This window comes from Lissotriton helveticus, chromosome 4_1, assembly GCF_964261635.1.
Source record: "Lissotriton helveticus chromosome 4_1, aLisHel1.1, whole genome shotgun sequence".
Classification (NCBI taxonomy): domain Eukaryota; kingdom Metazoa; phylum Chordata; class Amphibia; order Caudata; family Salamandridae; genus Lissotriton; species Lissotriton helveticus.
Genome location: NC_136063.1, coordinates 1,929,281,694 through 1,929,353,782, shown reverse-complemented (window position 1 = coordinate 1,929,353,782; position 72,089 = coordinate 1,929,281,694).

The following is a 72,089-nucleotide window of genomic DNA, read 5'->3' as shown; positions in this document are numbered from 1 at the left end:
ACAGCAACAGTCTCCCGTCCGGCGGAGCTGTGTCAGGGGCCAGCCATCCCGCAGTGCGCCCTCTAGCGCCCCCTAAACAACAAATCTAACACCGTATTTCGTGAAAAGAGGGAAACTGATGAAGTGACACTCAGAAAATAAAAACACTGAGCAGAAATACCCAAATTGGAAACAGTGCTACAAATGGGTAATATCGATTTATGCCTAAGAAACACTGTTTAAGTTAATTTTAGTAGGAACATATTTCCTTTTTTCAAATGTACACAATTACGTTCCTTGTATATATGACTGCAGGCGGAGAAGGGATTAAGAAAGTCAGTGTCAAGCAATGTGGTGCAGTGCTGTAGAAAACATCAAATTGTCCATAGTAGCTTTAATCAAAGAGTAACAGTGGTGAGCTTAGCATTACCTGAAATAAGTGGGCAGGAGGAGATATAAAGAGGGGTGCAGTGGCATGTGGGCCGCCTGTATCCCAATTATGCCTGTCATGTACTGCTAAACTATGTGTGGGAGGGCCCATTCCCTTGTTTGTGTTAGGGTCCGTGGCACCCTTGCATCGCCGCTGGGTATAAGTACACAATTGGTGCAAGAAATTAGTAAGCTGCATAGCTTCTCAACCGCTAAACTGTAGTGTAGTTCCTATTATCCCAATAGGCTCTGCGCATTGGAATAATACCTTCAATAGTATAGGCCTAGACCAGACGTTAACTAGGTCTTCTATTGTCGATATTAGACTTAAAGTTTTGGGTTTGCCAGCTAGCTCAGAGTTCACTAGAAACTTTCTCGAATAGGCAAGGAGGAGTTGAACCTCCCTGGATAGACAAGAAGGGATTTAGTTTCTGACAACCATAGAACATGACAACTTTTCTCTCCCCTAATCAAGAGTGTATCTCTAGAGTCGTGTGAAAACAAAAGACAACTTATTTTACTCAGTCAGTACGTGCATTCTTAGTCTCACCAGATTGTAGAGAAAAGGAAGAGACGGGCGTGTTCAATAAAAGATGGTATTTATTGATCAGTCTCTTTTCTCATACAAGAGAAATGGATCGATATTATCGCAATACTTATGGTTAAGTAAAGTGCATACATTAAAAGCAGAAGTATAAAATAATACTGTAAAAACATTTATATGGTTTCTAAGCCATAAGGTGGTTTAAAATGGATAAAATAGATACATACATATATACATTTGACTAATCGTACTCAACTGGTGTTTCTAACTACGCCTACCCCAGTGTACCTGACCTAAGCCTAATACGTGGGCGGGAATAGAAAGTAGCAGTTTAAGTTAAGTTTGTTTTGCCAAGTGACTGACTCAAGAATTCTCTGCGAGGGGTTATTCAGTTCTGTACCTGGAATTTAGGATGAATGAGGGATGGTATCTCTCGTCTCTGGTCTCGATATTCCAAGCTGCCTGCGAGGGCTGCTCGGAAGCGCCGGAGCTGGATTTCTCGGCAGGAGAAAGCAGCGTCTCGTTCTCAGCGCATCAGGAAGGCGGGGCTGCGCCAGCGGGGTCTGCTCTGCTCTGGGCTTCGGCAAGTCTGGCTGCTCCGATCTCATCACCACCGCGTGTGTTCGCTTAAGGCAATACCGGTAATATTTATACCTGTAAGGTGCCGAGATTGACGTAAGGATGGACATAGATACGTCAATAAGGATGTCATACGACTTGGTCGTTAGCACATTCTTTTGCTGAAGTTCTCGGTGAAATCAAAACAATGGCCGCAGGGTTTTTCCCAGGTTGTCATAGGTTTGATTTGTTTTGAGAACTCCGTATGCCTTATCAGGGGCTGGAGGACTATCGCTTGTCTAATTAGATGGCAAGCGTTATGACCTAATCAGATAACACGTTCCTGTGCCGTAGTGTGGCTTCATCAGATAACGGTTTCTGCATCATGGGATGGCTGCTAGTAACTTGTTAACCAGAACAGGGTCAGGAATAGGGGGATCGATACAGAACCTATAGGAATACATCACACCCACTCCACGCTAACTATGGCCATGTTTACAAATCTAGGCATAGTAAAACATACTGTAGAGTATCGTGTATACCTTACCACCCCAAAATACATAAAATGCATTTTGAAATTATCTAATATACGGAAATAACAGTCACATGTATTATATGCACTCAAGCTGCAGAATAATGCTAAAGTAATCACGCATATGTATACATTATTGCTAATTGGTATATGAGAATTTACACATGAAATGGCTCTTAATACAGAAGAAAAAAGTTCGAGACCATTCCATCACAGAATAAAATAATTATGAACATACCAGCGGTCAGCTAATGTCTATAAAGTTTCTAAAAAATAGAAATTTTAGTTCTCTAAGAATAGTTCTTACTTTAAGCAGAAGATAAGTGTCCCGAAAAAATCGTAAAAATATTTTGGGGCTGCTGAAAAAATTGCTGTCCGTGAACTGGAGGGGAAATTGTTCATGTTATTTTGCTATTCTAGTTGAAGGCCAAATTCAGGGAACGCCGTGTGCTAGCTTGCTCAAAAGTCTCTATTTCTGCTCTGGTGAGAACATCATATCATTTAGACTGTCGAAAAAGCTGTCAACAGCTTCCTGGGAGAGTTCCACTAACTCGGAAAAAGGTGTAACCATGCATTCGTGCGCATGATTGTCTCCATTGACATTTTGATTAGCATTGCTGACAGAAGGTTGTACCTGATCGATGCTGCTTTCATCTTGAACTTCACTACCCCTCAATCGTAGTGGTGAAGTTTCCACGAATGCCGTCATCAGGATTGGTAGCCGTTGAGGGCAGCACAAAGCATGAGCCTTTATTGGACTCAACAATGTTTCTGCATCCATAGGCGCATCCGATTGTAGCGTCAGACAGGTGTCCAACACGCATTCTTCTCCGCACAGCAGGCACCTTAATACAGGTAAAACACATCGATGCCACATTGGTCGAAATGAAAGAAACCAAGTCATGTTCAGGTCTCTAAGCCGGGATAGTCCCAGGATTTTTGATATCCGGTCCCGGTATCCAATGGCTCGGATTGTTTCTTCCCTTGTCGCAGGTGTTTTGTCTGTGACACGGTTTGCCATAACGAAATATAAGGACTAGGAATAGGATTCCTGCAATTAGTCCCAAAATGAGGGGAAGTCCGCCAAAAATCGAATGGACGAAATCTGGAAAAATACCCAGTATGGCTTTGAATGGTGTTAATGCCATCGAAAATACTGTCTTAAATACTTTTGAGACTCCACTGGTATCAGAAATATTTAAGATTTCATTCAGGATTTCTGCGAAATGTATGGGGGAATTAGTTGATAACAATGAGTGAATCTCTGCAGTCGTCCATGCGACTAGGAGATCATACGTTTCTTTTGATGACGTGAGCCTGGCCGGCGTCTGAAGAAGCACTGTTTTCATTCTGCTTAAAGTATCTATTCGAATAGAAGTAATTTTCAAGTTAGGCCATGCCCTTGCCTCCCTGTCTGGAAAGGAGCTGGGGAACAATGAGTGTCCACAGCACATGACCTTCGCAGTCGTAGTTACGAGATAAGGAGTCCCGGGCATAAGACTACAACATCTGCGATCCACAATTAGAATGTAACTCCCATTATAGAGTCTTTGAAAAAATGGTTCTATCTCTGTTGCAGGTGTGCCTAGCTGGTGACATAAAAGGTTATTTGAGTTCCCTTCACAGGCTCCATGCAAACTAATTCCGTTACACAGAAGTGTACCGCTTAGTGACATCGCACAATTATTGCCACTAAGAAACACTTTCTGTCCTTTATTACTGACACATGCATGTGAATAGGGCAAGTTCCATGTTGTCTTAATGTACCCTTTTCCCAATTTTTCGGACATGCCAGCCTGTATATATTTTTGGCAGTATTGAAACCTGAAGGTTGATATTGGAATATTAATTATCCCATGTATTATCCATTCACTGACAGGTCGTTCTGACATTGTCACTGGTAATCTCTCGAGTTTCTCAATGCTCAGGATTGTATAATCAGCACCCTTTTGTGCCATACTGATTTGTTTATCAGTAAGGTTAAAGATATTGAATAGTGACGTTGTGTTGATTAAACGCCAAGGCACATAGCCTGAACGCAGATTTTGTAACGTCCAGCCAAGCTGTACAATAGAACGCAATTGAGACTGACCGTGTTGTAACAACAGTAAGTCTTGCGATATTATGTCGATTGCTGAAGACACAATGCTGTCCAAAGAAAAAATTCTGGAGGACAGAGTCATTAACCCATTATCCACTACAGAAAGTGATTTTTCCAAATTAATACGGTCAATTTCCCGTATACTTTCTGCTGTCTCAATTTGAGTAACCTTCCAGGCCTCGTTGTAAGCTGCATATACAGAGGCTGCTATGAAACGTTTTTGACGCTGTTTGCGCGGTCCCATAATGAAATCACGCAAGTCAGCACCATCAGTAAGTAAAGTTAGGTGTTGCTTAATTTCTGCCAGTGTGGAAGTTTGTAGCCATTGAAGGCATACTTTGCCCACACTGTAGGTGGTTATTATCCCTGGGTGTTGTCTTTGGGAATATCTAGGGTCTGGCCTGGTCAATGTGAACCCCTGTGTTTTGTTCAGGAATCTGTCTTGACAGTTATTAGTATCTGTGGGCCAGATTAACCATTGTTTCCAATCAGGATGTGTTCTGTTTTGGTTTAATATATAGTTTACGTCTATCTCTTCATCTTTAGAGCTATTGCTGTTCATAGTTGGCTTTGGAATAGACGGTTTATTTAAGTCTTTGATTTTGGCTAGGCCAAGACAGGTGGTTTGTTGAACAGTGTCATTCAAAAATATAATTTGTTCTGGGATCATGCATGCTCTAAACAGTGATTCTATACCTTGTACTTGCCAGTCTTTTGTACCCCAAACACTTTTTACTTCAACATTTTTGTCCCAATAATCAAAACCAAAAGTATTCATTTGTTCAAAAAATGAGTCTGAATATATCAATTTCGTGTTTGTTATCATGATCTTTGTCCCTGTCTTATTTGACAATTTGAAATAAAATGTTTCAGCATTACTTGTGTTGAACCCTGAAAAGTATGAATATTTGTCGTAAAAGGTTCTTGAGCTTCCTTTTGGAGGGGTTGCACAATGTTCCCATTGATTATAATTTAAAACATTTCTAGGTTGTGCTGATTTATATAAAAAATGGTTACCATAGTGGTTGTAACAGTACATACTATCATAATTTGTCGAACCCTGCAAATAATCATGTTTGGTAAATTTAGCAGACAACACTAGGTCAGACATCATATTATTTATACTTTCAAAGTCCCAATCATCAGCAAATGAGCTTGGTTTTACAAAGTCACTCAACGAGATCTTGATTTGGTGTGGGTATTTCAGGATTTCGACCGGACCATAAATTTCGTAGTCGGTATTGTCCCATGCTACCCCACCCAGTATAGGATTGGCTGTGAAGTTGACTAAAGAAAGTTCTCTTTTCTCGACGTGTGAAGATGTGTGTGGTTTGAGGATCAAGTTGATTTTCTGACTTGCTGTGTCCATTTTAGCATATTTTCCCTCAATGAAGCGTCCCAAAGTTAGTACCATGGTGAGCCAAAGTATGAGGATAAATGCACCAAAGCCCACCCAAAATTCAATCCATGGAGAAATCAGATATGCTTCTTTCAGTTGTTTCAAAAGTTCTTTAGCTTTATCTTTAAAGGTTTTTGTTGATGGCTGTATCTTTGATTCACTGAGGTCTTCAGAGGAATCATCGAAGTTTATGAAGTAGCCGGATGCAGATCTGTCAATTGTTCCAATAGCTTCAGGATTACTGTTTCTTGCATATTCGTTTGTTACTTCATTGTAGGTTGGTGTGTCTCTACTAAATGTTTTTATTTGGGTTTTCAGAGGTTTAAGTTCCATTGCATTGTTGCATAGTCCTTGTTGTTGTTCTGTAGGCGTTTCGAATGTGATTAGCCTCTTAGTTAGGACCTCTGTATTGGTAGCAAACCTTGGTGTTCTACTACTTATCGGGAGTCCACTTGGCCTACTGTTTGTTATCGGCCACATGATTGTGGTTTTACCAGGTCGATGGATACAACTCGGTTCTCCTTTTTACCAGCAAGCGGCGGTAGTACAACTGATCTTGTCCCGTTGATAGACAAGACAGGAACTGCTTTTCTGTAAGAAGGCCCAAATTCCTTCTTTACCGCGATCTTTTCTCTGACTAGATCCCCGACTTTTGGAATCCAGACAGGTCTTGCTGGGACAGGTGGTGGTTCTTCAGTGGTTGTTGGCTGCTGTTTCAACTTTATATTGCTCAGGTCTTTTCTTGTTTCGTTTAAGTCCTGCAAAATAGCCAAACGATCTTTGAAGCTTTTTTCTTTTACCACTGAAGTCTGACTGTCGAGATCTAAGACTAACATCCTAGTTCCAAACAATAATTCGTACGGACTGAATCCCTTCAGAGAATTTCTTGGCAGGTTATTTAGACTACGTTGGACACTTATTAGATGTTTGACCCACCCAGCTCCTGAACCTAATATCCTTTCCGTTATAGATAGCTTTATGCCTTGGTTTTTTCTTTACACCATCCCGTATCCCTCAGGAAGGAAGTGAGAAGAGTCCCGCTGTGCTATGCTCATTTGGCCATGTTTCCCCTCAGGCTGGAGGGCTAGAGTGAAAACAATGGTCAAACGTAGCATGCTCCTAGCGTATATGCCATTTAGACTCGCAAATCTTTGTATAACAGTCCAGACGTCAGCCGAGTGCTGGTGATCTACATTATAAGTGGAAACTAGCCTGTATATGTTAATCGGACGCTTTGCTTTTTACTGTTGATCTTTTCTGGAGTGAAACACCACGGTAGTATACCGTTTCTCTCGCCACTGCGATCTCTGTTGCAGTCCGGGCATTTTTTTACAAAGATGTGATGCTGCAGGCTCATGCCTGGCCACCAGTACCTTGATTGTAATTCTTCCAGAGAATCTTTTAGTTTGAGGTGTCCGAGACCCTCACCCATATGTGCGTCTGCAATTAACAAAGTTCTCCTGTCCATGTTTGGAATTACTCTATCCCCCACTCCAGGGATTCGAGCAAAAGGGACGGAGTTTGCATCGATTATGTATGTATAATTGAGTGGATAGTTGATCGGTAGCGCTGAGCAGTCGCCTTTTGATGACGTTTTCACCGCCAGCACTGTTTCACCGTCAATGTACTTCATTGTACGCTTTTTTCTAGCTACGGAAGCCGATTTAGTTGCTACCGCTGTGGCTGTCTCAGCCAATGAATTCCCTGCAACGTGAACGCCATCACGCTGATGACTCAGTGAGTGTGTCACGTGAGTCTTTGGTAGTTCTTTTTGTAACAGAACTATTTGTTCCCAAAGCAGTTTTTGCTCTATTGTTGCACCTGTGTCATCTTTGTAACCGTTTTGAATCCATGTCTGCAAATCGTTGTTATATGATTTGACGCATTAATATGAATCGGACACTATAAGTGTCGGGAATTCGCGATCCGCATTATCTAGCGCCATTTTCAATGCTATTATTTCAGTCTGTTGTTCTGAATTAGTTTCTACTGAGTGTGTTTTTGTTAATAGAGTTCATAGTTTACCTCCGCGCCACACTTCTTTTGTAATCCCACATGTCGGGTTGTATGCTTGTTCTCCCCAAACGGAGGGTTGAGCATGTCCGTCTGTATAGATTACACAAGCGTATTGTCGTAAGGGCAGAATGTCGATTGGCAGAGGGAATGTTCTTTCATATTCTAGATTTTTTAGTTCCTCTAGTTCTGGATCAAAGTAGTAGTATACTTTGTCCGTTGTAATTGAATTCACCCATTGTATCCATTCCGGATTCAATGTTGTTGTTGGTAAATTACACGGTGTTGTTAATGCCTCAAAGGCTGATTCTGCTGTTCTGACTGTGATACGTCTACCGTCAGCTTTATCTTTTTCTCTAGCTATTGCGGTTTGAACTGCATGAACAATGTTTTCTTTAATGCTGAACTTCTTTTCAGCTTCTGTGTACAAGTGTGATTTGAATGCAATTGGTACCTTTTCTCCCTCATTAGAGGTCAGGTATGTGAATCCGCATCTTCCTGGGATGACTCGAATCACAAGATTGCGTGTGTTATCAAGTGTTTCTAATTTTGTTTTAATTAACATGTCTGTTTGTAAGGATCTCAGAATTTCTGTGTGTTTGAGTCCAATTGGTTCTTTTAAAATCTGGTTTTATTAGATCATAAGGGGGTTTGACCCTTTCTGCGTAATTTGCAATGTATGTTCTTCCGAAATTTAGGAAGCCTAGAATTGACTGTAGGTTTTTTAGTGTTCTAGGTGCTTGGAGTACGGCACATTTCTCTAGGAAATTGTCTGCCAGGCTTTTGCCTTCACTTGATAATTCATATCCTAAGAACAGGACTGTTAGATGGGCAATTCTGGATTTTTAAAGTTGAATTTGTAACCCTCTGCTGCGAACCCAAGTATTATGGTGTTCACTCTCTTCAAGTGAGTATCCAAGTCATCATCTGTTAGGTATATGTCGTCGACATAAGATAATGCTTCGTCATCATATGTTTGTAGTAATTCTGTTACTCTCGCTGAGAATACTCCTGGGCTGTTCTTGTACCCCTGGGCTAACCGACAGAATTGTTTTTGGGTGCCATTTATTGAGAACGCAGACAAATATCTGCTCTCTGGTGCTATATTTTGACAAAAGAATCCATTAGAAATGTCTAATGTTGTTTTGTATTTTTTGCGCTCTATGTTATTCATTAGTGCAGCACTATGCGAGTTTTGTACTGCAAAAGGTTTGCAACATGAGTTAAGGTGTCTGTAATCCAAAACTAGACGATATGAATTGTCTGGTTTGGAGACCGGAAACAAAGGGTTGTTCATTTGTGAGGTGCAAGTTTCAATCACCCCCTGGTATTCTAGTTGATCTAGGATTTCTTTTACCTGTTTTTTAGCTTCTTGCTTAATTGGGTACTGTCTTTGTGCAGTAGGTTGTGATTTTAACTGGATTTTGTGAGGAGGAGAGTCCTCATCCCATCCTACGTGATTTTTATATAAAGCAGGAGCTTGAGCTACTGCCCACTTTCTAGCAAGTGTGTATTTTTTATGAATTGGGATATGATTTGAGAAGGCAGGCATAATTATTTCTTCGCCATGAGGGCAGTCCCTGACAAACTCTGGTGGCCAGTCTTTTTCAGCTAGAAGGATGTCATAGCCCTTGGAGAGATTATCCCAAAATAGTCCCCTTATTTTTCTAGTCTTATCCCCTTCTATACGTAAAGTTATTTCATATATTTTGTGAGGTTTGCTAACTCTGGTGTCTGCAGTTTCCACTTGAAGATATTCATTCGTGTCCACTGTCTCCAGAAGATTCATAAGGACTTTGCGAGCTATGCTCACTTCTGCTGCGCTGTCTAGCATTGTCTGAGCCCATTCTCCGTTTTTCAGTTTTGTCCTCAGTATTCTCGGCATTGTTAACTACTTTAATACTGGCTACCTTCTTTTTTGGAAATTGTAATTTCTTTTTTAGATGAGCAGGTTCCTTGTCTTTGGACTTGGCGTGCTCTTCTCTTTGTTCTGATCGTCCTCTTCTTTCCGATTTCTGCGAGGAAGTCTGAAAAGATTGAGAGGGGCGTGTATCAAAATCTTGATATCTATCAGGTTTCTTAATATTATCCCTATTTCTAAGGTTATATCTTTTCCCAGAGGGGTCACTTTGGGGAGACCTATGTCTTTGGTTTGGAGATTTTTCTCTTCGCCGAGGAGACCTTCCTCTGGACTGGAATTTCTTTTCTTTAGGATTGGATTGTTTGTTTCCATCTCAGCTCTTTTTTTGTGATGTTAAGTTATTACTAAAAAATACTTTTTCAGGACTTTCAATCAGTCGGGGTTTTACTGGTATTCCACCTAAACTATCTCTACCTAGTTCCTCATAGGATTTTTCTATGATTCTGGCAATTTCAGCTGGTTGGTCTGCTATATCTGTTTCTTTTAACCTTTGGCGGATCGCCACGTTTGCTGCTTCTCCCTTTATGTTGGCTAATAGTATTGCCGAGACCTGCTTGAAGTCTTTTAGTAATTTCATACCAAGAGTTAAAGCGGGTTCTGGACCGTATTCATCTTGAATTTGTTTTAGCACATCTGGTATTACCGAGATGGATGGAACGCCATGAGTTTTTGTGTAAATGGAAGCAAAGACTGTACCCCAAGTGTCACAGTCCTCCACGTGTGGTGCGATTCCCATTGGAAGACAGATAGTCAGAATCCTGTGTTTTTCCAACGGGGTGGTGTCTGGAAACACCGCCTCTATTTGGGTGATTTTTTGGGCTAACCAGAATGGTATTTGTTCCCTTTTAGCTGGTACTTTACCCAGGCAGGATTGTATGTTCTGTGGTGTCATTGTATTTGTTTTCCCCTAATGAGGGGTCAGCTGTGGAATTTTAATTGCTGGTTGGATTGTTGAAGTCCGCATTACATATTGGACTAATTGTCTATGCAATTTTATTAATTGTTTTAGTTGTATTAAAAGATTTGCCGCAGACATCCCGTCGATGTCTGGATGTGGTGTGTATCCGGCTAGGACCGGCCACGTTGCTCCTGGTCTACCTAATGGACCGAGCCTGGTGTGGTGATTATTATGTTTTAGGGCGCCATTAAATAAGAGCAGGTGCTCTTGAAATTTAAGTGGTACTTCCACCTCCTCGAAAGGAGTGTACTCTTCAGGAGGTTCCTCTGTTTTGTAATAGTGGAAGACCTTTGTTACAGCATTAGCTGCTGGAAAGTTTATCCATGTATAGAATACCTCTGTCTGCCGATATTCGTGTGCCTCGATTACGAATATGACTGTGCCACCTCTAGGTGTCAGTCCATTTTCTATAAGTTTTAAAGTTATAGATTTCCTTGTGTTGACCGGGATGATTATTATACCCGGGTCTGCTTCTTGCAGTGCATTATCAGCTGCTACTAGTTCAGCAGTTATTCTAGCTGCCTCTCTATCTCCTTCACTGTCTGACATTGTACTGTCCAGAAGGTTATTCCGTTTGTTTGCAGATCAGGTTTCTTGTGGAAACAAAGATTAGATGCACAGTATTTTGGAACAGTGTATCCTTCAACGTTGACTAAACCAAGAACCATACATAGGAGTTTCCTCCTGCGAGGTTTGGCGGATATGACCTTTCTCCCACTCCAGACGTCTTTGGAGTATTATGGGAAAAAAAGGGGTCTGAGTGAAAAAGCACGACTGAGTTACTCTAATGTCTTACGTTAGTTTTATCGCCTTTGCCAAACGCGTTGGGCGCCATGTAGTGTAGTTCCTATTATCCCAATAGGCTCTGCGCATTGGAATAATACCTTCAATAGTATAGGCCTAGACCAGACGTTAACTAGGTCTTCTATTGTCGATATTAGACTTAAAGTTTTGGGTTTGCCAGCTAGCTCAGAGTTCACGAGAAACTTTCTCGAATAGGCAAGGAGGAGTTGAACCTCCCTGGATAGACAAGAAGGGATTTAGTTTCTGACAACCATAGAACATGACAACTTTGCTCTCCCCTAATCAAGAGTGTATCTCTAGAGTCGTGTGAAAACAAAAGACAACTTATTTTACTCAGTCAGTACGTGCATTCTTAGTCTCACCAGATTGTAGAGAAAAGGAAGAGACGGGCGTGTTCAATAAAAGATGGTATTTATTGATCAGTCTCTTTTCTCATACAAGAGAAATGGATCGATATTATCGCAATACTTATGGTTAAGTAAAGTGCATACATTAAAAGTAGAAGTATAAAATAATACTGTAAAAACATTTATATGGTTTCTAAGCCATAAGGTGGTTTAAAATGGATAAAATAGATACATACATATATACATTTGACTAATCGTACTCAACTGGTGTTTCTAACTACGCCTACCCCAGTGTACCTGACCTAAGCCTAATACGTGGGCGGGAATAGAAAGTAGCAGTTTAAGTTAAGTTTGTTTTGCCAAGTGACTGACTCAAGAATTCTCTGCGAGGGGTTATTCAGTTCTGTACCCGGAATTTAGGATGAATGAGGGATGGTATCTCTCGTCTCTGGTCTCGATATTCCAAGCTGCCTGCGAGGGCTGCTCGGAAGCGCCGGAGCTGGATTTCTCGGCAGGAGAAAGCAGCGTCTCGTTCTCAGCGCGTCAGGAAGGCGGGGCTGCGCCAGCGGGGTCTGCTCTGCTCTGGGCTTCGACAAGTCTGGCTGCTCCGATCTCGTCACCACCGCGTGTGTTTGCTTAAGGCAATACCGGTAATATTTATACCTGTAAGGTGCCGAGATTGACGTAAGGATGGACATAGATACGTCAATAAGGATGTCATACGACTTGGTCGTTAGCACATTCTTTTGCTGAAGTTCTCGGTGAAATCAAAACAATGGCCGCAGGGTTTTTCCCAGGTTGTCATAGGTTTGATTTGTTTTGAGAACTCCGTATGCCTTATCAGGGGCTGGAGGACTATCGCTTGTCTAATTAGATGGCAAGCGTTATGACCTAATCAGATAACACGTTCCTGTGCCGTAGTGTGGCTTCATCAGATAACGGTTTCTGCATCATGGGATGGCTGCTAGTTAACTTGTTAACCAGAACAGGGTCAGGAATAGGGGGATCGATACAGAACCTATAGGAATACATCACAAAACTCTGGGACATACAATGGGATAACTGACTACAACACTGCAGACTGTAATCGTTGTAAAACGAGAGCGCTTCCTGGCATCCTACCTATTTAATTAACATATCAATGACTAATATAGCGTTTTGAGAGCAGTGACAGCACGTACTGCAATGGTATTTAGATAAATCTACTGCAATACTCCAACAATTTGGCAATACTTGCAAGGAACTTCTATCCCAGACTGCAGCATACTGCAGTTAACTAGGATTACAATCAATATGTTCAAGCCCAAGACCTCTTCCTGGGCCCCCAATCAAAAGGAGCTGCAGACAAAAATGAATACTTCTTTGGGGAGGGGGGTGGCTTAGCTCTAGAAACAAGCATTGGCCACGCGGCAGCAAAAGTGAAAGTGATCGCGATCTCGAACAAGTCCGGCGAGTGGCTTTGAGAAGCGATCTGTGGTGGGGGAGGGGGAGAAGCAGGAGTTGTGTGATGGAGGAAAGACAGATGGCGGCTGCGCGTGTGCACGCTTGAGGCCACCAAAAGCCTGTGGTGGCACTTTCAAAAGCAGCTTTCTAATTGTCTCGCAGAGCAGCACATGCCCTGGCTCAGCAAGACCTAAAAAGAGGCAAAATAGAGTACCCGAGTTAAAGGGGCAGTTTGCCCATCTATTTGTGATGGCAGGAATGAGAAGCCGCAAAACGCTGTGGTGTGAACTGAATAATAACGTTATCATTTATGCTGAAAACAGGGACGTTGTTTTCCTAGCATCTCACACCTTGAGGGAGAGACTTCCACAATGATGTATCAGCTCCAGAGCAAGATTGTGTTGTTACTGATTGAGATTTGATTCAAGTTGTAGAACTTCTTTGCTGAGGCAATGGTTGAATTAAAGCACAAAATCCATTTATATTTAGAATCCTTGGTGCCCACTTAGTCTGCTGGGTCACTGGTGGCCCCACTTCCACCTGCCCAGCGGAGGACCTCCCACCACATTTAAACATTCAATACAAAAAATCAATGGAGCTGATGCACATGGCATTTTCTCAGTGCGCGTGCATTCCATTGAGGATTTTTCCTTGCATGAGTCTGAATATGCATCAGGATGGCAGCCACAAGCATGGTGGTCCTCTTGATGTTGTAAACGTTGCACCATTGTGGTAGACTGGCTGTGGCCAGTGATTGATTGCTGTCAAAGCTGGCATAGTCTCCGTTACCCATCACTTAGTGGCCCGACACCTCTAAATGATGGGGGAGAACCACAGCTGTTGTGGTGCTTAAGCTCTGCTAAATCCTTAATCTTTCACAGAGTTTTATATAGCAACACTTGACCCAAATTGGGCTTCAGAGAGCTTTACATAGAACCAGTTGCATTACATGAAAACACATTTATCTTTTTTGGTAGGCACAGGGAGATGAAGTGATTTGCCCAGAATCACAGGATGTTCAGCGTCATTGCCGAGACTCAAACCCAGTTCCTCAGATTCGAGGTCGACCGCCCTAACCATTAGGCCAACTCCTCTCCCCAAATGACCCCTGTAAGTCAAAGTGGCTGCATTCACTGAACACACAATTCATATTTTCATAGAGAGGATTGAGACTTCATTTATAAAAACAATAGATTTGACTTCTTTTGCCATGTATGGAGAAAAAGCATCCATTTTCTTTTAGTTTCAGGTGCCAATCTCTTTTATTAAACTTTTCTTGGTGTTTCGCTTGCAAAAATAATGAACTCAGTCGACCCAGTTTAGTCTGAGGAAGTTTAAGGCCATTTCTTTGATAATGTTTATTAGGCATTAGTAAGGATAAGAGAAGACGGTACAAGAGACTGTGTTCATGCAGATGTGTGTCATCCGCTCATTGGGGGGTGTACACAACTGACTACACCTAAAGGGCTCTCAGTAGCTCACTGTCCCAAGAAAACTATGTCGGGACCAATAGTGCCTTCCACGACCCCACACGTGACAGCATCAGGGTCAGAGCAGGCATTATCCCCTTCTCATGAAGTGGTTGTTGTTATGGATGAATGATGTAAGCCTATCAGTGGATCATATGCTTGTCTTGAGGACATTGACTAGCCCGTGATGAAGAGTTCAGCCAAAGGCCACCATGCAGTCAAGAAGCGAGTCCTCCCCATCGTCCAACATCGAATGAGCACCACAAATTAAACATTTTGATGATTGCAGTTTCAGTGCTGGAGTCTTTATGAAAATCGCACTGACAGCAGATTCTCTTTTCCAGGAACATGGAGAGTTCAATGGCTATTTTCTGCTGCTAAGTTTTAGCACATATTGTTACTGTATGAATTATCATCAGCTTATAGGAATTTTAATAATGACACCATCGGACTTTTGGAAATCTATAATGTTGATTTTGTGCCTGATATGTTTTACCTGAAGTTTCGGAATAGTTACATTTCCCGGTTGTCCTTCGACAATAATGCATTGCTTTAATTCATCCTTAAAACCATGAAGAGCATTTGCAGGAAATAAAAATAAACTATGAAGCTTAATGATTCATGAGCACAAAATGGAATTTAGGCTTAGTAAAACAAGACGTCAACTATGAGATGCTTCATTGATTTTATGAGCGATGTTCCACCCTTCATAGTGCTGTGTCTTCTAGGTGGATACATATGTAATTCCTGTCTGCCTGAAAGTAGACAGATGTCATTTCCAAGGTCACAGCTGCTTATGGTTCAAATTCAAAAACTCGAAGTTTGTTCGTGCCGAGGCCTTCACTCACAGCACTATCCTGCACCTCTCCTGCCAATCATGAGTCATTTAAGAAATTCCTATAAAAAAAATTAAGGGAAAAATTTGACAAAAAAGTCGCTTTCTCAGCCACTGTTATATTTTTAATGTTTCTGGTAGGAAAATAATGTGGTAGGAGATAGCGTGAACAAACATCTTAAGGGCATTGGAATTGTAGCATTATCCTGCACTTAATAGCAATAAAAACATTGGGTTTGTGGATTCTTCTCTAAGGAGTTATGAGAAAATGATAGTGCAGTTTAAAGAGCATTTTACGACTCACATTGGTCCATTGATTTACAGACTGCTTCTTTCAGTGTGACAAGAAAGGTATTGACACATGGTGCCCAATTCTGTTCTCTACTCACAATGATTTCCATACAATATCAGTGGTGGGCTCGATTTATGACTTTCCTACTATGCTCTAAGTAATGTGCTGCAAATCGATTTAATTCCACAGGCAGTGCTGCGCAATATTTGTGAACTTCCCACACAATCCTGTGTTCGATCACTCTTTCCCCACACAGCACTGGTGGGTTTTAACTATTACACCCCAAATTCAGTGCTGCACGTTGTGCTCATCATTTCGCCAGATAATACAGCGTTAATAATTGGCTGAAACAGTGCTGACCTGCATCAATGTTTTTCCTGTACTGTAACTGTGCACTATTCACATATTCTTCTCACGAGGCTGTGCTTAATTTCCCCACTGTGCTGAAACATGTCCACGCTTTCCCCTCACTGTGCTACTGTTTAACACGTTTCCATTCATAACAGGTTAAAAAAGTTGTTAGGAATGGGGTCTCTAGTTGACAATGGTTTGCACCCTGTCAGAGTAGGGACCCATACTCTAGTCAGATTAAGTGAGTCATAGAGCTAAGATAACCCCTACTCAACTCCTAGTTAGCTTGGCTCGAGCAGTCAGGCTTATCTCAGAGGCAATGTGTAGAGTATTTGTACACACACGCACACACGCACACACACAGTGTAAACACTACAAAAGGAGTCCACACCAGTTTAGAACAATAGCCAGTATTTATCTAATTAAAACAAGATCAAGACCACAAAAATCCAACATACGCAAGTCAAAATAACACTTTTAAACGATTAAGCAAGTTTAGCATAGAAATCAATGGACTAGTTTGTTATAGCACAAAGTACTTTAGATGTGTTAAAAATCAAAGACCGTGCAGGGCGCAGGGAAGGTGAGGTGCCAGAAAGCACAGAGATATGCTGCTTCTTCACTACGCAGGGTAGGTGATGTGTCCATTCCTTATTGGCAGGGGAGGTGATGCGTTGGTTCATCACTCCTAGGCATGGGAGGTGATGCATTGGTTCCTTACTGGCAGGGTAGGTGATGTGTCGGTTCCTTACTGGCAGGGCAGGTGATGCGTCAGGTTCCTGATACGCTCAAGATAGGAACCCAAAGGAATGAATATAGACTAAGTCAGTACTATACTAAGCGGACTTGTCCAGCCGGAGGTCAAGTATTTACTTATAAACAGATAGACAATTGTTTAAACATTAATACATAAAATGGGACACAAGCCTGTGTCCTATTTAACCAAATAGGAACAATACAAAAACAAAACAACAGGGGGCTCAAGCAGGGCTCGTGGTTTGTTGGAAAGGAACAATAAACATTTTCAAAGAACAAATCGCGTTGAACACCTTTACTGTATTAAAATTGAAGAATTTAGAAAATATTAGGTGTTTTTAAATTGTCGATGGCGTTTTGATCCATTGGGGAATTATAAGGATCATCATCAGGACAGGGAGTGTTATGCCTGTACAGTAGAGCCTTATTGCTGGGAGCCACGTGTGCGTGTCCCAGGGCACAATGGCCAAATGGTAATGACAACAGGCTGAATATCGGGATGCTGGGTCCGGTGATGCGGATTCCCGCATTCTACTTCAAGACCCTGCCTTTTCCTGAGCTGGCTCCGGACACACTACAAGGGGTGGAGACAGCGTTGTGTGAGGACAGGCACAGCCCTATTAAGGTGTCTGTGACAACTCCTCCCACCACTCCAGCTCAGGAAGGCCCATCTTTCTGGTGATGGCCCATCAGAATTGCAAGGCAGACCTCAAATCCCTTTGTGTCATTGTCTAGAGTGAATGCACAAGAGCCCAATTGTCAGCAAACCCAGATGTGTATTCTACAGACAGGCAGAGCCACAGAATGGTTAATCATGAAAATGCCCACTTTCTAATTCTGCATTCCCTCCATCAATTCTGTGTCTTTTGCTTTCTCACCCTACGTACGCCAGGTATGCCCAGACGTGGGTCATGAGCTCACTGTGCCACTGGAATCAAGCTATTCTGGCTGAAGAGAGGTAAAACCCCGAAACTGGTCCTAGGATGCTTGTTTCCAGTGCAGGGAGGACCTGGCTTGGCAGTTCAGGCTGGACTATTCCATGAGGCACAGGGTCAAGACTGATTTGCATATGGCCAGGTCTAAACTGGGGTGGCATGGTGAGCAAAAGAATGATGGTTTTAACCCAGATCTTTTGACTGGGGTGAATGTTTTGATTTGTTCTGCATTCCGTCCATCAAATGTGAGTCTTTTGCTTTCTCACTTTCTAAAAGTGGAATTTTCAAACCCACAATTTAAAAACGAACTTCACCAAAAGATTTATCTTTAAATTGTGAGTTCAGAGACCCCTAACTACAAATCTCTATCTGCTCCCAATGGGAAATTACACTTAAAAGATATTTCTAGGCAATTCCCATGTTACTGTATAGGAAAGATAGTTCTTGCAATAGTGAAAAACAAAACTGCAGTTTTTCAAGATTCGGACATGTAAAACACACCAGTACATGTCCTACCTTTTAAATACACAACACCCTGTCCATGGGGGCGCCTTGGACTAACCTTAGGGGAGACTTACATGTAGTAAAAGGGAAGGTTTGGGCCTGACAAGTGGACTTGCCAGGTCGAAATGACAGTTTAAAACTGCACACACAGACACTGAAGAGACAGGTCTGAGGGTTTTTTAGACACTTAGAACAGTAGACCCTGGTATCAGCAGGACAAGTGATCCATTCTCCTTTGATGAATTGGAAAAATAAGTGTTGCAGGTCCACTAGTAGCAATTGAATTACAGGCCTTGGGCACACCTAAAGCACTTTACTAGGGACTCATCAGCAAATCAAATATGCCAATCATGATTAAACCAATCGCCAATACATTTTACACAGGGAGCACTTGCACTTTAGCAGTGGTCAGCAGTGGTAAAAGTGCTCAGTGTCCAAAAACCAGCAAAAATGAAATGCAGCGTACAGTCAAAAACAGGAGGCGAGAAGCAAAACGACAGAGGAGATCACACTGAAAGATGCTAGATCTAAAAAAATGTGTTTCCCTATGTGATTGGTAGCTTTGTTCATGTTGCTCTCCGAATCATACTACTATCTGTGGAACTCAGAAAGGCAGAAGTACGACAGAAACTAACATATCCCTTATGGATGCTGAAGTGATTTGATAGCCATGCAGTTGAAGAAAGCAGGGTCCATGACCTTGACCTGTAATATGATAGTAGTCAGGTTTAGGTGTTTCTAGTTCAGGTGATCACAAGCTTCCAGTAGCTTGCAGACACTTTCAGATTAGATTGCAGCCTTGAGTTCATTTTTTGATAAGCACGGGTCACATTTTCCTGCAGGGCCTGTTAATGAGCAGTGCTCAGTCAGATTTATGAACCAGGCTGAGGCACAGAGGTGAAGAACTGAAGCACTGAGATATTTAACTCTTAGATTAAAGTCCTTCTCAACTCAATACTGGAACATGAGAACAAAATAATGTTTCTGAATGCTTTTAAATGGGAGAACGTAAAATGAAAAGTTACCTTAATGATTACGTTAGCTCATTTTAATGTTCTCCAATTTCAAAGTGTTGCATTTTCAAATAGGAGGCTTCTTGCCTCCAGTGGTCTGTAGACCCTATGCCATAATTATAACTGAAAAATATACAGTCATTCTTTTAAATGGGAAAAAATTAAAGTGAAAAAACATTTATATGAAATATTGTCTTAATGTTTTTCTCTACTTTCAATTAAGTTAATTACATTTTAAAATTTTATGAAGCATGGTTCTTTACTTTAAATTCCTCCACATTTACAGAAATAGCAGCATTTTTTTGTTGTAAATATGGCACTGTGTCTATAGGCCACTGGGGGCAAGATGCCTACTGTTTGTAAATATGACACTAGGGAATGAGAGAACATTTTAATTATGGGTTTCATGGAATCCTTATAAACATAAAATGAACTCTTCAGTTTATTTTCCTCCCATTTCAATAATGCTGTTATAAACAGCAGGGATATTGGTACAAGTAGCTGGTAGACATGGTGCCAGATTTAAAACTAAAAAAATACAAACATTATTTTAAGTGGAAGAAACTTAATGTGCAGAATAATTATGAACATTTTTTCAGAACATTTTTCTACACTTAACATTTTTCCCATTAAATTGGGTATATGTTTGTGTTATGCATGAAACAATGCCATATATACAAGGTGAGTCCTGTAACACAAGTACATACGTCACAAGCTCTCAGTGACCCACACACATATATCCCATTCATACACACACATGTTCATATATCTCCAAACACCACACTCTCACTGAAAAACATGGCAGCCCAATCACTATGCCTCTAAGCTTGAGAATAAATCATTGTCTCCTAGTGCAGTGGGGGTAAGGGGAAGAGAAGTACACCAAAACCTGGTGGTTGGGCAGGGCTGAGTTGGCAATGGAGATGTCAAACTAGCATGGTCTACCTATAAGTATTGCCCAAACCTATAAATATATATTGACTCACCCTTACTATAGCAGGACAGACATGTTGAGACCACATACCTATCTCTCATAACTCTTTGTGAGTGATGCCCATGCCCAATTCTCCTTGCAAAAGATGAAACGCTAAAACTAGGTTTCCGAGTACAGAATTCTACTGGCCCAATGCTATAGTGCAAGTGTATTTATCAAAAAGTCTGCAATATCACCACAGAGAATTAGTGTGAATCAGTGTATATTGACTAAAATCATTGACTTCTACTCAGCACCCTTGACATGTATGTCTCTAGTTTTCCCGAAGCCCTCTACTGATTATTAACAAGAGACTATTTCTGGGGCTGAATTTCTATAATTTTAATTTAATTAAGGGGTCATTTAGAATTTGGTTGATAGCCGCCTGCTGCCAAGGCAAGAGTATGGTGGACAAGACACCTGTGAACGACGTCTGCTCAATTTAGGTTTGCATGCATTGCAGAAGTAGCAGCATTTGGAAACAAGCATTTACAATGCAATAGGTCTGGCAATTGTGAGATTTTGAGCTATTGGCATTGTAAATGACAATGCCTTTTATTTATGTGTTTAAAAAACCTACAATATTTAATGGCATTGTCATTTACAATACCAATAGGTTAAAGTTTCTAAAATGCGAGACCTATTGCATTGCAAATGCTTGTTACTTACGAGCGCCCCAGGCTGCGATTACACATTTATATACGCCAAACCCCTTTCTTTAGATGAGCTGTGTCTAAAGAAAGGTTTGTGGCCGCTATTAAAGTGAAAAGCACGGTATGGTCGCTTTTACCCCAAAAAATCATTTGTTTGTTAAATTGACAAACAAATGCTTTTTTTTTAAAGTGTGCATAGTGAGCTAAATGCGCTGAATGTTGCAGGAAAGCATTTAGTGCCTGCAGTAGGAGAAACTCATTAAACAAAATAGTGCATACAGACTAAATAAGATGTACTGTGTAACAACCGAAGTACAAGGGCCAGTCCTCATGGGAGGTTACAAATGAAGACAAGGCGGTACTAAGGAGGGACTAACAAGTCTATTAAGGAATCAGAAGCCAGCATTTACGAAGAACAATGACACAAGACACTGACAAATATGGGCAGAGAGTAGACGGGGCTTCAAGTCCATACTCCAATACAGCATGCCTCACAGAGCAGTGCATGCTCTTCCCAGGCTTGACCTAAAAACAACCGATTGAGAGAAGATGAGACAGCTGCATGCCTGCCATTAATGGAGGCAGCTTGCTGCTCTCCTCTGAAGGTTGGCACTCTGTGCAAGGGCCCAGTTTGCCCGTGCCAGAGGCCTGGCCCGTCCTGGACTAATGCAGCGCCGTTGGACAGGCAGAAAATAATCACGGCCAACAGTAGATAAGACTGCACTATTTCGCACAAGTACTGCCACTACAGCATCATCAATGTTTTGAATGTACATTCTTTTACACAACAATACAAAGTCAAACTTATAGATGCACTTTCACACCATCAAAAGGTTATAAATGTTGTGAATGCACCGTTTCAGACCACCACAGCAGTGTCACAGTTCAAAGAAAAGAACTGTCAGCTATGAACGTTACGTCACACAATGACAGCAGTGTCAAAGTTGTGAATACATTGCTTTTAAATGCAATTAGTGTCAGTTATCAATGTGCTGTCATACAGTAACTGTCTCAAAGTTATGAAGGTGCACTTTCACATGACAGCTGTGCCAAACATAAGAAAGCACTGTTTCATACATCGACAGCAGCAAAGGTATGAATGCACCCTTGTGCATGACAGCAGTGCCAAAGGCGTCAATGCGCTCTTTTACACTTGACGGTGGTGCCAATGGTGATAATGCACTCGTCCATACACGACAGCAGTGCCAAAGGTGCTAATGCGCTCTTTCACAGATGAGAGAGTTGCCAAATGTGCTTATGTGCTCTTTCAGGCATGACTGCAGTGCCAATGCACGCTTTCATGTATGACAGTGGAGCCAATGGTTCTAATGCGCTCTTTCATATATGACAGCTGTTAGAACCGGCTATTTCTGGTAGGCTAAGGCTGATGCCAAAGCCAGGCAGAAACCACCATTCTAGTCAGGGCAAGGAAGTCACACGCCAAGATAACCCCTGCTCACCCTCTAGGTAGCTTGGCACGAGCAGTCTAGGCTAAACTCGGAGGCGATGTGTAAAGCATTTGCGCCAGCGCACAACAGCAACAACATACTAGGCACACCACAAAAGGAACTCCACACAAGGTTATATTAAAATAACTTTTGTATTGTCAAAACATATCAGATAGAAATCACACATGTACATTGTGCCAACTGGCACGGCAATATTCACAAGGGATTATTTACAAGACAGGGCCACATGGGCCACTGTCAGAATCAACACTTTGCAGATATAGCAATACTTGTCAGAAATTAGAATAAAAGTATATAAAATCACTGTAACACAAAGTAACAGTTCTAGATCACATCCAGTAACTACTGGGAACAGGTAAGTACCACCTACGCAACCCTAAACCCTTAGGAGACTGTCACGCAGGGGACCAGGACCTCACTAGGACCACCTGTACTAAAAAGAACAACCACCTAAGTATCACACAGTATTTAGGGGTCTAAGAAAGAACACATTACCCATGATGTATAAAACACATTCAGAGGAGTAGTAAAGAAAAACACATAATGCATAAACCTACACATTCAGCGGTGTTAAGAATAAAACACATGATGCAATACAAATACATTCAGAGGTACCAGAATACTACAGTAGCGCAAAAGTCACATGATGTCTAAAACATTCAGAGGTGCAGGAATAACACATGATGCAAGAGAATACATTCAGAGGTGCAATAACCATACAATTGCGCAAAACCTCACATAAGCAACCACCTGTGGCAGTCCCTAGGCCAACTGGCCTTGTTGGGGCTAGAACGTCCTGAGTCTCAATGTCAGGGGCCTAAACGATGCAGGTGCCCACTACTTGCTGGGCACCTGGGAACACTCACAAGGGCCTAAACGCTGCAGCTGGCACTAAGTGCTGCGCAGCTGTGACTGGCCGGGCACCTCTGTGCCATCTCTATCCCTCTCAGGGACTCAATCTCCATCTTGCGCCTAAACGGTGCAGCTGCCCACTAATTGCTGGGCAGCTGGAGAATCCTGACAAACTGTGGCAGGGCCTTCAGTAGCCCCTCTGGCGAATTGCGCCACAGCGGGGGGAGCCACACAGGCTCGGCATCCAGTCCTCTCTCTGGAGCCCCCTCGCTCCTCAACAAAATACCCCCCCTGAACCTAGCAGGCTCTTAACACAATTAAGGGGTCGTTGGAGCCCTCCCTCGGGGGCTCGACATCAAGCACCTGGCCCCCGAGCCTCTCTGGGCTCAAAACACACAACTGCGGGCGGGGAGTCCCTCTCGGGGGACTCAGTACAAAATGCCCCACGATGCGGCCGCTGGGCTTGCAACCCAATGCCCCCTAGACGTTGGAGCCTCGCTGGGCTTGTAACCCAATGCCCCCTGGACGTTGGAGCCTCGCTGGGCTTGTAACCCAATGCCCCCTGGATGTTGGAGCCTCGCTGGCTCAAAGCACGCAATGCCCCATAGCCTTTCTGGGGCTCCCTCCTACGTTGGGGCGACCCGCTGCCAACCGGGGCCGCCCTTCCCGTACCACCATCTCTATGTGGGAGCGGTCCACTGCCATTCGGGACCGCTCTGGACCTTGTGCCCCCCACCGGCACCGCCAGCAGCATCACGGAGCCCCCAGCCCTCTCATTCACCGGGCTGTCTTCGGCGGGGCTCCTCTGCAGGGGCAGCAGGCGTCACGGGGATTCTCCGCTGGGGGGGAGCAGCAGCTCCAGGCTGCCTCCTCCTTCCTCCGCCGGCGTCCTCTCTCCTCGGCTTCACCGGCGGCGGGGGCGGGCACCGACAATGTGCCCCGCGCCCCCTCCGCTCTAGCCGCACGGCTGGTTGGTGCCTGCGGGGCTCTCCCACAGCACTGGGAGCCCCGCACCGGCGGCACCGGCCGCCATCTCTCGCGCCTTCTCCCTTCCTCTTCCCCGGGCTGCGGGGGCAGGCACTTCCGGCCGGCCGCGCTGGGATTGGCCGGCCAGCCAACCGCTTCCGGGTCGCTGCGGGCAGCGCAGCGGCCCTTCTCCTTAGGCAGGCAGGCGGGGGCTGATTTCTCTTACGGTCAACCATTAAACAGCGCTCGCAAGCGCTGGGGGGAAACAAAGCGCTCCAAAGCGCTTAGAACACAGCTAGAGCGCTCCCAGGCGCCAAAGGAGATTTAAAGCGCTCCATGCGCTAAAAATAGCAAGTCGAGCGCTTCCAGCGCTAGAACCAAACAGAGCGCTCCCAGGCGCTCAGGGAGACCCAAAGCGCTTCCAGGCGCTAGAAATACGAATCAAGCGCTCCCAAGCGCCAGCAGGCAGCAAAGAGGGTTCCAGTCAAAATAAAACGCTCTCTGCAGGGAAATGCAGCAAAGCTCCCAGAGCTTCCCAGGGGGGGGGGGGCAAAGCCAAGCCCCCCCATCAGCCCAAGCAAAGCTGAGGGGTACCCCAGAAGTCCTCCAGGCATCCAGGGGCTGGGCAGCGCCCACCCCTGGAAGATTCAAGTCAGCCACAAGAGCAAGAGCAAGAACATTTTGGAAGGGGACACAGCCCCTTCTTATACACAGAAAAGTCTTTGAAGTCCTTTGAAGTCTTTGTGTAAGCGGGCCCTGAGCCCTGGGTGTTTCTGCTTTCCCTCTCCTGTCAGCCTCAGGTCAGAGGTGACAGTGGGCCATCAGGAGGGAGAGCCAGCATGGTGGTCAGGCAGACACAGCCCGGCACCACCAGACGCTATCTCCTCCCGCTTCCCTGACAGATGTGGCCTTTCATCCACGGCTGCATCCGACCCCCTCCTCTGGGGCCCTGCAGACCCTGTCCTACTCAAATCAGACAGTCAATCCACCAGCAGGCCCAGGCACTCCTGGGCCAGGCTCACCAGCCAATCACGTGCCAGCAGACTCACTACACAAATATGCCAACTTCTAAAAGTGGCGCTTCTAGACTAGACACAGCCATGCCGCATATACCATTATGCAGCATTCATTCTCACGAGTTCACACATATCAAACTCGACCGTGCACTCCCCACGCATCAGGAATCTACCATGGGCATACATATTCCCCATTCATTCCTATGGGAGGGCAGGTCACTCACCACACATACACAGAGAGCACACGCACTTTACACTGTACCACAGTGAAAAAGTGCACAGAGGCCTAAAATCACCAACCCAGGTTCCAGAAACAGGCTAGGAAAAAGCAAAAAGTCTCGGGGTGAACCTGCCCAAAGGACCGGGTCCAACACAACCCCCTTCCAGCCAAAACGCAGGGTAGACCAATCACTCCACTGATGGGCTTCACTGCTTTGGGCGACAAAAACACGGACACAGGCCTGCACGGCAGGGACACCTTCCAGTTTTTCGCCACTCTGAACCCACATAGATTTCCCTAAAAAAAAAAACTCTCTGGCACAACTAGGGTACCCCACTGGTACACACTAGTCATCCACAGCCAGGACCAGGCCCTAGGCCATCCAAATATCACAGGTCCTAACCAATCCACAGAGCGGGGGGCAGTAACCCCTGGCACACAGTAGCCAAGCTCCACTCTCTCTCTCAAGGTAGCTACAACTACCACTGATCCAACAACCTAGGGTCCACACCCCCAGGCTGACCAGAGGTCACGGGCAAGAATGCCCCACCCTACCTCTACTTCTGCGTTTCCGCACCCTCACAGGGAAGGACTCACCAGAACACAATTCTCCTACCAGATCAGGACCTCACTCCGTCACTGGTCTACCACCTGGAAACTATTCCACTTCTGAGGTACAAAGCACACAGCACAGTCCCTCTTCAAGCAGGTGGGGGGCACAGCACACAGCAAAGCCCCCTTTCCCCTACCTTAGTGGAAACAACAAACTGCAGGTGGGCCCCAGAACACACAGCAAGGGAAGCCCCCTCAGTCTCTTCAGCTGATCCACCCTAGTAGAGATTCCTCTTGATCTGGAAGCTTCCTAATCTCCCAACCTATGATCTAAACCCTCAGGTTGCACCGGGGTCAGAAGTACACCGTCCTTCTGCACCCCCTTCCAGTTCCATGATTACAGGCCCAGTATGTCTCAGGCTAGACAGAGCACACGCCTGCGGCGTAGTAGCGACACACTCTCCTCCAGTACTCCCTATCACAGGGTGATTCTCAGTATGTTCCAGGCTAGACAGAGCACACGCCAGCGGCGTATCAGCAACACACTTTCCTCCCACCGGGGTCAGAAGTAAGGACACCGTCCCTCTGCACCCCCCTCCAGAGTTCTGCACCCTCCCACCTTGGAGCGGTACCCCTGGAAGCCAACACCAGGTCAGGACACTGATTACCGATGCCCTTCCCTTCAGGTCAGGCTGAACCTGAACCTGGCCTCCCCCCTCCTCGGGGAACAACCTCCAGAGGCCCCACAAATGGTCAAGCACTCTAGACGGTCAAATGCCCAGCGAACCAGGACTTCTGCACCCTCCACTTAGGAGCGGTACTGCCCAACACCAGGACCGCCGGAGTTCTGGTTACAGACACTCCCCGTCCTCTAGACACAGGAAGATCTTCCTCAAATGACCTGCAAGTACAGCCTAGGCCCCTGACCCGGCGCCCCCCCTAGGGAACCCTCCAGGCCCTGAGATAGGGTTTCGGGCCAACACGGGACACACCGTCCCACACTCACTCCGCCTCCACTGAGACAGGACGTGAGCCCCTACACCCCTACCATCCTAATGGGACCTAGCTGGGCTACACATGAACCTCTTCACCTACACAGGATCATCAGATACCCAAGCCACTACTTTTAGAATCACTCCCTAATGTCTCTGCAAGACATCCAGCACACCGCCAGACATCCACCTTCTTGTCCAATGCCTCTGCAGGACCTCCTGCACACCACCAGAGGTACACCTCACGTGTAAGCTCCTTAAAAAAAACTCACACAAACTCCTCCAGTTCAAGACACCACTCATCCACACACTCCCCCTCCAGACTGGTGAGACAGTTCCTCACTGCCTCTGACTCTCAACCTGTCACCCTCTTACTGAGCACCAGGCACCATACTCTGGGAACTGGGAATGGGAATTCACGCACTGGACACATTTAAGCTGCCACCACTGGATCCTACCATACTGGGGAATCCAGACACACACACTACACTCAGGGAATAACCACCCTCCTGAGCAAGCAATTTCTCCTCCATCTCTCTCTCTTCCATCTACCCATACAGGGACAGGAACAGGAATTGGACACTGGACCCAGCAAGGGATTCCTAATCTATGGGAACCTCCCCTCTCTACTGGCATCCCGCCCTGTCATTTTCTCTCATCTGCCACTAAACATAAAGCACAGGAACACGATCTGAAAATGACACTCTTGAGGAAAAACAAAATCAAAAACAATAATCCCAAACATGTGACTATCTGAAAAATGCAGAGTTTTGTAATGTAGCCAGTTGTCGCTATGGCACTGCGCAAACACAAGTCCAAATCCGCACCGCTGACCAACAATGTTAGAACCGGCTATTTCTGGTAGGCTAAGGCTGATGCCAAAGCCAGGCAGAAACCACCATTCTAGTCAGGGCAAGGAAGTCACACGCCAAGATAACCCCTGCTCACCCTCTAGGTAGCTTGGCACGAGCAGTCTAGGCTAAACTCGGAGGCGATGTGTAAAGCATTTGCGCCAGCGCACAACAGCAACAACATACTAGGCACACCACAAAAGGAACTCCACACAAGGTTATATTAAAATAACTTTTGTATTGTCAAAACATATCAGATAGAAATCACACATGTACATTGTGCCAACTGGCACGGCAATATTCACAAGGGATTATTTACAAGACAGGGCCACATGGGCCACTGTCAGAATCAACACTTTGCAGATATAGCAATACTTGTCAGAAATTAGAATAAAAGTATATAAAATCACTGTAACACAAAGTAACAGTTCTAGATCACATCCAGTAACTACTGGGAACAGGTAAGTACCACCTACGCAACCCTAAACCCTCAGGAGACTGTCACGCAGGGGACCAGGACCTCCCTAGGACCACCTGTACTAAAAAGAACAACCACCTAAGTATCACACAGCATTTAGGGGTCTAAGAAAGAACACATTACCCATGATGTATAAAACACATTCAGAGGAGTAGTAAAGAAAAACACATAATGCATAAACCTACACATTCAGCGGTGTTAAGAATAAAGCACATGATGCAATACAAATACATTCAGAGGTACCAGAATACTACAGTAGCGCAAAAGTCACATGATGTCTAAAACATTCAGAGGTGCAGGAATAACACATGATGCAAGAGAATACATTCAGAGGTGCAATAACCATACAATTGCGCAAAACCTCACATAAGCCACCACCTGTGGCAGTCCCTAGGCCAACTGGCCTTGTTGGGGCTAGAACGCCCTGAGTCTCAATGTCAGGGGCCTAAACGATGCAGGTGCCCACTACTTGCTGGGCACCTGGGAACACTCACAAGGGCCTAAACGCTGCAGCTGGCACTAAGTGCTGCGCAGCTGTGACTGGCCGGGCACCTCTGTGCCATCTCTATCCCTCTCAGGGACTCACTCTCCATCTTGCGCCTAAACGGTGCAGCTGCCCACTAATTGCTGGGCAGCTGGAGAATCCCGACAAACTGTGGCAGGGCCTTCAGTAGCCCCTCTGGCGAATTGCGCCACAGCGGGGGGAGCCACACAGGCTCGGCGTCAAGTCCTCTCTCTGGAGCCCCCTGGCTCCTCAACAAAATACCCCCCCTGAACCTAGCAGGCTCTTAACACAATTAAGGGGTCGTTGGAAACCTCCCTCGGGGGCTCGACATCAAGCACCTGGCCCCGAGCCTCTCTGGGCTCAAAACACACAATTGCGGGCGGGGAGTCCCTCTCGGGGGACTCAGTACAAAATGCCCCACGATACGGCCGCCGGGCTTGCAACCCAATGCCCTCTGGACGTTGGAGCCTCGCTGGGCTTGTAACCCAATGCCCCCTGGACGTTGGAGCCTCGCTGGGCTTGTAACCCAATGCCCCCTGGACATTGGAGCCTCGCTGGCTCAAAGCACGCAATGCCCCATAGCCTTTCTGGGGCTCCATCCTACGTTGGGGCGACCCGCTGCCAACCGGGGCCGCCCTTCCCGTACCACCATCTCTATGTGGGAGCGGTCCACTGCCATTCGGGACCGCTCTGGACCTTGTGCCCCCCACCGGCACCGCCAGCAGCATCACGGAGCCCCCAGCCCTCTCACTCACCGGGCTGTCTTTGGTGGGGCTCCTCTGCAGGGGCAGCAGGCGTCACGGGGATTCTCCGCTGGGGCGGGGGGGGCAGCAGCTCCAGGCTGCCTCCTCCTTCCTTCACCGGCGTCCTCTCTCCTCGGCTTCACCGGCGGCGGGGGCGGGCACCGACAATGTGCCCCGCGCCCCCTCCGCTCTCTCCGCACGGCTGGTTGGTGCCTGCGGGGCTCTCCCACAGCACTGGGAGCCCCGCACCGGCGGCACCGGCCGCCATCTCTCGCGCCTTCTCCCTTCCTCTTCCCCGGGCTGCGGGGACGGGCACTTCCGGCCGGCCGCGCTGGGATTGGCCGGTCGGCCAACCGCTTCCGGGTCGCTGCGGGCAGCGCAGCGGCCCTTCTCCTTAGGCAGGCAGGCGGGGGCTGATTTCTCTTACGGTCAACCATTAAACAGCGCTCTCAAGCGCTGGGGGGAAACAAAGCGCTCCAAAGCGCTTAGAACACAGCTAGAGCGCTCCCAGGCGCCAAAGGAGATTTAAAGCGCTCCATGCGCTAAAAATAGCAAGTCGAGCGCTTCCAGCGCTAGAACCAAACAGAACGCTCCCAGGCGCTCAGGGAGACCCACAGCGCTTCCAGGCGCTAGAAATACGAATCAAGCGCTCCCAAGCGCCAGCAGGCAGCAAAGAGGGTTCCAGTCAAAATAAAGCGCTCTCTGAAAGGAAATGCAGCTTCTCCATGCTGCAAAGGTCCCAGAGCTTCCCAGGGGGGGGGGCAAAGCCAAGTCCCCCCCCCCATCAGCCCAAGCAAGGCTGAGGGGTCCCCCAGAAGTCCTCCAGGCATCCAGGGGCTGGGTAGCGCCCACCCCTGGAAGATTCAAGTCAGCCACAAGAGCAAGAGCAAGAACATTTTGGAAGGGGACACAGCCCCTTCTTATACACAGAAAAGTCTTTGAAGTCCTTTGAAGTCTTTGTGTAAGCGGGCCCTGAGCCCTGGGTGTTTCTGGTTTCCCTCTCCTGTCAGCCCCAGGTCAGAGGTGACAGTGGGCCATCAGGAGGGAGAGCCAGCATGGTGGTCAGGCAGACACAGCCTGGCACCACCAGACGCTATCTCCTCCCGCTTCCCTGACAGATGTGGCCTTTCATCCACGGCTGCATCCGACCCCCTCCTCCGGGGCCCTGCAGACCCTGTCCTACTCAAACCAGACAGTCAATCCACCAGCAGGCCCAGGCACTCCTGGGCCAGGCTCACCAGCCAATCACGTGCCAGCAGACTCACTACACAAATATGCCAACTTCTAAAAGTGGCGCTTCTAGACTAGACACAGCCATGCCGCATATACCATTATGCAGCATTCATTCTCACGAGTTCACACATATCAAACTCGACCCTGCACTCCCCACGCATCAGGAATCTACCATGGGCATACATATTCCCCATTCATTCCTATGGGAGGGCAGGTCACTCACCACACATACACAGAGATCACACACACTTTACACTGTACCACAGTGAAAAAGTGCGCAGAGGCCTAAAATCACCAACCCAGGTTCCAGAAACAGGCTAGGAAAAAGCAAAAAGTCTCGGGGTGAACCTGCCCCAAGGACCGGGTCCAACAACAGCGTTGCCATGGGTTCTAATGCGCTCTTTCATATATGTCAGCGGTGCCAAAGGTTCTAATACACTCTTTCATATATGACAGCGGTGCCAGAGGTCCTAATGCGTTCTTTCATATATGTCAGTGGTGCCAAAGGTTCTAATCTGCTCTTTCCTATATGTCAGCAGTGCCAAAGGTGCTAATGCTCTCTTCCATATATGTCAGCGGTGCCAAAGGTTCTAATGGGCTCTTTCAAATATGACAATGGTGCCAAAGGTTTTAATTCGCTCTTTCATATATGACAGCGGTGCCAAAGGTTTTAATGCGCTCTTTCATATATGACAGAGGTGCCAAAGGTTCTAATGCGCTCTTTCATATATGAGAGCGGTGCCAAAGGTTCTAATGCGCTATTTCATATATGACAGAGGTGCCAAAGGTTCTAATGCGCTCTTTCATATATGACAGCAGTGCCAAAGGTGCTAATGTGCTCTTTCATATATGACAGCGGTGCCAAAGGTGCTAATGCTCTCTTTCACATATGACTGCAGTGCCAAAGGTTCTAATGCACTCTTTCATGCATGACAGCAGTGCCAAAGGTGCTAATGCGCTCTTTCACAGATTACAGTGGTGCCAAAGGTGCTAATGCGCTCTTTCACACATGACAGCGGTGCCGAAGGTGCTAAAGCACTCTTTTATATATGACAGCGGTGCCAAAGGTGCTAATGCGCTCTTTCCCACATGACAGCAGTGCCGAAGGTGCTAAAGCACTCTTTCATATATGATAGCATTGCCAAAGGGTCTAATTCGCTCTTTCATGCCTGACAGCGGTGCCAAAGGTGCTAACGCGCTCTTCACACATGACAGTGGTGCCAAAGGTGCTAATGCGCTCTTTCACACATGACAGCGGTGCCGAAGGTGCTAAAGCACTCTTTCATATATGATAGCATTGCCAAAGGATCTAATGCGCTCTTTCATATATGACAGCAGTGCCAAACGTTCTAATGCACTCTTTCATGCATGACAGCAGTGCCAAAGGTGCTAATGCGCTCTTTCACGCATGACAGCAGTGCCAACATGCAAATGCACTCTTTCATGCATGAGAGCGTTGCCAAAGGTGCTAATGCGCTCTATCATACATGATAGCAGCGCCTAAGGTGCTAATGCGCTCTTTCACACATTACAGCAGTGCCAAAGATGGTAATGCGCTCTTTCATATATGATCGGCGGAGCCAAAAGTGCTAATGTGCACTTTCACCCTTGACAGCAGTGACAAAGGTGCTAATGCACTCTTTCATTCACAACAATAGTGCCAAAGGTGCTAATGCGCTCTTCCATATATGTCAGCAGTGCCAAAGGTTCTAATGCGCTCTTTCATGCATGACTGCGGTGCAAATGCACTCTTTCTCGCATAAAAGCAGTGCCAAAGGTGCTATTGGACTCTTTCATACATGACAGCAGTGCCAAATGTGCTAATGAGCTTTTTCGGACATGACAGAAGTGCAAAAGGTTCTGATACGCTCTTTCACGCATGACAGCAGCACCAAAGGAGTGGTGTGGCTCACTGGTTAGAGGCGGCAGACCCAGAAGCAGAGGACGGCCCGGGACCAGGGTTCAATTCCCGACGCGGCAGGGTCATGGACCAGGGTCAGCGGACTCGATAATTCTCGCTTCGGTGCCTACTCTAACCAGGGATCACACTTGGCAACTCTGGGCATTAGCTTGCCTCATCTCCACAACGGCCCCCCACATTCACCGGGGATGCCTGGTTTCACCTTGGAGATACCCATCAGGGATCATCTCACAGGGAAAGCCAGGACGGGTTCCCCAGTGGTCTACAGCGCTGGGACGCCCCATTGCTGGGGTAGCCATGCGCTTTACAAGACAACCTAACATAACAACAAAGGTGCTAATGCGCTCTTTCAAATGACAGCAGTACCACAGGTATGAAAGTACTCTTCCACATATAGACAGCAGCATCAACAATATGAGTGCACTATCTCACGCATCAACAGCAGTGTCAAAGATAATAATTCACTCTTTGACACATCAACAGCATTGTCAAGGTATGAATCCACCCTTTCACACACAGCAAGGTGAAAGTTGATGATGCACTATTTCATGCATCGACAGAAGTGTCAACATTAAGAAGGCATTCTTTTATACCTCGATAAGAGCGTCAAAGCTAAGAATGCACGTTTTCATGCATCGAGGGCAGCATTTTTATTTATTTATTTATTTTATGCATTTTTATATAGCGCAGACTTTACCCGAAGGTGTCAGAGTGCTTTACAATAGGAACAGTAATGATACATGAGGAGAAAATTACAAGTGAACAAATTACAAAAGCAAACGTTAAGTTACATGAGGCAAAAGTGACAATTGTGAGCAAACAAAATACAAGAGGTAGCTGTTGTATCCTATCGTTATTGGTCCTTATCGCTGACAGTAGTTACCTGTTAACGTAATGTGCCCTACGTCATGCATTCCATTTTGGAATGCCAGTGTTCTATTTATGTGACGTCACCCCTGCCCCGGCCATCTTCTCCCCTATCCTCTGTCCCCGCACCTGCTCTGCCCTTCCTGTCCCTGGTGGGCCTTTCCATATTATATAGTCAATAAATGATTATAACCTTCCTCCGTGGTCTGCTCCTACTTCACAACAATGGCGACGAGGGTCTAACGGAGGAGAGGCTCACCGGACTGTCGGTGCTGCGCACATTACCAGAAGCAAGGGAAGCAGCTGGACGTGCAGACGGGAAAAAGAAAGTTGTCGACACACAAGAGGAAAGAAGACTGAGGTAAGTGAGTCGGAGCATAGTTGGCGGCTTTTGAAATTGACTAGGGCTCGGCGAAATTGACGAGCGCGTGAAGCATCTTGGGAGTGCTCCAGCGTCACGCCGGTTAAGGAAGCCCATTGGTGCAAGGGGAATGACGTCATCGGGGCGGCCATTTTTTGAGGAACCCCGAAGGAATCCTGTCAGTTTCCTTGACTGAACGGGAATTTATCGAACTGAATGTAAAAAAGGATAGCGAATAGCAGCGGAAGCCTGTCATACACAAATAAGCTATGGTCTAAAAACTAAACGAATTACAAAGTATAAAAGAAATAAATCGGCAAAAGTATACTTGTATGAAGTAGGGGAGGAAACCAATAATAAATATAAACGCAGCTGCAGCGTTCTGAAGGAAAAGCATTACTACTACTAAAGTGTATGAAAACGTCATGGTATACAATTTGTAATAAAAAAGAAGACACGTTCTAGAATAAGAAAACTACGCCCTGACAACTCAACTAAAGAGTAAAGTGAACATGGCCCAGAGCAATAACATCTGTGTACCGCCACTATTCTTAGAGGAACCTGGGAGACCCACGATGAAATGGAAAAAATGGTTAAGGGCTTTTGAGAACTATATTGTGTCAATTGATGGAAAAAAATATGATGCTGAAAGGAAGTTAGCTCTTTTATTTGGATTGTTGGGCAAAACAGGTCAAGAAGTGTTCAATAGTTTGCCTGAGTACGAGAATCCACCAGGGGTATTTATACCACTTAATGAGTATGATGAAGCAATAAAGAGACTTGAGAAACAGTATGATGAGGAGAGCAACATAATGGTGGGGAGGCATAAGTTTGCGCTCAGGAAGCAAGAAGAGGGTGAAACTATAGAAGAATACATAGCATGTCTAAGAGTGCTAGCAAAAGATTGCGAGTTTAATGAAATGACGGATGTCTACATAAGAGATCAAATAGTATTTTATTGCCACTCAAAGAAGGTTCAAGAAAGATTGTTGACGTGCAGGAACCCCACGCTACAGGAAGTAACAGACATAGCGAAAGCCATTGAAAGATCATTGGTCACCACGAAGGTACTGTCAACCAGTATTAGTCATACCAGCGTGTGTTACATACAAGATAAAAAGAGAAGTGAGCAAAAGGGACAAGAGAAAAGCTGGGGAGATAAGAGAACAGGAGGAAGAAATTTAAGTTGCTTCAGATGCGGTTCGCACGAACATCTTGCAGATCATAAGTCATGCCCTGCAATGAACAATAAATTTGCAAAATGCAAAAGATTTGGCCACTTTACGACCTTGTGTAAAACTAGGCTAAGAACAACTGAAAATGTTGTGGTGAATACTGTAGGAGAATTTGACGAGGAAATGTGCGAAGAAATAGTTCTGTATGTAGACATGGAAGGAGGAAGGATCAAAGGACCCATTGTCGAAGCAAAAATTGGAGACACTGAATTACAATTTTGTGCGGACTCTGGGTCGCCCATAACAATCATATCGGATCTGATGTTCGAGGAGAAATGGCCAGGAATATCGTTGAACGAAACAGACGTGAACCCCAAGGCTTTTGGGGAAAAGGACATCGAAATGCAGGGTTATTTCAATGACTCAGTCACATTCAGAGGAAGGACAATCCACACGAAGATTTACGTGGCAGTAAAGGGCAAGATCTTAATAGGATGGAAAGACTTGGCAAAGCTGGGCGTGATACTCCAACCAGGAGCAAAGGAACCTATTATCCTAAGAGAAGAGCTAGTGAACAATATATGCATGGTGGAAAGCCAGGGAACAGTTGAAGAGGCAGTGGAAAAGTACAGTGAGGTTTTTAAAGACTCTATAGGTTGTCTGCGTGGTTTTACACACGAAATCAAATTGAAAGAGGGTGCGAAGCCAATCAAGCACAAAGTGAGAGCAATACCATTGTCCGTAAGAAGTGAACTGAAAGAAGTATTGGTCAAGCTATGCGATGAAGGCGTAATAGAAGAGGCGGATGCATCCGAATGGGTGTCGGCAATAGTAGTTTCGAAGAAAAGGAAGACGGGAGACATAAGGCTATGTGTGGACCTAAGGTCATTGAATAAAAACATACTAGTAAACTGCCATCCCCTCCCATTGATACAGGACATCTTACAATCGGTGGCAGGATCGAAATTCTTCACCCTTATCGACCTAAAAGCAGCGTACCATCAGGTCACGTTAGAAGAGGAATCAAAAAACCTTACTACGTTCATAACGCCCTTCGGCGCGTACAGATACATAAGATTACCCTTCGGGCTGGCTTCCTCCTCAGGGGTATTCCAGAAACTGATGGATATACTGTTCGGCGAAATCCAGGGAGTGAAAGCGTTCCAGGACGACATCCTGATACACACTGAAACAGAGCAAGAACACCTACATGTGCTGAGCAGAGTACTAAACATTCTGAGGAAAAGAGGAATGACGGTGTCGAAAGAAAAATGTAAGTTCATGAGACGGAAGATAGAATATTTAGGTCATGTACTTTCGTCAGAGGGAATCACCCCAAAAGACGACCTAGTCAAAGCGATCCGGGAGGCACCGGAACCAAAAGACAAGGAAACCCTGAAGTCCTTCCTGGGACTCAGCGAGTACTACGCTAAATTTGTGAAGGGATACGCAGATAAGGTGGAACCACTGAGGAAGGTGTTAAGAAAGAACACAAGTTATGTTTGGATGCCGGAGTTGGAGCAAGCTTTCAATAAAATAAAGGAAGACATAGCAAAGGCACCAGCTCTGAAAGCGTACGACCCCAAGCTGGAGAACATAATCACAGTAGATGCCAGCGCCAAAGGCAAAGGGGCAGTGTTTTGCCAAACGAAGGAAGGCAAAGAAAACACCATTGCATTAATTTCAAGGAGACTAAACGACACGGAGAGGCACTATAGCACGATCGAGCGTGAGGCACTAGCATGCGTGTGGGCAGTGCAAAAACTGAAGAACTATCTGAGGGGAAAGAAGTTCGAAATTGTAACTGACCACAAGCCTCTAGTACACATGATGGATGGAGAAGGTCGTGGAAGTGGGAATGCAAGCTCCAGACTCATAAGACTTTTATCTAAGCTCCAGGAGTACACATTTGGAATAAAGCACATCAAAGGAGGCCTGAACAGCAGAGCAGACTGCCTGTCACGGATGCCTCTGGAAAACCATGAGCGTGAGTCCTTGGACGATGTAGAATGTGTAGTGGCCTGGGTTGACGCATTGGAAGATGAATATGGGTCCATAACTGAAGGTGAATGGAAAGAAGGAATGGAGGAAGACTGGATAATAAGCAAAGTAATGCAGTATGTGCAGTCGAAATGGCCTCCGATAAGGAATTTAAGAACCGAGTTCAAAAGCTATCAGCAGATCAGTGAGGAACTAACTGTAGAAAACGGCATACTAAGAAGATGCGAACAGTTCATTCCCCCGGCGGCACTGAGGCAGAAAATAATAAAATTGGCCCACAAAGGATACCCAGGAAGTAACGCTACAAAAAACATCATCAAAAAACACTACTGGTGGCCAGGAATACATCAGGAGGTGAACAACTTCATCGACGAATGCGAGTCGTGTTTAAAGGCAGACAAACACTGGAAAATAAGGAGAGGTGAGCTGCAGATGGTGGAGATACCGAGCGGACCGTGGCAAAAAATTGCGGTGGATTTTGCCGGCCCGTTCCTAAGATGGCCAGAAGACAACAGGTACATTATAGTTGTGATGGATTACTACTCCAAATGGGTGCATTTCAAGTTTGTACACTCAATCACAACCGAAAAAGTGATCAAGTTCTTCAAGAAGATGTTCGCTGTTGAGGGACAACTCAAAATCATAGTCTCCGACAACGGAACCCAACTAATATCTGCACAAATGGTGGAGTTTCTGGAGAAGGCGGGCATAAAACAACAAAAGACGCCGCGGTATAGCCCAAAGAGTAACGGCCAAGTTGAGAGAGTGTCATATAGTTACTGCTTATCTATATATTGTGTTAAGTTAGCATGGGCTTATTAAATGTTTAAACGCCATTTTTCCTTTTGCTGCTTCTGCACACGGCACATAATTGTTGATTTAGCTTTCAACCCAGAGGAGCGGTGTGATTTACATGAGAATAATATGTTATTGCTCTGATATCAGCTTTGCTTAATAAACTATGTCTGTACAGAGAGTGCTGAAGCTTCAAGGATAACACGATACAGAATTGTTATGAGGTCTGATCTCCGCACCTTCATAGACATAACATAAGTGCAGCTCCTGCCAAATTCTGGCTTTAGGCACGTTTTATATTGCTTTGTTTAGAGCACAGATATACACTTGATGCGGTTCGCATGCAGAGAGCTGGTGGAAGTTGATGTGATCTCTTCATACTAGGATCTTGAGGTATGGGCCCGCCCTGCTGAAACCCAAAGAGACCTTCTTAGATATTAATATAATATGCTAGTTAGGGAGGGTGAGAAATAGGTGTTGTTAACCCTTATTCATACAGCATCTTAGCATGCTGTCACCATTTGCTTTTTATGGACTAGTAACTATGCTAATAACTTTGCTTTTGATAATATGTTTCCTTGTATTATCTAAGATACTGCGTTTGAGAAAACGGCATTAGTAAATAAATATTTCAAATGTGCACGTGTCCTCATTTACTCCATGTTCTGGTTTGAAATGATTATATAACGAAAGAGTGTTCATGTGTTCCACGTAACCTGAGGTATCATAAGTTCATGTTCTGGTTTGTCTAATCATTGGAAGTTTATTATGACCAATGAGACACTGTAGCTAGCCTGGTAAGGGGATTTTGGGTACTGAGGTGAGTTTTGGGTCACCCTAATTCGCCGAGGTTCCAAATCTCTATGCACAGTTCTGTGGGAGAACGGAAACCCTGCTACATGGCGCCCAACATTGGGCGGTCTTATATCATGACACTCGAGTAGTATATCATTCGAACCTTTACCCCTTCACTGTCATTTCCGGAAAACGGTGGTGTCGGACAAACCTACCTATTTTTGAAATAGGTCTTTTTAAGCTTGAATCTTTCTAAAACGGTTTCCTTGAATTACTACTCAGTTGTGCTACAAAGTTGACTTTGTTTTTCTAAGTTCCCGTGCACTCATGGCCCAGCCTGTGGACATTCCGCAGCATAGTTGCATTGCGGTGCGCAATCATATGCAGAATTAGCAGGTCCCATTAGAAGGCTTGGCTGTGGTTTTAGTGGGGAGTGCGGATGCAGCTTACCCATACGAACTGTTTTATTCATGGGTGACGTTTCCGGCTGTGGACGCTAATTCTGGTGTGTTCCACAACTACACTGCCTCACCTGTACCGGCTGAATATACTCCGTACAGGGCACTGGAAGTACCTATTGATCATTGGCAGCATCGCGTTTGGTTTGGTGGCGCCCTACCCCATTCTTTGACCGCTCCGAGGTTAGGTCCTTTGTCCATTACGGGCGCAAATTGGCCTGTTATGGCAGGATTTACACCTCATCCTCAACACGGCAATTGTACCCTAGCGGAGGTTCGTAGACTACATGTAGTTTCGATTGCCGTGATTCGTGCATTAGTGCAATACATAGGTCGTCATCTCCCGGGTGGGCCCCCGGGGGGTCCGGCTCTTCCAGCAGGACAGGGCGGTTTGAAGCTCAGTCCGGTAATGGTCAATGCTGTATTTGGTAAGCGCCCCGATGAAAAGGATGACTTCCCTTTCTGGCTTGCCGAGAAATTTGACCAACTGGAAGCAGTATTTCCTAATACAACTCCTGGTGATAAACATAGAATCTTGACTATTAGTTTACCAAAAGATTTAGCACCCGAACTCATTGACTGTGAGTCCTGGGGCAAAACTTTTGCGGCTGTTTATGCGCGGTGTTACGGCACCCCATCTATGGCTGTACTGCCTACTATCATTAAACGTGTTCAGGATGATCACAGACCGGAAGCAGCGGTTGAATTGGGTATGCGCCTGTGTGGCTCCTTTGAGATAGTTTGCGATCTCATACTTGCTAATGTCAAGGGGGATGCAGTGAACTTTCAGGTGGCTAATGCTTTGGCGGCTATCCCCGATGCCGAAAAACCTCGCCAGTTAGCGAGGATTGTCGTGGCTGCTTATAAAACAGTGGGTCGCACAAGTAAGGGTCTAAAGCCTTTTTCGGTTAAGGAGAAAAAACAACCACAGGGGCAGTCTTCTGGGACAGAAGTTCAGCCCAAGTCCAAAAAACAAAATTGGCCTAAAAAACAGAAACAGGGTAAGCAACAACAGCAGACTCAAGAATCTTATCCTGCGACTACGATGCCTGCACCGACAGAGCGTGTTTATGACTTGCGTGATCGCGCGACGATTAAATCACCTGATAGATTTCAGGTTTCTGATCAACGCTCTCCTCGTTCCTTTCAGGACTCATCGGCCCCGAAGACCGGTGGTGGAGGAGGCGGAAGGGGTCGGGGTGGTCAGCAAGGATGTGACCAGCCCCGCCAGACAGACGGTGCAGGGAAGCAGGACGGCTCAACACCAAAAAGACCGCAGTTTGCTAAAAAGAAAGTCGCGGCTTTAACAGCGCATCGATATGCCACAGATAGTGAGAACGCGGCTTCGGAATCTGACGTGGGCTCTGACCTTGCTGGACAGCGCGGCGGAGATTACCATTGTGAGAGAGGCCCTGCGTCCACTACTGAAGGTGACAGCGACTGATGTTTTTGTTGTAATAGAGACAGCAGATACGAGAGTTGCTCCCCCTGATAGACTTTTTGAAATTGTCCTGTTAATCGAATGAGACATACAACGTACTGTTAAAGGGGTATTTTGGGAAAATCTTTTGTCTACCTATGACATTTTGCTCTCGGAGGCTGACTGGCCCCCACCTTTTGTCCTCGCAGCACCGCGAGGGGAGGAGGTAATCCTCCCCAGTTTCGCGAACACTGTCTCGAAAGAGCATGCGCAACATTTTGCAGAAGAGTGGGCTAAGGCTCTAGCGCCGGCTCTGTACCGCAACCAGTGTGGCTGGGATAAATTGTCCCCAAGCCACGAGATTCCTTTGCGGCCTCAGCCACAGCCTCAACCTCAATATCCTATTCGGCGGGAAGCCAATTGGAATATCAGGGAGTGATTGAAACTTGTGTGTCTCCAATGAACAATCCCCTTTTTACTGTGAACAGATCGGACGGAACGTATCGTTTGGTTTTGGATTACAGGCATTTAAACTCGCATTGCCGTAACTGTGCAGTACAGAATACTCACGGCTCTGCCCTGGCGGATAGTCTTGTGCGTAAGCGTTTTAAAACCACGCTTGACATCTCCAACGGTTTTTATGCCCATAGATTGGATGGTCTTAGTTCCCAAAGGACCAGCTTTACTTCAGCCGGGGTCCAAAAACACTTCCGGCGTCTCCCGATGGGCTATAAGAATAGTCCTGGGATTTTCACTGCCCGTATTGTCTCTCTTTTGGAGAGGATCGATCCGGATGCTTGCTCGTATGTGGATGACATTTATCTCACAGACGACAAAATTTGGGAGCATCTGTGTCGAGTCAATAGCATAATTTGTAACTTTGCAGACATGGGTTACAAATTTAACATTGCGAAATCGCACATTGCAGAGTACACAGTGTTGTTTTTTATGCTATGAGCTCAACAATGAAGGTAGAGGTTTGGCTCCTCACTTCCTGGAGAAATGTGCACAGTTGCACGCTCCGACAAAACTGAAAAAATTACAGTCTTTACTGGGCTTTTTAAATTTCGGGAGAACATACATTCCGGAATATGCCCAGCGTATCAAGCCTTTGTATGCTTTGATGCAACCAACTTTTTCCAAATCATGCTGGCTGCCTGAGCACTCAGCCATCTTGCAATCTTTGCAGGCTGATCTGCTCGCTTCTAAATTCTTACTGACTCGTGATAACCACACTAACCTGGTGATAAGAATCATACCTGGGACAGTGGGTTTCACGTACCTCACTTTTAATGAAGGAGACACAGTACCTATTGCCTACATGTCACACTTGTACACTTCGGCTGAAATGCGGTTTTCCACTGTGTAGAAAGTTTTAACGGCTGTGCAGATGGCGATTCTTAAGGAACGTGCATTGTCACAGGGTTTAACGCATGTTAGTTGTTACACCCTGTCCTCATTTGGAGGCAGTTACGAAAGCCAGTGTACCAAATTCTAAAGCTTTGCACCCTCGGTGGATTCAATGGGCTGCTTCCTTGACGTCCACGGATGTCACATTTATTTTTGACGCCTCTTTACGGTCGCAGGAGTACTTGCAGTATGAATTCGTTCATCCTGCTCCTCTAGCAATGCGACGTTTGGAGGACTTCCATTGCATCATTTACACTGATGGCTCGGCGCAGGTTGCGCACGGCTCTAAACACGCCTAAGTTTCCGCATGCGCCATTGTGGTCGGTGCCATGGTGAACGATGAGTTCAAGTCCAGAGTCGTACACACGCAGACTCTAGGGGACTGCACCGCACAATTGGCAGAGCTTCGTGCTCTTTTACTCGCGTTAGAGTACGCTGATCCTAGTGTGACGACTCTTATTGTGAGCGATTCTTACTACTGTGTCCAGTCTTACAATGAAAACTTGTTCTTTTGGGTTCAGAATGAATTTCGTGATTCCAAGGGTAGCACTATAAAACACAAGATGATCTGGGTTCGAGTGGCTGAGCTTAAGGCTAATCTGCCACTTGTTTTCGTGATTCATACTCTCGGCCATCAGCGCGTAGGAGTTCACACTGTCGGTAACTCGCTTGCTGATGAAGCGGCGAAATCAGCGGTGTCTAAGTATTTAGTTGCAGCAGTTACACGGTCCAAAAGTAAGATTGATTATAACATCTTGGCGGCTGTTGCTGCCACTGAGAAGGGAGGTAAACATCCTACGGGGTTCCCTTCGAAGTACACATACCACTTAAGTCCCGAAAAGGTTCCTTTTGTGAAAATTCCTGATGTTGGTGAACGTTTAATTCCCAACTCGGATCGCAGAGCAGACTTGATTACAGCGGCACATGAAGGTGTGGCGTCTGCGCATGCGGGCGTCTCGGCCACTGTAACTCAATTACAACAGCGTTTCTGGTGGCGGGGACTGTACAAACAGACGCGTGATTATGTCTTTCAATGTGACATTTGCCAGCAGATTAAACCTTCGACTGCTACACGTACGCCACAGACACAGTTGTACATATCTAATAAACCACTAGGTTGTGTTTATTTGGATCACTGCGGTCCTTTTTCCTCTGATACTGCATATAAGTACATCTTAGTAGCAGTTGATTCATGCACACGCTTTGTGTGGGTCTGGCCCCATCGCAGCGCTGATTCATGGACTGTCATTAGGGATTTGCGTATCTTTGTAGGGATTTTTGCCTGTGGTACCTTCCATTCAGATCAGGGTCCGGCTTTCGCCTCTAAGGCGTATAAGGATGCCATGACTTCGATGGGGGTCCAAGTCAAGTTTTCGTCTCCCTACAGACCTGAGGGTAATAGTGTAGTGGAGCGGATGAACCGTGATTTAAAGCAATCTTTGACAGCTCGAGTTATAGGCACTGGCAGAAACTGGCTGGCCCACCTCAATGGCGTGCAGCGTGCTCTTAATAATCTCCCTAGAAGGTCTCTGGATGGGCGGACCCCATACGAAATGCTCTTTGGCATCAAGATGTACGTCCCTGACCTTGATGGTCTAGACTGCGTGGTTCGCGCCACAACCTTTGACGTAGATGAACATTGCAGTGTTTTACAGGATCTACAAAAGACCAGAGACAGTCTTGCAAAGGAATATTTGCCCTCCACATCGGATGTTGCGTTGCAGATCCCGGTAGTTGGCTGGCTACCCCAAGTTGGAGAACTGGTTCGAGAGAAGATCGATAACAAGAAAGAATTTGGACCTTCCTATCGAGCTCCGGTTCCAGTCCTTGGAGTGAAGGGCACAAGAACAGTCATTTTACCCCCACTTCCAGGTCGTAAGGAAAACAGGTTTATCTCCATTGACAATGTCAAGATACACAGAGTGGCGGATTCTTCTTAGTATGACACCGGCAGTCTCCTGTCCTTCCATTGTGAGAAATTCTGTTTTGGCCACAGCTTCTAATCCTGAAACTGAAGTGGCCATCGAATTACCTGCACGTTCCAGTCCTTTATTAAGTACTTTGCCTGGTACAGACCATGATGACATCGATTACACTTACCCCACTGACTTATCTATGCCTGACCTGCAAACACGTTTGGCCACAGAATCAAGATTTTCATTTGACACTGTTTCCATTGCCTCGAAGAAACCCTCACAGTTTGCAGTTTATGCCACTTTATTTAAAAAACATTTTTTGAGTCCCCCTTGGACATATATTTGGCTGGTACTTTTTTCAATTTACCTTTTTATGTCAGTAGGTTTTGTATTTTATTTTTTTCGACTCATCAATGGACACTATGTCGAGGAAAGAACGTGCATTCGACATCTTAATGGAACTTTGGCTCCCCTTTCCTCATCACATTCAGCACACAGATTGAAAAGAGACTTGACATTTGTTAACATCACAGCTTGGCCAGTCCTTGATGGAATTGTGTGGGATACCGTTAGATTTCAAATTCATGGCCCTACAGAGGTTGTTAATGTCCCTAATGTCCTTAGAGTTAACATGGGGGATGTAGTGAAACAAAACATACGTTCTGATGATTGGGATGTTCAGGCCGTGGAGAGTTTGTTTTCTGATTTGAAATACTATGCTGCCTTTGATGCTGAGGATTTGTATTTAGAATCTGCTAATTATGGTGATTTGTTTTGTTGCCAACATTTTGGCAATCACTTCTTACATAAAACTTCCAGAAGGAGTGCTGTTAATTTTACGCAATGGGAGCATTGCCCAGCTCCTAAACAATGCAGTTCTAATACCTTTTTGAAAAAGTACACTTATTTTAATGACTTCAATCAATCCAATCCCGAGTCTTTTTATTTTAAAATGTCACAGGTGCCGATGTCCAAGGTTAGACTTACCGATACTAAATTGTTGTATTCGAAGTCCTTCCTGGATCAGCTAGCTGTTGGTGGCTACGAGTTATGGAAAGAATCCGTTGACCTTAAATCTGTTTGGGGTTCTAAAAGCTGGCAGGTACAAGGCACTAAGGCTTTGCACCGTGCATGTCTCATCCCAAATCACATGTTGTTTTTTAATGTAACAATTTCGCAAACAACATGCTTTGGATTGGCTACTTCTAAAAAATTGAATACTCCTACCATCCCTGAATTGGAGAAATATCCTGGCTGGAGTAATTTTACTCAATTATCCATTAGGGAATTACAGACCCTTATGCTTAATTCTACCTTTAACATATCCAGTATGAATCCAAAAGGTTGGCTGATGTGGCACAGAAGTGCTGATTCATGTCAGCACCGTTTTCTTAATTTATCTGATGGCTTTAAACAGGTCAGACCTGATCCCCGTTTTGAAACTGACCATTCTGTCACGACTTATTCAGTAGGCAAGTTGTGTCAAAATTGGCTGAAACATTCTACCTTGGCTGCGGTTAAACTGCATCTATCCAAGCTGAATGAAAATGTAGATTTAAATGATTTCATAAAAGGCCTGGCTAGTGGTAGATCGAAAAGATGGATATATGCTATTTACAATGAAATCTGGAAGACATCACAGGTTGAGGCGGCAACTCGCCTTAGAGCAATTGATCAAGCTAATCTTGAAAAGGTGCTTGCAGTAGTTGATAATAGTATTAACATGCTTTCTTCCCGCATTTATACGTTAGATAATATTGTGTCCTCTGTGGTAGATATTGTGCAGGATGAGGTGTCTGCTTTATACCATGGCCAAAATCAATTGCGTTCTGTCATGCAATTTGCGTGGACCCTACAGACATTGAAATCTGGCAAGGTGCCATGGACCTACATGAATGTTTCTTCTCTCTTTGCCCCTTTTAATTTAACTGACAAGCAGCGCTTGCTTTCCATGCGGGATGCGTCGTTTTCTATGTTACATATTGAGAGATTAGAATCCTTGCCTTTTTCTGTGGCAGAGACCACTGCTGCAACGTGGCTTATCCACGGTTTGATAACATTACCATTTGCTTTGTATAAGTTTACTAATTGTATGCGATATGTTGCCATAGGTCGATTTGAACCCTTAGGTAGTGGTTTTCTCCATGAAGTCTGGTCCCTCCCTTTTACTTACAGATGTTTGAAGGACGGACAGGAAGTTTATTTGAATGGGGAGGAGTGTACAGAGACACCAGATCACTCCTTAATGTGTAGACACATACAATTGCACGGTTCTTGTAACCAGGACCGACCAAATTTAGCCTTTGTTTTAAAAGGAACGCCAGTTCCAGCAATCATCCCCACTTTTACCTTACTGGCGAACGGAAGTTATTTGCTTTTAAATAATGAGAATTGTTGTGGGTTAATTAAAGGTGTGGCCTATGTGGTAATAGTAACTGAACGTGTAGTTTGCTGCAAAAATTTACTTTACCCACCCACGCATGGGAACGGGGATGTTTCCATCTGGCCGCGCATCCCAACCTTGACAGCGGAGTTCAATGGCATGAGCAGAATAAGAGCTCTTTTGTCCCAAAAAGAAGTGGCCTTGAGTTCGGCTCGAGAAACATTTGTGCTTCACATAGCAAACACTCGCACAGAGGTTCAAGCCCTTTTAAATACTGATTTGCCGTTGCATTTCAGCGAGCTAGTTCATTCAATCTTTAACACGTCTTCCACGACTGGTCTGGCGCACTTTTTTTAAATAGTTAGCAGCGTGCTCTTGACTTCATTTGAGAAAGTTTTTGGAGTCATTCCTGCTTTCTTCCATTCTATTTTTTCACGTCTGTTTGGTGGATTCCCGGTTTTACTGGCACTGGCGGCAGGCGTTCTGGTGTTCTTTTGTTTTATTAAACATGGATGCCCTTCCTGTGCAAGAAGCCGCGCAGCCCCTCCTGGTACTGTTTCGCAACAGGATGCTTGAATATTATGGCACACTGCCGCTTGCGACTTTAAGCACGGCGTTTGGATTATCGTTTCGATTTTCCTATTTCACCTGTGTCCAGCCTGTATTTCATTGCCTGAGCTGTGATTTTGACTGGGCCATTGATTTGTGTCTCTGCAAGACGGTTTCTCCTGACGTCGATTTTAATCAGCTGATGTGTCCCGTCGTGGCTCACGAGTTGGTTTGTTCTGGCGATAGGATTATGGCCGTGGCAGCGATGCATGGACTAATGGGTCCTTGGAATATACTCACAGCAGCGCAAGATTTCTTGGCACAGAGCTTTCTTGAGAACCCACCGAGTTGTCCTCTGATGGTGATAGAGACTCCGGTACTGGAAGAGCACGTATGTTCCTTCCCACTGTTGAATTGGATGGCTGAACTGTTTTCGGATGAAGACGGTGATTTCATGTTAGAGGCTGTTGCTGCATATTTTGCATATTCGGTCTAGCCCTGCTGTCTTTTCCATTTCGGTTTCTATTTTTTAGACCAGCTACACGTTGAAAGCCTCTCCGTATGCCGACGGCCCTGCGAACAAGTGCTATTGCAACGCTTCAATATACTACGTCTTAGGTAATTGATACATATCTGTTGTTCTGCTCACCACGGCCCCAGATGACGCCACAATGTGATATTAAATATGACATTTCTTTATTTTCCCAAAAGATCGTCCTGCCACCGAAAATGAACAGCCTGTTGATCCGTCTCCCCACACATTTTTACTAGGTGAGAGTTTCTTTTAAACGCTAAGTACCCACAATGTAACATAACATTCCGCCCTTGCTAGAAAAAAACTTTTTTCATTTGGTTATAGGTCCACCCCCCACCTTGGGTTCCAACTAATCGTCTCTGTGAGAGTACCAATACTCACAACTTTAGAATGTGAGTAAAATCGTTCGCGAAATCTTTAGGACGCTCTGTAGTAGTCAGGAGTGATGTGCACAATTTAGTTTGAGAAATCCTGGGTGCAAACTGAGTGTAGGCGACTGATGTTGATCTTGTGATTATATTTGATTGCACCTGTTTGATTAGTGTTCTAATCCTTTTCCCCCTTTTTCTCTGTGTTTTTCTATTTTTTAGAAAATTCTAAAGGCCCTGAAGATAATCCCTGCAATTCATTGGGATTTGAAACGCGTAGGCCCAAGCCTTCTTATTGTCTGCTGCAGTGATAAGCGTGAATGTTTTGTTAATTGTAGCTTATCACATGGTTTTCCCGTACATTATCTCCTTCTTTCAAAAAGAATTTACAAGTAGTTTTTACATTCGACTATAGGAATGTACGTCAAAATTGTTTATATATCAGAAAAAATATTTTCTAAGTGTTTTTGCAGACATAGGCTTCTTTAGTTTGTGTTGGTATTGTATTGTATGATATTGTATATATTGTATGTTTTTCTGATTGTTGTAGCTTTTTGCTTCAGTGCTTTTCTTCTCTCCTTGAATGATTGCTTACCGTATGGTTGTGATATGAGTGCTTTGATGAATGTTCATCCCCAGCTCTAATTGTGGATAGTAAATTGTATTTTATATGTGTGTTTTTGAAAAATGAAAAAGTGAATTTTTTGATTAAATCATAAATAAGAATAAACGCTTTCAACTAGCATTCGGTCTTGAACATTTTCTCAAGTACTGTTTTTGAGTTTATATTACTGTGGTATTATCAGTACTGGCAATTTCTTTTTGTTATGTTAGCCAAAGTCAGCAGAAGAATTGGAAGGAAATGTAATGGCGTATTCCAACAGCCGTCAGCGACGTATGACCTATAACCTCTTAGTACAGATATCCTACCACCGCAATCAGCGACAAAGGCCTGCTGCAAAATGCGAAGGCATCTAAAAACAGAACACCGGGGCCAGTAAGGCCTTGCCTAAATCACTTTTTGTCATTTCTTGCTTAAATTGTTCTCCAGGGCGCAAGATAAGTATTTTGATCGATTTAATGCCTTATTAAAATTTTTGCACTCCCACTTTATTAAAGTAAAATGTAGGTGGTAATAAGCCACAGGAAAAAGCAATTACAATGCAATAGGTCTCGCAATAGCGAGATTTTGAGCGATTGCATTGTAAATGGCAATGCCTTTTATAACATTAAAAGGCATTGTCATTTACAATACCAATAGGTCAAACTTCGGCAAAAGCAAGACCTATTGTATTGTAGACCACGGTGTCCGTGAAGCGGGCGCCGCGTCACCAATAAAGTAAAAAAATAAAAATTAAGAGATAGTGGTGTTCCTGAAATGAGCCCCACAAGACCTATGGCATTGGAAAGAAGCACCTGTCATTGTCCCGGCTGCTTACTGCAGGCCCGCCGTGCTTTGCTTACATTAAAACACGTCGTGCCTGCAGTAAGAGAAACTCAATAAAGAAAATAGTGCTTACAGACTAAATAAAGCATCCAGTCTAACAACCGAAGTAAAAGGGCCAGTTGCCATGGGAGGTTACAACTGTACACAAGCCAGTACTAAGGAGGAACTAACAAGCCTATTAACGAAGCAGAAGCCAGCATTTACAAAAGACAATTACACAAGGCAATGACAAATATGGGCGGAGAGTGGACAGGGTTTCTGTTCCATACTCCACTGCAGCAAGTCTCACAGAGCAGCGCATGCGCGCTGACTCTGGGCTCGACCTAAAGAAACGTGGCAGTTGTTCCTAATTGCTGTGACTCTTCCTTGCACCCCTACACGCCCTAGGGTCTGCCGCTTTGTTCTGTCGCTCTGTGACATTAATATACCCTTCAGTGACCCAGGCCACTCTCCCATGACTCTGACTCAAATGGCCACATTTCCCCCTCCTTCCTTTGACCCTAGACCGTACTGCCCACGCCCTTGCATCTCCTGCTTCCCTTGCCCTCCGTGACTCCACCTTACATGACAACCTCTCTGATTAGGCCTCTGGCTCCCCTTGCTTCACTCAGGCCTCCAAGGAGTCTCTTTCACTCTGCCTCAACCCCAAGACTGTCATTCACACAGAAAAAACTGTCCCTCATGAACAGCTTGCACTGCGTGAAAGGCATTCAATGTGTTGCAACTGCTTGAGTGGTTACAAATTGCAACATAACTTCACCTTACCGTAGCCACAGGGGATGTGAAAAGAGTGTACTAAATGTAGACCTATCAGCAAGATAATGGGCGAATTGTAGATGGTCTAGTGGTACATTTTGAAACACGTTTTCATAAATACGTGGCTCAATGCTGTGTTGTATGGTACTGTCATTACAATGGCCTCATGTTGACTGGTGAATAACGAGGCCTTAAGCACTTTCACAGCTTAGAATGGCATGTTGTAGTGGATGTGGCATGTGAGCAGGAATAGGCACTCTGCTATGAGTCTTCCACTGCCAAGTGCAGTTCCGGATTCCCAAATAGGCAAAGTAGGCACAGGCCTATGGGCTCCACTCCTTTTAGAGACCCCATGAAAATGGATCTAAGTAATATTGATTTGATCTTGAGAGAAAATTTGAATCAAGCTTTCTGAAATTCTTTCCAAAAGAAAGAAAAAAATGAATCAACTCAAAGAAACGAAAACTTGGCCACCGGATACAACGTCTTGCAAAAGGTAGACTTTCAAGATATCCTGAAAGATTTCACTACAAACAAATTGAAGTGAATATTCAAAGTTTAGTTGGTTTATCAAAACTAAAATATAATATTTTTTGTTAAATAACATTAATAATTGTTAATATTTAGTTTGTGTAATAAAATTGGTTTATTAAAATTGTTGGTTGTTAAAATTAAAAACGTATTTGGAGATAATTTGCGAGGGGGACCCCGAAATTTCGACTGCCTATGAGCCTCCACAAGGCTTAATCGGGCACTGGCCAAGCGAACACGTTGCATCCCAGGCTCCTAATGGTGAATGGTCCCTATAAATATGAGAAATGAGTCAGTGGACTCAGTTGGACTCCCATAGGAAAGAATTTAAATGAAGGCACATTTTGTTTCAATTTTGGTAGCACTAGTATTCAGCCTGCTGAATCTGATAAGAAGTATACTTCTGACATCCTATTTATGACAACCGTCTATGGCCATTTAAAGATAGGAATGAAGGAGCAGGAGCTGACACTTAACCGTCAATTCAGGTCAAAAAATGGAATAGTAGTTCCGTAGGTAAAATATTTGCTGTGCAGACCATATAATATCTAAAACAGAGTGAAAAGATAACATGTCAAAAAATTGACAATCTTTGATATACTAAACAAGATAGATGGTCCAAGATTTTAAATCTAAGAAAAAAACACAATTGTGTTCAATTAAAAAGCAGTGCTACATAAGGAGGTGAAACCTGATCGCTAAAATAAATATTCTTCTAGGCTTTACCTCCCTATTTAGTATTTGTTGAGTACAAATGACATATGTTATAACACAACATCATTATCACATATTTGTACACATTTTTGTCTGCACATTTAGCACTAGAGTTTGTGGATAGGAATAGGGGGGCAGTGTATGTAGGCGGGAATGCAGTTTTATCATTGTTGTGAATGTGCTAAAAGTGAATCAAAAGCAGTTTTACTGCCAAATTCACAATCCGTTTAATGGTAATATGTGGCAATATGGTTGGTGTAGATTCTCTGCAGTTATTCCACAACACTTTTGAAATGGAAAATAAATGGCATTGTATAGTATGAATGTATGACGTTACAATGATACAACAAGTACTAATACCACGCGTGCCATGCAACGCTGTTCTTACTACGCCAATGCCTTTACAACGACCTACCATTACAACGCAAACTTTTACCACGCATATGCTTTACCACGCATGCCATTACAACGCATGCTTGGTAAAGATAGACACTTGGTTGAAGGTAGGTAATTGCTTCATATATATATATATATATATATATATATATATATATATATATATATATATATATATATATATATATATATTACCTACTGGCGGTCGCCAGTAGGTATATATAATTAGGATTTTTTCTCTATGGGATTTTTGAAAATTCTATGTCTAATAACTTTGGCGTTTGTGGACGGAGTTGGCTGATATTTTCAGGAAAATGGAACATTTTGTTTCTGAGCAGCCCCTGAAAATTTGGGGGGGGTTCGTCAAGGGGGGGCCGAGAAAAAAGGGGGGTCCCAAAACGTGTTTTTAACATTGAGTTTTCCATAGGGCGGTTGGCCTCACTTTTAGCCCGAACGGCTGAATGGATTTGCACGAAAATTGGCAAAATTGTAGGGACTGGTAGCCCGATGTGCCTTTGCTAGGTCTCAATATATGTGCTCCAGTGGATTTTGAGAAATTAACGTTCAAAAAAAGATATATATCTGTAACAGCGGACCAGGCAGCGCTCCAGTTCGCGTACTTTTCGCGTTACGGAGCTTTGTGAAGCGAAGCTGATTGGTTCTCCGGCGTCTGTAAACATTTCAAACAGTCCGTAGCGGCCGCCATCTTGTCTCTCGGTAGGATCGAGAGACAAGAGGAGGCCAAAGCGAAGGGGCAAATGACCGTAAGGGGGCATAGTAGATCCTCCCTGACCCCCTAGGTTTGATGTGTAGGTTTTAAAAGGGCCCCGCGAGGCAAAAAAAAAAAAATATAATAATAATCGAACGGCTGAATGGATTTGCACGAAACTTGGCAAAATATTAGGGACTGGTAGCCCGATGTGCCTTTGCTAGGTCTCAATATATGTGCTCCAGTGGATTTTGAGAAATTAACGTTCAAAAAAAGATATATATCTGTAACAGCGCTCCGCTTCGCGTACTTTTCGCGTTATGGAGCTTTGCGAAGCTGATTGGTTCTACGGCGTCTGTAAACATTCCAAACAGTCCGTACCGGCCGCCATCTTGTCTCTCGGTAGGATCGAGAGACAAGAGGAGGCCAAAGCGAAGGGGCAAATGACCATAAGGGGGCATAGTAGATCCTCCCTGACCTCTTAGGTTTGATGTACCATTTTGCCAAGTTTGGTGTAATTCCGTTCAGCCATTCAGGCTGTAGACGTATCTAAATGTCCTATGGAAAATTGCATGGGGAAAACACATTTGAAAGTGTTGAAATTTAGAACCAATTAAAATGTTACTTTGGTTTTGTATTTGTGTGTGATGAAAGTTAATTGGTTATGTATATATCTAAAATGAGAGGAAACCACAGCCATTTTGTGATACTACTGTCTGAGGTACATTTGTGAGGAATTTTTGGTGCTCAATTTCTGGTGTTTGGTTTACACAGTACTAACACTTCTCCTACTTTTAAAAAGGTGAGTTGTTAATTTGTAAGGGGAACTATGTTGTACACTTTAAGATAATTTGAAAAATGTTTTCTGTTATTTATTTACAGTCCTTCTGTTATACTAAATACTTGATAAAGTTAGTTTTATATTATGTATTACTAAAAACGATAAATGAAAGTGATTATTTTTTTCTGCAATTTACAGCAAGCAATTTCAAAATAAAATGGCTCACAATGAAGAGACCGTGGCAATTTCTTTTGAATTATCCACTACATTTATTGAAATTGACAGCACCAACAATGAAGTATTCTCACAAGGAGGAGATGACTTGAATGATTTTTTGGATCAATCTCTTGATGGCGAATTTATCGAATGTTTGGAGACCATAGAGTTACAAGAATCATCATTGCAGACTTTTCATGAGGAGATTCCTGATGAGATGATTGAAGAGGAAATTCCTGATGAGGACATGTTACTAGTTCTTTCAAATTTTGAAAATTCAGAAGAATAAATTTATATTTAGAAATCAAAAAATGGTTGAGACATTATTCATTTTTATTTTTAATTTATGAGGTTGTAGCGAAGTGATTGTAGTATAAAATGAGACTTATAGTATAGAGTGCAACATTTTTATGTTACATGGTAAGTTTACTCATATTTACTTCCCTTCTCCCACTATATTATCTCCAATGTGTATTTGACATCTCTTCTTCATCTCCGGCCTCCTTTCTCTCACTGTCTGTCTCTGATGCATCTTATCGCTGCCATTTTGTGTAATTATAGAAGAGAGTAAAATAAAATAGTTTGGAACGTGAAAAGGGGGCAAAGTAGAGTACCCCTCACCCCCTAGGCCTTCTCAGGCGGTCCCAAAAGGATCAGTTTCTGTTTTCCTGAGAGATTATGGTATGAGTTCCATATACCACAATAACTTGCATTACAACATGCAAGATATCTATCTCCTATTACCAACTTTTGGAGATATTCGCGCCAAGCGCGAATATCTCCAAAAACTAACACCTGCCCTGAGCAGTTCTTAGCCATGTTATCCAATGGGAGGTGGATAACATGGCTAAGAGCATTAGCTCGGTAATGCATGAATATCGCTGACTTTTTAGCGATATTCATGCATTGCGGCCGTTTTTTATCGCATTTGCGATAAACCTTGATAATAGCAAGGTTTATCTGCGATAATTTCTGACGATGCTTAGCGGTAAAAAATTTGTTGCTAAGCATCGTTAGCGATAAATATCGCTTAACTTTGGTAATATGCACCAACGTCTGTTAACGTTCGATTCGAAGGAAATGAGGAAGTGTTGAGAAACATTGTCTGCGCCATCTTGCCTTTTTTGAAATGCCACACTTTTGTCGTGCACGGCAGCCATTTTAGATGCCTTGACCAGACCCACTCTCTGCACGCTGTTGATCCGTAGTATGGCTCCCCACCCTCACAAGCATCTTCCCCAGGCACTGGTCACCCCCGCTCTCTGTCTTATGCATCGGCAATAAACCTCCCCCCATCTGCGCTGCTCTTCCCTGAGAATCACACTCTGTGCCCACCCGACACCTCCCTTTCGCCCTATTCACTACCGCACCCTCTGACACTCCTCTTCCTCTGTGTCCGATTGTCCAGGCTATCAGCTAGCCCTGCAGATGTAGTTTATGGCCCCAGCTGTAAAGAATCACCCCTCTTCAAAGGAGTTATAGTAGATCAAGGCCCACACCCAATGAGATCCGTCAAACCACACGCGTTCCTACTATCTGAAAACCATCCTGTATTGTGATTGGGGAGGGGACCGAGCCTGAAGCGGAAGATTCCAGGGATGACTCTTTGTACATCAAAGTTTTTACAATTATGTGTCACATTAAAAATATATAGCACTCCAACAAAGTAGTAGGAATATAAAACTTTAATAACTTATAAATATATACAACAAAACAAAAACAGTAAAAACATTTAAACAATGAAGAGACCGTGGCAATTTCTTTTGAATTATCCACTACATTTAATGAAATTATCTCTTGATGGCGAATTTATCGAATGTTTGGAGACCATAGAGTTACAAGAATCATCATTGCAGAGTTTTCATGAGGAGATTCCTGATGAGATGATTGAAGAGGAAATTCCTGATGAGGACATGTTACTAGTTCTTTCAAATTATGAAAATTCAGAAGATGTTGCCTGGGGGTGGGTCGTCAGTAGCGGTCTGTTGTGCGAATAGTTCCAAGGCAGCAGAACGCGCCGAAATCTAGATGGCACGAAGGTGATGTCTAGTAAGTTGCCGCCCAGCAAATAACGGCGTGGGGCGCCGCGGGGGGGGGGGGGGGAGGCAGTCCAAAGTTCCGTTAAAAGGGCAAAGGAAAGGATCGGTGGTTTGAACCATCACTCAAAAAGGGGAGGGGGTGCAACAATTTTTCCTACCGGGTCACACCGTGCTTTCACCGGAACTGAGGTCTGCAGGATTCTAGTCATTCAAACTGAGGCTGGCGCCAGCATGGGAGCGCCGACGTCCCGCGGCTACAGGTTCGTCACTCCACGGGCGATCATGGCAGTCATTCCCCATCGGGGGTGTCTGCGGGGGTCGGGGACTCCCGCGGCTCCTCTAGAATCTTCAAGGTCGTGGAGGACTACGGTGGTGGAGTCAACCAGTGACCGGGCCATTTCTTTATGCTGGGCCCGCTCTTGCCAGGTCGACCGCCATTTTGAGAGTTCGGTAGCTACTGGCGATCGCGGGGTCAAATGAGCGGACGGGCTCCACCCTGCCGGGCGAGACGTTGCAGCATCGCCACAGTGGAAGAACCCTTTTCCGGGCGCCTGGAGCGCTGACGGTGCAGCTGGGAAGCCTCCACCTGGGGAGGCGGGAGAGGCCTGTTCGCACCGTCTCTCCCACCCAGTGCACCCCACGGCGTCTCGCTTGACATTTGTTATGGCCGGACCAGGCGATGAGGAGGAGGGGGGGGGGGTCGGAGGCATGTGCAAGACATCCCCCCCCAGTGTTGTCGCAGCCATTATAAAAGAAAGAAGAAATGTCCCGTCCGTCTTTGGGCCGGACCTCCGGTGGATGGCGGCCGGACGCCCTTTGCTCTGGCCCCATGAACGGGTTCCTTGGCTCATCGGCTGCAGCCGGATCCCGTCGGCCCCAGCCCACGGCCGTTGGTGGCCGGACCGGGAGAGAGAGTGGGGGGACAACCTGCAACTCTCAAGTGCCACCGCGGCCGGACTGGGAGAGAGAGGGGAGGGTCGAGGACATAGACATTCCCCCCCCTGCAACTCTCCAGTGTTGTCAATCCCCTGGCCGGGTCCCGCTGGCCTCGGCCTTTCCTCCGGCTACACCCTACGTGATGATCTTCTGCCGACGGTTGGCAGCAGGACCCGCCTTATATGTGTTGCTTCCGGCTGGGCGTAGCCGGAAACCTGTTGCACTTTGGAAGTTTCCAGAATGGGGCGGATGTCTGCTGACTTGTATCTTTCCCAGTTTGCCGTTATTTGGCCGTGGCAGGCGGTGGGACAGACACGTTTTGGGGCAGTGAGGGGCGATGAAGCCTCGTTGCCTTGTGGCCGTTGCAATGTCACACTTGGTTTCTCTTACTGTTTTCAGGTTTCTTATTACGGGCTTACTTCTAACGTTTCTTGTTTCTAGGACAATAATAGGTTTTATCATTACGTATTGTTATCGTTTCTTTGTTTGTTATTTAATAAAAAGTTCATTAGTGGCCTACTGATTTTCGTTTTCCTATTCCTTTCTTTCCAGGTTGTTTCATGCTAAAGTTTCTGTTAACAGGATACAGTGATCACCTCGTTATTATTGCATATGTCCTTTTCACTAGGGGTGCTCTCTGGTCGGGCCAGATGACCTATCTCTAGTAAATGGTCCGGGTGAAACAGGTGCATCAATCAGTGGGGAGTAGATAGGCATGACAGATTACAACGGGGGAGAAAGGTCCGCATTACCTACCCTTTCACTACTTGCAAAGATTTTCCTACGTTTATTTGCAAACAGGGAATACCTCCAAAAAGAACCAATTCCCAAACAGTCAATGTTCGGGCAAACAATCAATCAATGAGGAACGAAATAGGCACGACGTGTTAAAGGTTTGCGTTACCTACCCTTCACTATCTGCAAAGGGAGAGAGAATATTCCTATTCTTCCTCGTTTGCAGGCAGAGAAGATCCTTAAGAGAACCAACTTCGAACAATTCAATGCTCGATTCAAACAATCAACAAGGGGTACTGTGAACACAAATGAACGCCGCTTATGTACATACACATTGCTATTTTCAACAGGTTGTTCCTAATGTTTCTATTTTAGCGAGGTCAAAAAGAGATCCCATTAGTGGCCTACTGATTTTGCTCGATTCCTTTTGTTTTTTTACACGATTTTTCGCTATCTGCAAAGACTAAACAGAGTATTGCGACTCTGTGCTTGTTTGTAAATAGAGAATGAACCAAAGAGAACAATCAATCAAATGGAGAGAGAAGCAGGCACGACGGATTACAACGGGGGCAAAGGCCTGCGTTAACTACCCTTCACTATCTGCAAAGAGAGAGTACTCCTAATAGAAATGAGGGGGGGGGGGGCCAGCATTCAAAGCAGATCAGTGTGCATAAACACGAAAATGTTTTTACTTACCACGTACTTGACATTCGACAGCTTATGATATTTGCTATTAAAAAACCATTGAAATTCACTGAAAAAACCATAGGTTATAGACCATATATAGTTAGGAATTAGCATTTACAAAACCTTGAAAATTCACTGAAAAAACCATAGGTTATAGACCATATATAGTTAGGAATTAGCATTTACAAAACCTTGAAAATTCACTGAAAAAACCATAGGTTATAGACCATATATCGTTAGGAATTAGCATTTAAAAAACCTTATTTTACTCACACAAAACCATTGAAATTCCATATATAGTTAGTTGCACTAACTATATATCGCGCACCCGCAATCCACTGCTGATGATGTCACATATTACATCATTCATGACATGGTCAGTGACATCACTGATGACATCACTGATGACATCTCAAATGACATCACTGATGACATCACTGATGACATCATCCATTGACTGTGTGTTTCTGTAAAGTTTAAATATGTTTTACATATTGAAGAATGAGTAGATGTATAAGTGTCTGGATGAAGGATTTAGGTGCGTGACTGACTGTATGAGTGAGTGATTAAATGTGTCTCACTGACTGCATGGGTTAGTGACTAAACTGTCTTAATTTGTGCATCATTATGTCTGTTGTTCTGTAAACTGCTGCATGTGTTGATCAGTAGCTATATGAGTAACTATATGGGTTATTGATTGATTGTCCAAGTATTTGTATGGGAGACTGAGTGTGTGTGTGTGTGTGGCTGGCTGGGAGATGTGTGACTCTGTGCAGATCAATGTGTACTTGTATCAATGATTGTATAAGAGAGTAAGTATGTGTTAGTATATGTTTGAAAATGTAAGGTACTCTATGTTTAAATGGAAAATGGAAAAAATAGAAAATGGAAGTGTGATTGATTCTTTACAGGACTGACTAGGTGTGTGAGTAACTCCATGGATGAGTGGCAGAGTGTGAGTGTCTGTATAGGTGTATGAGTGCATATGATAGTGTTGTAAAGATGAGTGATTGTATGTATGAATGATTGTATGGGTGAATGAGTGAATGTGTGTGTAGACGTAGGAATCAGTGAGTGCGTATGTAGTAACTAGTATTGGTGTGTCAATGGTTTCAAAAATTATACTCTGTATTTAACACTGGGTGTAACAGAGGTTATATTAAAGTGTGAGGAGATGCATTGTATTGTCACATGAATGATATCATCAGTGATGTGGTCATTAATGTCAAATGAGATGTCATCAGTGATGTCATCAGTGATGTTATTTGAGATGTCATCAGTGATGTCATCAGTGATGTCACTGACCATGTCATGAATGATGTAATATGTGACATCATCAGCAGTGTATTGCGGGTGCGCGATATATAGTTAGTGCAACTAACTATATATGGAATTTCAATGGTTTTGTGTGAGTAAAATAAGGTTTTTTAAATGCTAATTCCTAACGATATATGGTCTATAACCTATGGTTTTTTCAGTGAATTTTCAAGGTTTTGTAAATGCTAATTCCTAACTATATATGGTCTATAACCTATGGTTTTTTCAGTGAATATATATATATATATGATGAAAAAGGACTTCCAAGGAATTTCACCCAGGGAGGTGAGATAGGGAAGGGAGAGGAAGTGTGTTTTTCTCTTCCGGTCAACTCAGACAGAACCGTGCAATTTTAGAAGAATGATTTGTGAAATGCAGCAATTGGCAATGAGCAAAATATATGAACATTATGCACTCGTGACTTTCATTTTTAAAACCACATGCACCAGGCTGACCCATTATTTAGGAGACTATGGGCCTGATGTAGGAAACTTCCATTTAGCGAGTCCTTAATAGCGATTATTACTGAATCACTATTAAGGACTCGCTAAATGGAATGTAGGTAGGAATCGCTAAAATATTAGCACCCTTGAAATGTGCATGTGTGCACATGTGCCGCACATACATGGCCTTAGGGCCACATGGCACATTAAAAAAGCAAAAAAGTGCTTTTTGTAAGGAAATCGCTATTTACCACCAACTTGAAGTTGGTGGTAAATAGCGATTCCTTAAGGCTGAGGTGCACTGTTTTTAGTGCTACGTACATTGCATTTAAGGAATCGGTATTTCTGATTCCTTAAATGCAAGAGTAAAATAAGGAATCGCTATTTTGCGATTCCTTATTTTGCATGTAGGTTTAAAGTAACCTACATCGCACATTGCTAAAGACCGGTCGGTATTTAGCCACCTACATCTGGCCCTATGTCATTTAACGCTATTAAACTGAATTGTACTAAGGCACGGGGAGACGCGTCGTGTTGTGGCCAAAGTGCAGCAGTGGGGCAGGCTACAGGACTCTAAACCCCAGGATCCAGCGGGGCTGGCAGCGGACCAGCAACCCCTCCCCCTTCCTCATCAGGAGGACTTAACCGCCTGCAGATCCCCGTGATGTGGGACGCAGGACGGGCGCGGGCTGGCACCGGGCTAAGCCCGGGCAAAGGGCGGGCCGTCTGTGGCCGAAGAAGGCTGGGCTGGGCCCCCCCCCCCCCCTTTTCATCTGGTGCACGGCTACACAGGGACCCAAGGTACAGTAATTACGACGCAGCCACCTTGTGGAGACTTTGAACTGTGAATGCGTACCACCAGGCCCACCCCATTAACAGTATAACTGGAATAGAAAGAGGGGTGTGTCTTCATTAACGCCGCTAAATGGGAAAAAGGAAGGCCATGGAGGGCGGGGGAGTACACTCAAGTAAAAAAGGGAGAAAAGCTAAAAAAGTGCCCCACGCAGCTACTAACTGTGTGCTAACTAGAATAGAAGCCATTGTTAGTGAGTGTGAAGAAGTCCTGGGTGGTAGCAATAACATTAATCCGGCCAATGACACTTACCCACTTGACGAGGCTCTATCCCAGATACAAAGAAGAGTAATCCCTTCTATGTTTAGTAAGCAAACCCCCCATAGGTATCCTACTTGTGAAGTACATAGCACACCTGATATGATCAAAGAGGGATTCCATCTAAATCTAACCCCAAAATCGTCGTCATTAGCTGGAACCCCTAGAGGGATACAACAGGATTGCAATATTGATACCCAGGTACCTTGTTCAAACAGGTTTGCAGTCCTTGAACATGTAAATGAGGACGCTAATATAGTCCCATTGAGGGAACATAATGACACTGAAATTATTGATAATGTAGCTAGCTGTGGTTCTTGTGGGTCTACACATACGGGGTTACTAGAGAGGATTAAAGTGCTTGAAAGGGATCTTGTATCCCTGAAAGAGAAGGTTGAGGCTCTCATAGTTAGACGTGATCGTCCCCCTGCTGTATCTGCTTTACCCCCGCCACCCATACCAAATATCCCAGTAAATCGAGCTAGATTAGAGAACCCCAAGGGAGACTCACTTAGACCATCTTCAGGGGCAGGTAACCGAGAGCAGGGTCTTTTGGGCACAGACAATACACCCCACAACACTAGATCATATGCTGAATCCGTCATAGATAGGGGGCCCAAGGGGAGGGCCACGGGCCATGCCACTACCAAAACAAGCTATTATTGTCCGCCCCCCCCAAGACAGCCCTGAGTAACCAAGGCGACACAACCCGCCCAGTGAATAATTTTCCAACATTATTCATGACTCCGGTGCCAAGACTTAATACCGGTAGGGGGTGCGAAAGTAGCGAATCCTTACATAACAAGGCAATACATTGGTTGAGGTACACAAGGGGTTGTAGATCAATCATTTGGGAGGACATGGTAAATGTGAGGCGGGTTTCATCGGGTAACTCCCTGACTGATTGTATTGAGATACAGCTATACGATCTAGTGATTGCAGAAAACCTTCTGGCACTAGAGTTCAGAACATCCCTCCCTAAGCATTCTTCCATCCAGATCCGGCGCTTTCCGCTTTGGTCACCGGTCCGGGAGGGGAGGGATTCTGGACTGAGTTCAGTTGATTGACTAGATGAGGCACAGTCACCAGATATCACTCCCGACCTAGTGGGGTATATCTGCAGGGAAATTGAAATGGGCCTTGGTAGCCCAGGGCCAGGAGGAGAAGTAAGGGAGAATAAAAAAGGCAATACAGATTTGACTGCGCCTGTGGTGGTCAGAGATGCCCGGACGATTGTAACAAATGCAGGGGTGATTCAGTTCCTCTCCTGGAACATAGCAGGGTTACAAAAAAAACTGGCTCTTCCGGAGTGGAATGAGTTCATTGGCAACTATGACATCTGCTTGTTCCAGGAGACATGGAGTTTGGTCCCCCTGCACAAGTCAGGGTTTACCACATACTATGTCCCGGCGGTCAGCTCAGGTAAAGGGCGCCCCTCGGGGGGGTCTCCACATTTGGATTAATATTGCACTAAACTGGTCCATTATTAAAGATAACTCTCCATCTCAGGATATTTTGCATTTGACAATTAGAGGGGGAAAAAATGTTGCCCATATGGAGGTTTTTAATGTTTACGCGAGAGGGTCTCCAGGGGCTCAATCATCATCAACTTTAACAGTTTTAGAGTTAGAATTGTCCTCTACCCCCCCCCCCCCCCAGCTCTGGTATCATTGTAGCAGGAGATTTCAACTGCACATTCGAACCATTGAGTGGAGAAGACATTCTGGGTATTGGAGAAGAGGACAACAAATGGGCTATTCCAACCTTAAACATAGTGCCAATAAAGAAGTGGATCCAAAGGGCCATACAAATGAACGCCCTGACCCTAGAGTACAACTTAAGAGCCGTTAATGGCAGGACGCGCTCTGATCCCAGTGGGGCGAACACATACAATAGGATTAGTTCCCCCTCGCGGATCGACTATATTTTGTTGGACACACAGCTATGGGGTGACCTTCTTGATATGGAGGTTAAGCCCAGTCTTGACAGCGACCACAACCGCTAGTCTATGCAAATTATTCAAAGGTGGGATACTACATCCATTGTGACAGTTAATGCCCCGGTGTTGTCAAGGAAGGAGGTAGTACCGTCTAATTGCAATCAACGCCTTAAGTGGCATAAGGTTGCTAATCAGGTAGAGAAATTATCTAACATAAGGGACCTTATAGAGCATAAGATCATAGAGTTTGAACTATTCAATACTACCTGTGAGGATACGCAAGATTCCCAGTTCCCCAGGCTTTTCCAAGACACAATAGGAAGGTTAGGAGAGTTCTTTAGTACTAAAGATAATAGAGAACAGAAACCCTGCCTACCTCGACCGTCTAATCTGTGGTACTCTGCTATATGCAGAGAAATGAGACAGGAACTATCTACAGCTCTTCGGGCAAAAGATGCCGGAAAAATAAGAACAGCAAGGAAGGACTATGCTAGTGCAATAGAGCAAGCTAAGCGTACCTGGGAAGAATCCCACTGTCAGGAGCTCAAATCTGCCGCACAGCTCAAGGATTCAACTGTGTTCTGGGAGCTAATTAACAAAAGCACTCGGAGGGGAACGGATCCGCTTTCAAACCATATAACAGGGCGCCAGTGGTATAATCACTTTTTTAGTTTGTATTGTGGGGACGACGAGAATTTATCTCCTGGGCCTGGGATGGCTCTACCCACCGATAGGGTCCCTTCACCAGCTGAAACATTTGGGATCAATGAGGCAACACCGGTCATAGCAAGTATAGCACCAGGTAAGGCAGCGGGTCCCGATGGCCTCCCTGGTGATCTACTCTTGCATGACCCAAAGCTGTGGGCTCATTTTATTTTACTTGCAATGAACCTCATTGCCAGAGGACATGCTGTTCATTGACTCCTGGAAGGGTGCCGAGGTTGTGACCATCTATAAGAAGGGGAATAGGGAGGATCCTGCCAACTACAGACCGATTAGTTTAATCGACGTAGTACAGAAAGTGGTTGGCAGGGTCCTCCTTATGAGAATGAGGTCCTGGATGGACGACGAAAACGTCCTATCACATTTTCAGGCAGGGTTCAGACAGAGGGTTGGCACGATGGACCAGGTCTTTAGATTTTACATAATTTACTGGAAATCTGTAATCATTGGGAAAGGCAGTCTCTATTTGGCATTCATTGATTTGAAGACTGCCTTTGACCTGGTCCCACGTGTCAAGCTTTGGCAGGTATTATTCGATCTAGCCATTCCCCCCTGATCCTGGACTTTATCAAACGCCTCCACGAGGGTTTTATGCCAGAATTAGGTGGGGCTGCCAGGGCCAGTTGACAGAAAGGGGTGGCGTGGACAGGGGGTACGCCAGGGTTGTGTACAGGCCCCGACTCTGTTCTCTCTCTTCGATAATTGGGTGGTAGACCATTTGAGGGAGGACTCAGACGATGCCCCAACCCTGGCAGGCAAAACATCGCCTACCCTGCTCTTCGCCGACGACACCCTTCTGGTTTCAAAAAGCCCGATGGGCCTGCAAAAACTTTTAGATCGGTTTAGCCAATTCTGTGAGTCACGGGGCCTATTTGTATTGTATTTGTATTGGGTTTATATAGCGCTGGAATCGACTCCCGCGGAAACTAAGGAAGATTGAATAGATATGGCCTAGCAAACACGGAACAGAAAAGTTTTTAGCATTTTCCTAAACGCCAGATGTTCTGTGCAATGTCTGAGGGAGTCAGGTAGTTTGTTCCATAAGTGGGGGCCAAGAAAGGAAAGAGCCTTCCCTCCCATTCTGGCCTTCTTGATAATGGGTATTTCAAGAAGGTTTTTGCTGCAGGAGCGCAGAACACGCAGAGGAGTGTAGGAAAGAAATTTGTCGGCCAGATAGGATGGGCCTAGATCGTGTAAGGCTTTATGTATGATGCAACAGATCTTGAACCTAATCCGCTGGCGGATGGGCAGCCAGTGGAGTTTCATCAATAGGGGACTCGATGGGGTCCTAGGCGGTGCATTCTGGACCAGTCTGGCTGCAGTGTTCAGGACCACTTGGAGTCTGCTCAGCAGGGAATCATTGGCTGAGATCAGCAGCTCAGTACAATAGTCCAGGCGGCTAATGACTAATGCCTGGACTAATGTTTTCCGGGTAGAGTCTGGGAGTAAAGGAAAGACTTTCCGGAGCATTCCAATTATATGGAAGCATGAGCCTGCTGTCTGTGCCACTTGTTGTTTTAAAGTGAGGGCTTGATCTAATTGGATACCTAGATTTTTTACCACAGATCTAGGGACGGGATTGGGGCCCAGATCTAGAGGCCACCAGTCCGGGGTCCACAAAAGGGGGGCATCACCAAACAACATAACTTCTGTTTTCCCCACGTTACATTGCAGGAAGTTATTTGCCATCCATTGAGACACAGCTCGCATTCCATCAGGAAAGGTCTGTTGGACTGCCGTTGTTACTTTGCTGAATGGAAAAAGGAGCTGTGTGTCATCTGCGTATGAAACTGGGATAAACCCAAAGGTCCTTAGGAGACTGGCCAAAGGGGCAACATAGATATTAAACAAAGTGGGGCTCAGACAAGAGCCCTGAGGTACCCCCTTGGTCAGTTCCATAGGCAGAGAGTGATAAACCAAGATTTACACTCTGAAATAGACCAGACAAAAAGCTCTTCATCCATGACATGGCTAACCCTCTCAGTCCCACCTCCTCCAACCTCTTGAGCAAGATGTTATGGGAAATTGTGTCAAACGCCGCCGATAGGTCCAACAGCACCAAAATCATAGACCGCCCCCTATCTAGTGACATTCTGAGGTTATCCGTCACTGAGATAAGAGCAGATTCGGTGCTGTGCCTCGGCCTGAACCCAGATTGAGAGGGGTCAATATGTTCAATAAAGTTTGACAAATGGGTATTAACATGTTTTTCAACCAGTTTGCTCAAGTAAGGAAGGAGTGAGATGGGACGTAGGTTGGACAGTTCAGACCATGGAATACTGTGATTTTTCTGAATTGGTCTCACCTGAGCAACCTTCCACTCTTGTGGCACAGTGCCCTCTGTAAGGGATAAATTAACTAGGACCTGTATAATGGGACCAAGTTGTTTAGATAGCGGATGACTAGTTTTCGCTGGGATTAAGTCAGAGGGGGAGCCTGAATTAATCTGGCACATCAAGGACTCAGCCTCAGTTACAGTAGTAACCGGAAAGGTGTCAAGCAGCGCCTGATTAATAGATTTGGGAGTGTGTAGGGAAATCAGATTCTTCATCAAATTTCCAGTCTTTAGAATTTTACCATATATCACTTCTATTTTGTGTGAAAAATAGGAGGATATCTCATCACACCTCTTTTGAGATGGTTCTTCTAGACTTTCGCAAGCCTTGGGTTTGGTGAAGGATTGTAAGATTTGAAATAGTATTTTAGGTGAATTACCAGCTGATGCCAGTTGTTGTGATATATGTGTTTTTCGCGCCCTTCTTATACTCTTATGGTAGTTGTTCAGGGAGCAATAGTATTGGGTTCTATCTGAATCATCATGAGAGATTCTCCAAACTTTCTCAAGCTTTCTACAAGCTTGTTTTTCTAGGCGCAGCTGGTCAGTAAACCATATTTCCTGACTATGACTGGGGCGCTTCCTACCAAATTTTAAAGGGGCTAGGTGCTCAATTGCTTTGTTCATCGCAAGATTAAATTTAGACAGGGCAGTCTCCATACTATCATTGTCATCAAACTGGGGAGCTATAAACACATTTTGAAAATTATCTACTGAGACCTTATGCCACTGTCTTCGTGAATAGGGGGAAACCTGGGGCTGGTTGTTGTTTATGGTCAATTCTTGCATATGGAATTCAATAATAGAGTGGTCTGACCAGTTCACCTCACAAGGGGGTATACAATTGATTTTTGAAGAATTAGAAAAAATTAAATCCAAGGTGTGGCCTGCTATGTGTGTAGGACCTTTATTATGCAGAGTCAGTCCCAAAAGAGACATATCGGTCAGAAGAATCTGAGAATCTACATTATCCATACACTCGCTGTGGACATTAAAATCACCAAGCAGCATAAAGTTGGTACCCGGGGTAAGATGAGGGGCCAGCAATTCTACTAGTTGCAAAGAAAAGTTGTTTATGGGTCCCGGGGGCCGGTAGACCAAAGCACCTTTACAGCAAACGTGGGAGGCAGCATCAATCCTAAATACCAGCACCTCCATAGTGGTCGACATGTGTTGGTCAAGAACTGAAATGTTAATGCCATTTGTATAAACAAAGGCAATGCCACCACCGGTTTTATGGGGTCTATCTAATCTGATCATTTTGTAGCCTTCCGGGATACTCAGGGTAATGGTCGGGACCGAATGGGGCTTAAGCCAAGTCTCCGTCAGGAACCCAAGTTCAGGCTGAGCTGACGAGATTAAGTCCCAAACTTCTGTGGAATGTTTGGGCAAAAAGCGAATATTTCCTAGCCTAAGCATCAATACATCCAAAACTAAGTTAATGGCACTGTCACCATCTAAACGCTTTAGGAGTGGTATCAAGCTGGATGGTACCCCATTAGAACTAGTCTAATATTTCTACTTTCTGGGTATATGGGTCAACAACTTGATGAAGTGGAATTCCCACTTGATCAAAATGCTGCTCAACCACAAACGAGTGTCGGGGGCAATTTTAAGACACCAGCAATTCTCCTTTAGCAGACTAGTAGCCCCGGCCCTTATGGTGTATGAGGGAAAAGCACTACCGCCTGCCCTCTATGGGGCGGAACTATGGGGATTCGAGAACACCATGGACCTAGTAAGATCAGTGAATACATTCTACAGAGGTCTGGTCTCACTCCCTCCATCTACCCCATTGGTACCGCTCCACCAAGATTATGGGAAACATTCAATCAAACATATTGCAAGGCTTCGTCCCTTATTATTCTGGGTGCGCCTGAGAAGGACCCCAGAATTGTCAAACTATGCCACCGCCCTTAGTGAGCTTATTGAGCTGGATACAGGCAATAAGATCAAATGGATCTGCAAGCTTAAACAGCTTGTTCTGGACATTGGACTGGCATGGGAAAGCCAGATCCCGCCGCCAAAACAAACAGTTAAGAAAGCCTACTTGGAATGGGTCCAAGCAGAGGAGGCACTCAGTTCCAACCGGGGCATTTTGACAGAGCAGTTCCTGGATCACAAGCCTATTCGAAAATTGGAACCCTTTCTCGATTTTATTCAATCTCCAAGAGAAAGGACACTATACCTGAAGCTGAGGTTTGGAACTCTTCCACTCAATGAATTCATAGCAGGGTGGAAACAATACACTATGAAATATACTTCGTGCCCTGGCTGTGCAGCCCCCTCAGAATCTATCTCCCACTTTCTTTTTGCCTGTCCCGTGTATAGATATGTGAGAAGAAAATGGTTAAAACCTGTTTGTACTAACTTGGGATCCAAGAATTATAGGGAGGTGTTGTGTATCATAAAAACTGACACATCCTACCTTAGTGCAATTTGTGGGGCAGCTAAATATCTGGGTTGTGCTTGGTTAACCAGAAGCAAGCTGCTGAGGGATAACAATAATAACACCAACTAACATAAGTGAGGCCCCTTTTATGTGTACTGTTGTCCCTATTGTTTACAATTCAGTCTACTTTTATTGTTTTTATATACTATTTATATTTTTCGCAATTTTTAAGATGTGTTTTCCTTTGTATTGGTTGTATGGAAATTTGGTACTGTTTTTTAAAATTGGTTTTGTTTTTAAAGTGATGAGATTGGGTTGTTCATACTTTTATGATATTTTATATCGAATAAAGTTATAGAACAACAACAACTAAGGCACGAGTCTTCGTTGTTACATTGCCATTAATGGTGCATTGTGGTAAGAGGAGTATCTAATCCTGGTCACGTGTTCACTCAATGAATTGCACTACAATTGCCCACCTGCGATAAAGGCTTATTTAACACCCAAAACGCATAAGGAAAGTTTTTGCTGCTTTTAATGGAGAATGGATTGCCATAATAAAATGCAAGTATGCTGTGGAGTTGGGCATCATTTTCTCTTGTTTGGTGCCGTTCAAATGCACAGGCTGCTCTTTGCCTGCTCTGAAGCCGCCCTGCAGGGACGGTTGCTCCCTTCACTAGGAGACTGTTTTTGTGAGAGAGCAATATATATACATGAACAAGGCCTCCGGGTAGGCCAAAACGTTATGCTGCTGGCGGATGAAATAAATAAATACATTTCTCACCTGCAACTTGGGTCAGCTCTCGTCTCTTGCTCCGGTGGATTCCTGAGGATTGTGGGACCGCTGGAGTGTTGGTTCGAGTTTCTCTGAATATATTATATATATATGTATATATATATATATCTCTCCTACTGGCGGTCGCCAGTAGGTAGTTATAGTTAGAACCTAGTTTCCATAGGAAAAGCATTTTTTGATTTGCTAATAACTTTGGCATCATTTGACAAATCTTCCTGAAATTCTCCAAAGACAAGGTCTATCCAGGTCAGCTCCTAACCTTAGAGTTTGGGGGTGATTCGTGAAGCGGGGACTGAGAAAAAGGGGGGTCCCAAAAGTCATTTTCTCCATGTTAATTTCCATAGGAAATTTTGCAACGAGCTACAGCCTGAGCTGCTGAACGGAATTACCCCAAATTTGGCAGAAAGGTAGAGCTTGGTTCCAAAAGCGACCTTATTTTAAATGGTGTAAATTTGTTCAGTAGTTATTGAGAAATTAAAAAAATAAGAGTGAAAAAATAATTTTCCCATAGGAAAGTTTGAGCAACGCTACAGCCGAAACTACTGAACGGAATTACTCCAAATTTGGCAAGAAGATAGTGCTTGGGTCAGAAAGCCATTTTTTTTAAAAATGGTGTAAATCCAGTTAATAGTTGCTGAGAAATTAGAAAAATAAAAGTTTCAATTTCTGGGTGGAGCCTAAGTCCTGTGCGAGAGCTTCACTGTGATTGGCTGCCAGCAATCCAAACCAGGAAGTGTTGGCAGTCATCTTGTGGCTCGGTAGAAGCGAGTCACCCAAAAACAGAGAAACAAAGGTCTAAAACAAGAGAAGGGGGTAGGGTAGAAAAACCCTGACCCCTAGGTCTGCTCAGGGGGTCCCAAAAAAGAAAAACAAGTTTGGCAAAAATTTGCGGGTTCTTGCGTTTCATTTTAATGAGGCTCTTGGGTGGGCTAGGTTCCGGGGGTATTTCTTAAAAAATAATAGCAGTGGCTCGCAGGAGTTGCGGGGGTCCGATGGGGTCCAAAATTCGCACTGGGGTCGGGGTTCTCACGTTTCATTTTAATGAGGCCCTTGGGTGGGCTAGGTTCCGGGGGTATTTAAAAAAAAATAATAGCAGGGGCTCGCAGGGGTTGTGGGGGTCCGCTGGGGTCCGTGCAGCCCTGGGGCTTCACTTATGTTGGGAGGGGGGTTGCACGGCCCCCCTCGTGGAGTCTTCTATGTGCTTGTAACTTTGGCAATATTAGACAAATCTTTATAAAATTATCAAAAAAGTTTATTTTTTTTGATTAGCTCCTGTTGAAAGATTGGGGGTGAATGGTGTAGGAGGGGGTGTCCCTTTGCTAGTTAGGGCAAAGCTCTCCATCTGCAAGCCGACGGGCCATAGCTCACACTGTGCGAGCCGAGCCGACGGCCCGTAGCTCTCCCTGTGCGAGCTGAGCCCAGGGGCTGCAGGTGTCCCTCTGCGAGGCTGCTCGACGGCCCGCAGGTCTCCCTGTGTTAGCCGGATTGCAGTTGTCACTCTGCGAACCGATATTGGGAATATAAGGCGGATCTAAAAAGAGCCCCTGTGTTTATTAGTTGAAGCTACATATAAGTGCGGATGCACAGCTTCAAGTTATTCAGAAAAACTTGATTTCCCTGGCTCGACTCACAGAGGGAGAACTACGAGCTGTCCGCTCCAAAAAGGAACAGCAGCGTAGTAGCTCGCAGAGATACAGGCACACTAGCGTACTAGATAACAAAGGTAGAGAGCTACGAGCCGACGGACTGGGTTCTAACGGCATAGCTGCGAAGTGGTGATGTTGGGCAGAGGGAGCGTGAAAGAGTTATCTCGCACAGACAGAGCTCCACTATATTAATATTTTCACTCAATCCGAGAAAGCTCGCTTTCTGGACCAAGACCTTTCTCCCTGGCAAATTTGGCGTAATTCCGTTCAGCAATTTGACCTGTAGCCTTGTATAAAGTTTCCTATGGAAAGTCCATTGTGAAAACACGTTTTCTCCCCCCCACATAGCTACCTTTTGCAGGCGTACTCGCTATTGGTGTGCAGGTCAGCGGTCTAGTTGTCAACATGTTACGGCCACTCCCTGAGGACAGGTTTGCACACACACCACACCCATCCGGCACATGCCTCACAGGCCATGTGACCACGCAAATATAATGGATCGACAAATTCACATCCTTTATTGCCGGTGCTGATTGGATGGCGGACGCGCCACGGGTGGGAATCATAAAGAGTCCATGAAGAGTTGCGCAGAGGGTTAGTCACAACCTGAGCTGTATGGCCATCAGGGGCCTACTTCCACGTGGCGCGGACCTGAGTTGCACACGGTTAGTGCCACCCGAGGCTGATGTGGCCATCAGGGGCCTACCACCACATGGCAGGGACTTGAGATGCAGAGGGTTAGTGCCACCTGAAGCTCATGTGGCCATCAGGGGCCTGCCACCACGTGGTGCGGACTTGAGATGCAGAGCGTTAGTGCCACACGAAGCTCATGTGGCCATCAGGGGCCTACCACCACATGGTGCGCACTTGAGTTGCACAGAGTTAGTGCCACCCGAAGCTGATGTGCCCGTCAGGGGCCTACCACCACGTGGCACAGACTTGAGTTGCACACGTTTAGCGGCACCAAAAGCTGATGTGGTCTCTGCCATTGATGCTCAGGACTCAGCGGCATGTGTGAGTTCTGCCGGGCCGCGGAGAAGCTTATGTGATCTCCGCCATTGATGACTCAGGACTCAGCGACATGTGTGAGATCTGCCGGGCTGGGGAGAAGCTGATGTGGTCCCTGTCATTCATGACTCAGGACTCAGCGACATCTGTGAGATCCGCAGAGTTTTTACGGGCACATGGACTGTCCACTGGTAGACATTCCATTGACAGCAGCTAATTATTTGGTCATGGATGCGCAGGGGCGTCAGTGTCTCTCTCTCTCTCACTTCCCTCTCTTCACTCTCTCTCTCACTCTCTTCCTTCCTTTCCTTCTATCTCTCTCTCCCTTCTCCCTTTCTCACTCCCTTTCTTTCCTTCCCTCTCTTTTTCTCTGGCTTTGTTTTTCCTTCTCTGTTTCTCTGTGTCTCACTCCTTTGATATACACATTACACACGTCCTTATTTTGTACTTTATTTTCCAGGCTCTGTCGTCGACATCCATGGTCGCCATAGGAGTGTTCCGCCTTGTTGTTTTGTATTCTTTTTGTTAAATTTAGTTTATTAGTTTATTGTTTATATATATGTTTATGAAAAAATAATGTTTGAAAAAAAATGTTAATAACGTTTTGGTTATTTTCTTAAGTGCTGTGTGACTCTTTCTCGTTCTTATTACTGTTATTTGGTGATGTCCACCTTGGTGTTACATTTTGGGGCAGTTATCGCAGGAATACTGGTGATGTCTGCAGTTTGCACCAACTTCTGAATAGTGTGTTAGATTTATCTCAACTTTAGTTGTATTAAATTGCTGATAATT